Source organism: Gigantopelta aegis, chromosome 9, assembly GCF_016097555.1.
Source record: "Gigantopelta aegis isolate Gae_Host chromosome 9, Gae_host_genome, whole genome shotgun sequence".
Taxonomy (NCBI): Eukaryota; Metazoa; Mollusca; class Gastropoda; order Neomphalida; family Peltospiridae; genus Gigantopelta; species Gigantopelta aegis.
Window position 1 is genome coordinate 48,230,282 of NC_054707.1, and position 72,089 is coordinate 48,302,370.

Here is a 72,089-nt window from a genome sequence, read left to right on the forward strand (position 1 = left end):
ACTTCATATATCGTTTCTAAGGATCCGCTTCCCCGATGACGTGCCTTCCCTTTAAGTTTAATACAGCCTGACGTAAATTCAGCATATATGTTTGTGCTTGAAGCATAAAACATCTTCGTATCGTCTTCAAACAGAACCATTATAAAGAGGCAGCACTGGTCTAATGTCCCTGGCAATGTTTTGATCGGGAAACGCCAGCTGTGCGACATAATCGGGGCTGTAAATGGCATTGTTAAACTATTCTCCTACGACTCTACTATCTGCCAGGCGTGTATAAACAATGCTGTGCTTGCCTAGCATTGATCACCCTTGACATTCAAACAGATGGTGTAGTCAATCCGTGCGCACACGTTACAACGCGATTCCATTAAGCAGGTTATTAGACTAAAATTATATTACATACGTCATCGCATGACGTCAGTGCAGAACGCACGAAACCGAAAGTCGATGTTCGGTAAACATTAATGACATCATTGTTTCATCACAGGCAATAGGCTGCGGTCCAATCGTCTCTTGTTTATTTTGTCGTATTCGATTTACGACTGCTGACTTCCGTGTTCACCCGTGGATAGTATTCCAGTCATCGGTGTAACTTTCGGTTCAACGTCATTGCCAAGTATTAAGTAATTATTAGCTATAATTTATGTACATTTTGTGCTGATTTTTGTAACACTTATCTGAAAGTGATAGCTGTTTCTTTACGTTTTTAACGCCTAGAAATCCCCAGCCGATATCAAAATTTTCCACTGTGTTAGATCGCAAGTAATCGAAGCATTTGATCGAAAAAGGTTTCCCAGAAAAACAGATCATTTGACGATAAAGTTTATTAACAACTGAAAAAAAAAGACAGTAATATAATTTTTATTTAGCTTTAACGTTTCATAATGCAATGTCAATCGGGTAAATTAGTTTTCTCCGTAAAATGTTTCAATAAACAGAATACACTAACATGTATGTGCTGATGAAAAAACCGTGTCTTGTAAATACGCTCGTGTTTTTTGTACTTGACGCCATCTTAACTCGTTTTGTGAAAGTCGATTCAGATTTTTCTCCTCGAGTTCTCCGCTTGTGAAGACGACTTCTGACATGAACTGAGAAGTGAACACGATAAACATGAAATGATTGAATTCATCACTTGTCCACCGTCATCAGAAATAGGATACGGGCTGGGGTTTTTTTTTAAAAGATGGGTGAACTAAAGTCGATGTAACTAGATGACTGTCAAAGTGGAATGTAATCCTTATTCAGTAATTTGTCAACCTTAAAAACATTTGTGATAAAAATAATAATTCTGTTGATATTTGCATAATTATGTTATTTCACCGACTGCACCCGATGTCCCTCCCCTTCCCAACAGTAGTAGTAGTTATGGTGGAGAAATCCGATGTCCCTCCCCCTTCCCAACTGTAGTATAGTCATGGTGGAGAAACCCGATGTCCCTCCCCCTACCAACAGTAGTAGTTGTCATGGTGGAGAAACCCGATGTCCCTCCCCCCCCCCCTCCCAACAGTAGTAGTAGTCATGGTGGAGAAATCCGATGTCCCTCCCCCCTCCCACCAGTAGTGGTAGTCATGGTTGAGAAACCCGATGTCCCTCCCCACTCCCAACAGTAGTGGTAGTCATGGTGGAGAAACCCGATGTCCCTCCCCACTCCCAACAGTAGTAGTAGTCATGGTGGAGAAACCCGATGTCCCTCCCCCTCCCAACAGAAGTAGTAGTCATGGTGGAGAAACCCGATGTCCCTCCCCCTCCCTCATGGTGGAGAAACCCCCCTCCCAACAACAGTAGTAGTAGTCATGGTGGAGAAACCCGATGTCTCCACCCTCCCAACAGTAGTAGTAGTCATGGTGGAGAAACCCGATGTCCCTCACCCTCCCAACAGTAGTAGTAGTCATGGTGAACAAACCCGATGTCCCTCCCCCCTCCCAACAGTAGTAGTAGTGATGGTGGAGAAACCCGGTGTCCCTCACCCTCCCAACAGTAGTAGTAGTCATGGTGGAGAAACCCGATGTCCATCCCCCCTCCCAACAGTAGTAGTAGTCATGGTGGAGAAACCCGATGTCCATCCCCCCTCCCAACAGTAGTAGTAGTCATGGTGGAGAAACCCGATGTCCCTCACCCTCCCAACAGTAGTAGTAGTCATGGTCAAGAAACCCAATGTCCATCCCCCCTCCCAACAGTAGTAGTAGTCATGGTGGAGAAACCCGATGTCCCTCACCCTCCCAACAGTAGTAGTAGTCATGGTCAAGAAACCCAATGTCCCTCTCCCTCCCAACAGTAGTAGTAGTCATGATGGAGAAACCCGATGTCCCTCCCCACTCCCAACAGTAGTAGTAGTCATGGTGAAGAAACCCGATGTCTTCCCCCTCCCAACAGTAGTGGTAGTCATGGTGGAGAAACCCGATGTCCCTCCCCACTCCCAACAGTAGTAGTAGTCATGGTGAAGAAACCCGATGTCTTCCCCCTACCAACAGTAGTGGTAGTCATGGTGGAGAAACCCGATGTCCCTCCCCACTCCCAACCGTAGTAGTAGTCGTCGGGCTTCTCCTTTCATCAGTTAGGGTAGGAATAATGCAGTGGTATAGCATTCACCTGGGGTGCAACGGGCTCTAGTGTCGACTCATCTCCATACACCAAGTACGCTGTTGTTTTTCGTGTATCAAAGGCCGTGCTATGAGCTGCCATGCAAATATAAAACCCACCGTTTGCGTTGTACGAATAAGAGTCGGAATCTGAAGATAATGGCTTTGATTCCCAGTAATTCATGTGTCTGCTACACAATTAAATATTTGGTTTAAGTTGTATAGGCATGTTTTTCAAGCTTTTCATTTCAAACCAAAATTAATAACGTTGATTCTCATGCAACTTTGAACCCTTTTAAAGTTTAACACGCTGTCCTGGGCACACGTCTCAGCTAACTGGACTGGTTGTACAGAACCATGATTAACCGTTAGAGGATAATGTATTGCAGGTCCTACTTTTAGTATGGCGATTACGGTAATTTGGGTTGTGTACATTTCATGTTAATCAACATAAATATTTATATACTTACGTATATCGTGTCGAGTTGTTGTTTACTAAAACCAAACCAAGAAATGCAATAAAATAAAATAAAATACTTGATGAAATTGGTAAGTTATAGTTTTTATATAAGTTTATTTTCTATAGCGTGTTAATAAAGACATTATTTTTATTATGTAAATCTTTTTTCTTCTTTTTTTTCTTTAGTTATTATTAATATCTATACTTGTTTGTCTCTGTATATCTGTTGTTGTATACAGGTATACAGGGCTCGAAATGCAGTGTTAGTACATGCACCGGTGCATGCTAATTTTTGCGTGTGCATGTAACTTTTAAAACTGGGTGCACGCGGTGCATGCTAATATTTTTCAAGTACTGTGTATTGCGTATACTAGTATTCTGTTGTCTAGCAGATTCAGACTCAAGTTGTTGAATTTTGCGTATGCATTTCGTAATCTGTTCGCCACATGAAAACGATAACTTTTATCTTATCGGCGCATCCATTTTGTATCCCATAATCCTACTTACAACAATGGCGCCCTTTCGGTAATTTCCGTGAAATATATTTGCGAAAATTGCCGGCAATATTTCGGTTATATCCGTGAACGGTATTAGGGAAGGTGGTCGAGACCGACTTTGGGGTATCCACACGCATAACACAGTTGTTGTCGTCACTGACAAATTGAACTCCGCCAGATCTGTGATCAATACAAAGTACCGTAACTGCCTTGAACATTTTCTACCTCAGATATGGACACTTGATCAGATGATTGCGAACGTGCAGGTGTGTTACTCGCGTAGTTGACTCGAAGTCAGCCAGTGATTATTTCAATCGCAACTTCTCATCGAATTCCGTAGGCTAATTTATATTATACCAACAGATATTATCGAGTTAAAAAAGTTGATATCTTGCTTAATACAAAACACAAATATTCGTACGTTTTTGTAATAGGCCTATTATAGATTTCTGTAAGGTGTTTACGTTGGGTGAAATTATCAAATTTGATCAAGAATCGGTAATAAACGCAGTTGTATAACGTTCCGGTACTGTTAACAAATAAATCTAGGTATTGCCGAATAATTCCGAATAGCTTCGTATAAAAAAAAAATCAACACTGTAATCAAGGTAATTAAAATAGTATTTTCCTCATTGTTAACAGGATTTACCTTATTTTTGGTGCATGCAGAATTTTAATGGTGCATGTAACTTTTTTTTCAGCATGCACCTGGTGCATGTAGATTTTCTTTTTCATTTCTAGCCCTGGTATAAAGAATATATATACATGTATACGTTTATTTTCAATAAAGATATTTGGACTATACTAACAGAATCGCCAAAACAAAACATCGTGATTTTCAATTCATTGATATGACCACACAGACACGCACCCGCGATATCTAGTTGCAGTTATGACCTCTCTTTTAAACATACTGTACCTAAAATGAACAAAGATTATTTATAATTATCTGTCACATTTTGCAGCGTTTCGCAGAAAGCCCTCAACCAAAATAAACATACAAATTACAGAACTAGTCAGTATTACAAACAGTCAGCCGCTGATGGGAAAGTAAATCAAATTATACTGTCTTGTTACTCGCAAGCTAAATAAATATTTTTTGTGAAGAGAAATTTCTTATGGTTTTAAAGCTATGTAGAACGCAGTTACAGTTCGATAAGACATAATTGTAGTTATTTTGAATCTTCAGACTATTTAGCCCATTCAGTTTGATTTCCTTGATAGAAACCCATCCCGAATAAGCATATTTGCATTTTTATCAGCTATTAATATTCGTGTTTTATATTGGTGTCAATCATTATGGAATATTTACCGCCATCTTGAATTTGAGATCAAATTAAATATAATTATAAGGAACATTAATCAACTTCCAAAGATTTTACTAAAAAAGATTTTAATTCTGTCGTTATGTTCATTACACTTTTTTTTTTTATCACCATCTTGAATTGTAGGTCAAATTATGACTGTGAGGAACATCAATCAATTTCTCATAATTTTATTGAAAACGATCCTACTGCTGAACTTTAATCTGTTACTACATTTTTGATTGGAACATGCATTTAAATCTGACAGCTGGCTTTCATCACTAATCAAAGGATTTGTACAGTTTCAGAATAGCGAGATCGAAAGCTTGTCATGAGCTCAATTAAAATACGCTTTCTAATTTGAGCTTTTGCGAAGCAAATATACGAGAACTCAATCAGTCAATTCGGATTTAGATATCAAATTCTTTTTTTATTATTATGAATGACCTCGAGCGTGATCCCTGAGGCGGGGGTGGGAGGTGGCCGTGAAACTACTGTTAATGACGTGTTTGCTGGGAATGTAGTTTGTAATGGCTGGTCCCGATGCAACCACCGCTCGTTTAATTGTGTTATCAAAAGACATACTGCCATATCTATTTGTTTTACTTTTATCTACATCTATTTTTTCACACTACTAGTACTAGACTATCTTATAATAGGCTAGTCTATACATTATAATTGCTAAGAGTGGTTTGGTGAGTATTTGTTTCGGTTTCGGTGGTGGGTTTTGTTTTAGCGGATAATTTGTGTTGTTTTGTTTGGTTATTTGGAAAGGTGTTGGGGTTTTGAGGGGTCCAAATATCTTTTGTTTGCCCATAATATTTGTTTGTTTTGCACCTATATTTTCTGCCTTCCCTAGTTGAGAAAATATACTAAAACATGCCTATAGATCAATTAAATAAATCCCCATATACATAAATTCATTTAACGTTGGAACGTTGTAACATATCATCACAATAAATGTCACAAAATTAAAAGTCCACTGGTCTTTTTCAAAACAATTATACCTAAACATCTCTCCACACCCCCACCCCCCCCACACCCCCCTCTCTCTCTCTCTCTCTCTCTCTCTCTCTCTCTCTCTCTCTCTCTCTCTCTCTCTCTCTCTCTCTCTCTCTCTCTCTCCTCTGTGTGTGTCTCTCTCTCTCTCTGTGTGTGTATATATATATGTACATATATATATATATATATATATATATATATATATATATATATATATATATATATATATACACGAACTTGTATATGTAATGTTTATGTTTATAATCATTTGTGGAAACTTGGAAGGCAAATGCATAACAATAATAATAAGAAGAAGAAGCATAATAATGTAAAAAAAGCATAATAATAATCCTCGCGACACCTTTTTGATATGCACATATTTCATACCTTTTTTTTTAGGGGGGGGGGGGGGGTCTTAACATGAATGCGTTCGGCGGCGAGTATCAACCCTCACGCTGGTCTACATAAGATGATCTTCTGTGAAAGAATTCCCGTTATGTCAGTGATCGGTATTTATGACTGCTGTTGCCCCCAGCTTGACGTGGCGGCAGACATTTGTAGCCAGATGTATGTGGATAATCATACGTACAGAACGCTTCAAAGTCGATTCTATGGTAGCTCATTTTTACCATTTCTTCACTATTGTATTTTACTCGACAATGCAACAGTGCTTCAAGACTGATATTGAGTATATCAAATACCATTTTATGTGCTGCTCTGTCTCTAGGACAATGCATAAAAAAAAAAAAATTGTTTTATTTAACGACGCCATGACACTGTTTTTTTTAGAGGAAACCCGCTGTCGCCACATAGGCTACTCTTTTACGACAGACAGCAAGGATCTTTTATTTGCGCTTCCTACAGGCAGGATAGCACAAACCATGGTCTTTGTTGAAGTGGTTTACACCTACCCATTGAGCCTTGCGGAGCACTCAGGGTTTGGAGTCGGTATCTGGATTAAAAATCACATGCCTTGACTGGGATCCGAACCCAGTACCTACCAGCCTGTAGACCGATAGCCTAACCATGACGCCACCGAGGCCGGTCATGCATATAAAAGACATCATGATGTTAACAGACAGACGTAATCTATAAGGCGGCAGTGAGTTTCTTCTTTCACGTTAGACCAGGACAGTGGACATCAGTGTAGTGCTCTTACATCTACGTCGTTGAAACTCGTTATAGGTGGGTGCCGGTTGCGAACCTAGTACCTACCAGTCTTATGTTCGACGTCTTAACCACGACACCACCGAGGCCGGTCAGCAGAGCCGTTTTGAAGACTGATATTTTAATATTGTAACTTGTTTAAAGTATCAGTGTCGGAATAAACAATTTGGGTAATGTTGTTCTAATGTTTGTAGTAGCCCAAACCGTATTTCACCTCCCAATAATTAGGCCTAGTGTTTGCAAAATCCATTGTTGGCTATTTTTCATTCGCTCCTGAGAGCCGTCATCTTCGATTTCAAAATGGCCTACAAAAGACTTTTAGGTAGCAGTCTACAGTTAGCTGCCTTGTGTACAACGAGTTCGCGTTTTGGTTTTGTACAGATCCATGTTTGAAGGCTAATTATTTGGAATAGGAAGTAAATTCTTAAGCTTAGTGATAGCCAAGGAGTCCTTTTCAAAAATGGCAATTGGTTTGTCACCAGCAGTGCAAACGGTTTAGCTGTAATGAAGCTTGGTATTCTATGTGACAAAAGTGGGGCGTGATAATTTTGGGTAATTTTCAAACAAGCTGATTTTGTGAAAACTTGAATAGTTTAACCTTTATTCAAATGAGAGTTTTTGTAAGGTTTGAGCAGCAAAGTTTCCATAAATATATGTGTGTGATATCCGCCAACTCCCGCTTGGGTGTGATTTGAATGGGTGTGCACATTGTCAAAAATGCACCCAAAATCATGCAGTTTGGATACATTATGATGAAAGTAGCGCAAACATTTAACTAAAAGTATTTAAAAATAGGTTCTCATTATAATTATGACCATTTTTGTAATTTCCTTAAGACTAGAAATACCAGTATCTTTCTTTATTTTTTAAATCGTATGTGGGCATTAAGAGTGCCATGAGCTGGTATGCATAAATCTCAGCTGAAGATTCACAAATAACCGTGGTCTGCTACCTTAGTTGGGAACATCTTACAATGGCTGCAAACTGAGGACAATGTCTTTAAAACTCATTTTAGTAGCCTTTTCAGATGTGTGGGTCTTTTGTTTGTTTTGTAGTTGTTGTTGTTGTTGTTGTTATTGTTGTGGGGTTTTTTTTGCAGCAATATTGGTTTTCTGTAGTACTTCAATAACGTTTCTTATTTTCCTTTTACTTCTTATTTCATTTCACGTGTTGTTATTGTAGCGACAATATTATGGAATTGTGGCACAGACCAGACACCGTACTTGCCAGCTAAATAGGCACGTACGACTCCACTAAAAGAGCAATTCCAGTCGCTTTCATTTAGGAATCACTTGAATGTCTTGTCGTTAAAAGAAATATGTTTCGACATTTAACCGTTTTTATTGCTGTACCACCCATTCCAGACAGCCTGGTCAGCAATACAGGCGAGATAAGCATCTAAAGGTAGCACTATACCAATTAATTTCCGGCTGGGTCGAAGTTCGAGGTGCACCGAACTTTTGATAGAGAAGTTAACACCACAAGTCCTGTGATTGGTTATAAATGTGAGTGTGTTGGTTGTAAAAAAAATTAGTTTCATCTGGGCTAAAAATGTATACAATTTTAATTAATCTAGTACTACTGTGTCAAGTAGCCTTGTGCTTGGAACATGTATGGGGTACATGTAAAAAAAAGTACAAAATTTTTGTGCGAAACTAGGGGTGTTGTAAAAACATCTGGTTATACCGAAAATCAGCCATGAAAGGTACCATTTTCTGCAGTTAATACTTTGAGATAGGGGTTGTAGTACTGATATTTATGGGTCATAGTTTGGTTGATATATTGCATATAGTGTTTTTAAACACAAACGTTAACATGGTCGCCTATGGGATTTGAATTGGTATAGTCCAACCTAAAACCACATGCAAACTGCTGGTGATTCAACAAATTGGAGGAATTTACAAACCATCCACATTTAATTTTTTCCGACCTGTGCAGGCCTGAGGAAGTAAATGTACGTTGATTTTGTTGGGGTTTTTTTCTTTTTCTTGCTCTATACAAACAAGGGTAAAATATGGCTTGTGCCAACAAACCGGCCTTGCTGGCGCAGTTGTTAAGTCATCGGACTACAGGCTGGTAGGTACAGGGTTCGCAGCCGGTATCGGCTCCAACCCATAGCGAGTTCTTAAGGGTGTATACTACCAAATCAAATCCTGTGACCGAGTCAGTATATATATATATATTGATGAGTTTGTGTTTCTGCACCTTTTCTCACTAGTTATATTGCTATGTATGTTGGAACCATGTTTATTACAGCAACATCACAGGTGAATCTTGTATAATATGTTCCAGCCCGAACCCAGGACCTACAATCAACCAGATAGCTACGGCTAATTAATATAAACTTAAGTTTATCTACGCATGCTCTCTCTACTATGCTCTTGGCTCAATAACGCGCTGTGTGTGTGTGTGTGTGTGTGTGTGTGTGTGTGTGTGTGTGTGTGTGTGTGTGTGTGTGTGTCCCTGTACATTGATGTTAACTGACTGGTGACTAATAAACAAATATGGAACTTTCGAGCGGGCGGGTATCAAAATTACCAATAAATGGCGGGAACCAATAGCTAACAATTGCTAACACTTAACCAAACCAAATAAACATGGTTCAAGTAACAATTCTTCTCTCTCTCTCTCTCTCTCTCTCTCTCTCTCTCTCTCTCTCTCTCTCTCTCTCTCTCTCTCTCTCTCTCTCTCTCTCTCTCTCTCTCTCTCTCAATTCATATAAGATGCACTGACTAATGATTACAATGCATCCGACCACAAATAATGGCACAGCACCTCGTACTTAATAGAAGCCGGACAAAAGAATACCGGCTCCATGTACACAATTGCAATCACCCAGAGGGGGTCGGGCAAAAGAATACTGACCCCCGTCTACCAAACCCCCAAAACGCAGTAGTTCTTGTTGTTTGGTGTACTTGGCGGAGGGCGGATGACGGATGAACATGAGATGGGAAAGATGGAAGAGGAGGATCAAAAAGATGGATAAAAGACGGGACAGAAGACGAAAGGATAATAATGAGAACTTGCCGGCCTTACTTCCCGGAATACACACATTGTAAACGAGTCTCCGCTGGGTTGTCATGCCACGATCTGAACAGATCAGGCCCTCTTAAGGGCCCCTATGGGTAACCTAGGGAGACACCAACTAGGTACCAATAACGAGCTACTCTCGGTATACTAATTTCAAACCATATGGCCTCAGATTACAGTTATCTTCCCATTTGGTTGTCCAAAATCCGGAAGTTTGACCGCGCAAGTAGTCTGCTGTTTGACTGTGATTATTTCATGGCAGACAGCTATGAAGTGGCAACTGTTTGACTGAAGTGACAGGGGATAGCATGTAGTTTGTAAACATGTGTAACTTGTTGACATTGAAGACTTGTTTGTGGTAATTCCGGCCCATGCAAAAGTAGTGCTTTTTGTGTAAAATGGGTGTACTCCGGCCTGGTTTAGAGGGTGTGTCTGTTTAAACCAATATGCTGGGAGAAAGAGCTGGACAACAGGGGTTGTCCTTTTCAGGGTATGTGTCCCCCATGCAGGCAAATGTACATACAAAACTTCATGGGCCTGCTGATATTAATAAAAATGTTATAGCCACTAAGGCTATATAGAAACATATAGCGAAATTAATTGTGGTCTGAGGCCTGATATAGTTCACACATTACACCGGTTAAATGCTTGATTCTGATGAAAGTATTATAACCAGAGAGGTGAAATTACACAGACTGATTGTGCATACCACAAGGAATATGAAAACTAATTTATTTATTTTCTAAATATTTTATTAAATTAAAAAACATTTTTTTTTGAATTTATTAAAAATTAAAATTAAAATTTTCAACTTTTAAATTTCAGTATCCTCCAAAATAGCATAAAATGACCTCTGATGTTACTACAGGTTGTTGCAATATTTTTTAACAGTTTTGAGCTAATAATTTGGTAAAAAAAGAGCAAAAGTTGGATTTTGTTAGTCAATATTGAGATTTTAATTTTTTTTACATATTGAATTTTAATGAGTTTCTCAATTATTGCAATTGGACAGAAGATCTAAATATAATGAATATATCACTACTAAATGTAATTAAACACTTTAAATAAATAGTATACAGTTTTCTAACAAGATTAAGTACTCTAATAATACATTTCACCTACATTTATGTAAATTACACACTTCAGTCATTTTTCAAAAATGGTCTTTTATCCTTAGAAAATCTAATAGGCTGATATTCTATGCTGTCTGAATGTATTTATTGTGTTCAGTAATCAGATGCTGGTATACTTGTCAAGTTTATTGCAGAAAATGTGCCAAAAAGGTTAACATTTGGCTTGTAATACATATGGCAGAATAATCCATAATGCATATTCAGTGGTCATTACTACAAACATCCTTCCAATCAAGAAATACTACACTGAGGTATCCCAGACACTGGCACATGACTACACTTGTTAACAGTTATCACTGGAAACTGAAAAATATGGTGCAAGTACCTCTTGGTAGGATTTATATCAGCATTTTGTGACAAAATCTTCATTTTCAAAGTTGTCGTTAACAAAACAAATATTATGGTGTATACCTAAGTAATATCTGTAGGGCATATTCATATTAATATGCATTTATATGGACTGTTTTGCCTTTTACAAAGTGGCTACATGTCTAATACAGTAAATGAAGTAGATTAAGTAAATACAGCAGGTCAAAATTGAATATGAGGCCTATCATGTCTAATTTTCCCTGAAATTAGTGTGTAAACATTTGTTGCAAATGGCCCCAATTTTGTGACTTTCACCATCCCTCTGACACATTTCTAATAATGTATCATGAATTCAGTCACCATATCTTTACTAAGCCTCCACTTATCATACCTAAAATGCAAAATTTTACAGTTTTAGATTTTTTTGTTTTTCAAAAATTTAAATTTAAGTTTAATATTTCATTAACAATGAAGTAAAATCTAATGATTGATTTTTTTTCCTTTAAATATTTCAAAATCTTTCCAAGACAACACTGTGCAGATAGAACATATGTAGAAGAAAAAATAGCTGCTCATTGTATGAAGAAATTCCAAAATTTGATAAAGTTATTACATTTTGAAGTTGGTGTCCCTCAAGTTTCCATTGCTAAAATTGGCCATGGCAAGGCACTGTGGTAGGTGTTTTAACACAGCCTCTGTATACTCTCAGTTTAAAGGTGACATACCGATACTTACCGAGCATTGCTTTAATATGTATATCATTGGAATGCATTAGTGTGGGCCAGTTTTTAGGGGAAAAAATGGACTGATAGGCCTCAGATTACAGTTATCTTCCCATTTGGTTGTCCAAAATCCGGAAGTTTGACCGCGCAAGTAGTCTGCTGTTTGACTGTGATTATTTCATGGCAGACAGCTATGAAGTGGCAACTGTTTGACTGAAGTGACAGGGGATAGCATGTAGTTTGTAAACATGTGTAACTTGTTGACATTGAAGACTTGTTTGTGGTAATTCCGGCCCATGCAAAAGTAGTGCTTTTTGTGTAAAATGGGTGTACTCCGGCCTGGTTTAGAGGGTGTGTCTGTTTAAACCAATATGCTGGGAGAAAGAGCTGGACAACAGGGGTTGTCCTTTTCAGGGTATGTGTCCCCCATGCAGGCAAATGTACATACAAAACTTCATGGGCCTGCTGATATTAATAAAAATGTTATAGCCACTAAGGCTATATAGAAACATATAGCGAAATTAATTGTGGTCTGAGGCCATATGTAGCTCTCCTCTTTTATTTTCCGCAGACCTTTCCGCGCCCAATTTCCTTCATTCAAACTGCGCACCTTTTCCCTTTGGTATTAACCCTACGGGACATTCCAAATTCCATACCATCAAAACCAACCACCCACCTGTTACCGACTTCGGGCTGCTAGTGCTGTCTTGCACCTGTCAGCGCAGGCGGTTCCTTCTCCCGCCCACCCCAACGTTTTACCGGTCCTGGACGGAGGAGCCGGCTGAGGCCGGCACCTGCGCCCATGACAGGCATGCGCTACAATAGCTTGCTCTGAATGTGCACGTAAAACTCTCTGACCTGACTTGACCATGGCTTGTGCCCCCACCCACCCCCTCCAAAATATGGAGGTTGTGATCCCATCTCCAGATATCGTTCTACGGGCCTGCTTTGCTTTCAAAAAAGTCTTAATTTTACTAAACTTATTAAAGGGACAGACCCTAGTTTCAACCCGTGAAAATTAACACTAAGTTTAATTAATCTACAAACCTGTAACATATTTGGATAAAGTTACAACAGAGTGAAACATGAGTCTGTGACTTTGAAATAGTGAAATACCCTATAAAAATAGACTAAAACTCGACTCCCATAACTGTTATTTCTCAGACGCACGTGCCTTTTAAAAAATATGAGAAATGCATTTCGTGATATTAAAAACACCAGGATGACCAAAAAAACGCTTCGACTGTACGAAAATGGATAATCTAAATAAAATATAAGTAATGTATGATTTCAGTTATCAAAAGTGCCTCTAATAGTAAAAAAAATATGTCTTAGTGTTTAAAAACTAGTGTATGTCCCTTTAACAATATGTATGACTCAAATCAAAACTGGACTCGGAGTGAGTACATAGGTCTACTGGCTCCCATATTTATGTAGGCGGGGGATGTGGATGGAGGGGTGCAACATTCTTATTTTTGTTCGAATTGAATGAAAACGTCCGATTCCGGATAACAATATTTATTCATATTAGCATTATTACCAAACAGCTATACAGGGTTTCAAACGAATCACCACACATTTGCACATGGATTACAACTACTATAAATAGAGAAGACTACACGACTGAACATTAGATACCATTTATTTTACAAAGAGTTGTTTGAATCTATTTTGATTGTGCTTTTTTCATTGAATGGTATAACAGTGGCGATCTGGACAGCACGTAAGAGCAGCCAGTCGTATGTCTTTAAATCGTTATCACACGTATATCTGAAATAAAATAACGAATGATGTTCTCACCAACAGGTAAGAAAAAAAGGTGTTTTGTTTAACGACACCACTAGATCACATTGATTTATTAATCATCGGCATTTTTTTATGTCAAACATAATTATGGTCATTTTGACAGTCATAGAGAGAAAACCCGCTACATGTTTTCTATTAGAAGCAAGGCATCTTTTATATGCACCATCCAACAGACAGGATAGCACATACCACGACCTTTGATAAACCAGTCGTGGTGCACTGGCTGGAACGAGAAAAAGAAACGACTAAAATTATGATTTACAAAACAAGCGAAGCAACTTTTAATACATTTTAAGTAAAATGTATGTATCAAGAGTTGTTTCCCTTGCGTATATATCTTTCCTCCTTGCAAAGAAAATTAAAGAATCTTGGCACACCTTAAACTTCGGTTTATTGGTGTCAAACTTATGAGCATGCCTATACCATAATTTTCAACATTTTCACGAGCGTACAAACCGTACACTTTTGACCACCCCTCCCCCCCCCCCCCCCAAAAGTGTACATCCCCAAATGTAAAATGTTGATCGACATTTTTCATTTTCAAAAAAGCGTACGCTGGCCCTTTAAACCTCCTCCCCCCCCCCCCCCCCCCCCCCGCGTACGGTTTGTACGCTCGTGAAAATGTTGAAAATTAAAGACGGCCCCTTACAACATTTAAAAAACCTCAGCACATTTTAAACTACTGCTAGTATGGTATCAAATATACGGTTATTTCAGTATTTGAACGATAAACCGATACCGTAACTAAAGCAAGTGGTCTTTTAGCATGTTTAATACGACACAGGGCAGTATATACTACGGTCAGTCGTGGGTTACTGGTTGGGACCGGTGGGGTGGGGGAGGGGGGGGGGGGCGGTGAATATGTTGAATATTAAAGCTGTGGTGTTGAGAGAGATAGATAGGGTAGACTGCTGTTAGCTGTAATAGGCCTATTGTTGTTGTTTTGTCGTTATTGTTAAAGCGCCTCGGGGTAGATTCGCAAAATGATGCTGACTATACCTCTTAATATAAAGAAATTATTATTATTACTACTACTACTACTACTACTACTACTACTACTACTATTACTACTATTACTAGTACTACTACTAATACTAATACTACTACTACTACTAATACTAATACTAATACTATTACTAAGATATAGGCTATAATATATACGCTGACCTGTCTTGGTGATATCCACACTGTAGAGCATCATTGAAATACCAGCTAACCGTTGTGACAGTGCCGCCATCTTTAATATAAATGCATGCCAAGTAATTTAATGTTTTCTTGTACACATTAAATATTCTCATAGACGTCAAATAGCGATACCGTTCACATATTTCTGAATTTAAGCTAAATTCAAAGAATGTACACATAGCAGTTTTGACGCCCATAATCATATTGAACGTCATCGTATTGTTGACGTAATAGTTGTTTCAGGCAACGTCTGTCGTATACCGGAAACTATCGAAGTGTCAGCCAACGATTTTTGTTTTTCAGTTTCAGTAACAAATGAAATTTTAAGATAAACGAGGTGCACTCTGTTACACATGGACTTTCATCTCTTGTTTTATATATTAATTATAAAAGGAAAACCGAAACTCCTCCCTGCTCAAGCAAAGTTTCTTTTTCTTCTTCTGGTGGAGCCTGACTCGAACCCTCCCGCTCCCCCCATCTCCTATGAACTTCGCTCTCCAGTCTACCCCCCCCCCCCCCCCCGGTAAAATTCTTGTACACGCGCCTGATATGATATTAATGTTAATAACAGAACGCCGCAGTTTGTTGGCATGTCACTGTTAGATTTGTTCTGCCTAATTTTAATCGCAATTTTGTTTTCGATTTGATGGGTTAAATAATATATAGATGATTTCGGCTTCATTCTTGGATATTTTAAATCATCGTCCTTTCCATTAGTTTAACGCGGGGATGAAAAATATTGGAGGGGGCGGGAGTATACTTCAAGCGCTTAATCACAATAAACCGGCCTTCACTTGTAATATACACACCCTAAGTTACCATGACCCCAGCCTTAAAGGGACATTCCTGAGTTTGCTGCATTATAAGATATTTCCGACTATAAAATACTTCTACGATTAAACTTACATGTTGCATATATTTTCTTGGACCGGCCTCGGTGGCGTCGTGGCAGGCCATCGGTCTACAGGCTGGTAGGTACTGGGTTCGGATCCCAGTCGAGGCATGGGATTTTTAATCCAGAGACCGACTCCAAACCCTAAGTGAGTGCTCCGCAAGGCTCAATGGGTAGGTGTAAACCACTTGCACCGACCAGTGATTTATAACTGGTTTAACAAAGGCCATGGTTTGTGCTATCCTGTCTGTGGGAAGCGCAAATAAAAGATCCCTTGCTGCTAATCGGAAGAGTAGCCCATGTAGTGGCGACAGCGGGTTTCCTCTTAAAATCTGTGTGGTCCTTAACCGTATGTCTGACGCCATATAACCGTAAATAAAATGTGTTGAGTGCGTCGTTAAATAAAACATTTCTTTCTTTCTTTTTTATATTTTCTTGTTTAGAATATCAATGTCTCTATATTCAATGTGTTTCTGGTCGTCGTAATATTTGTGAGAAGCTCAAACTGAATTTTGTCTTCAAATGATTTCGTACGTATGAAAAAAATATATATTAGGAAATACAATGAAATTTAAGCAAGTGCAAATATTAGAACGATCACAAACACGTTTAATATACGTCCATTAATATTTTATGCAAAAAAATATATTTGATATATAATTACTATCGTTAAAAAGTCTCTGTTAGTCGATAACATCTTTAAAATTGCAGCAAACTCAGGAATGTCCCTTTAAAAGCTGGTGTGTTTTCCAAGACAATAAGGTTGGATCTGAAAGCACGACATCAACAACATATAGACCACACGTCTGTACAGTTATTACCATCTGAACGTAATACAAAACTACAACTTCAATTGTAACTAGAATGTAGCTATGATGCATACATTTAAAAACAACGATATCGAGTTTCCAATTCACCAGAAATATTTATATGAAAATACTTCGTAGTTGAAGAAATAAATAGGTTAACATCAGCTGGTTTGCATATTGTTGGTATTTGTATAACAATAGCAGACTATTTATCAGATTTTGTTAATCGATCGTTTCTGGTTAATTATACGTTGAACATATAACACATCCCACACAGCTGTTCCACGTATGCATAATGATTTGTTTTTATAAAATAGGCGTCGGAAGATGGCAGCAACTGGAGGGAGGGGTGGGTGGGCATTTATTAAATGCGAGTTCATGTTTGAAATTAAAACAAAAAATCCAATGACATGCTATACGGCAATTTAGAGTGTGCTCAGGAATATATATATATATATATATATATATATATATATATATATATATATATATATATATATATATATATATATATATATATATATGCGTGTTGTTGTTTATGTGGTGGAGTGGTTTTGTTTTTTCTACTCTTCTGTTTGGGATATTTGTAAGGATAACACCAGTTACGGGTAAAGTTAGTTGTGGGTTAATATGCACTTCACAAAGACCAAGTCACCGACATACTTTAAATGACTTACTAGTTACTTGTTTGGTAGTGGCATCTCTCTGATTAAGCGAAGCCTCAAAGTAAAGTAATTCTAATTCATATTGTCATGATTTAAAAAATATATATATAGTTTTGTCACTTGTGTGTTATACATTTGTGCATTTGTCTCGCTAGTGAATAGTCAGAAGTTCTTGTTAACTGGATCGATCTCGAGTGCTGCAATGTAAATCAACAGTTCCAAAATAGTGTCTTAAGCACGATGTCTGTATGACAAAAGCAGTAGTATATTCAATGTCATACCTCTGCACAAGGAGAGTCCAAAGGAAGTTTTGACAATCCCATGACTGCTCGGTGGTGTCGTGGTTAAGCCATCGGACATAAGGCTGGTAGGTACAGGGTTCACAGCCCGATACCGGCTCCCACCCAGAGCGAGTTTTAACGACCAATGGGTAGGTGTAAGACCACTACACCCGCTTCTCTCTGACTAACCACTACCAAATAACTCACTGTCCTGGACAGACAGTCCAGATAGTTGAGGTATGTGCCCATGACAGCGTGCTTGAACCTTAATTGGATATAGGCACGAAAATAAGTCGAAATAAAATGAAATAAGTATCAGATTATACTGCCCAGTTCTTATCCCTGTTAGAAGCCGTACACGATTAGGTTTCACTACACAAATACCATCTGCCATAAGAACTTGCTGTAACCTTCACGGAAAAGGCCGAAGTTTACTATCACGCTACTAAGTCATTATTACTGTTTAGGAAGGGAAAAATGGGTTGTTATAATAAAGTCTGGTCGTACTAAAACAATGTCCTAATAATATGATGAATTATATTCTACATTCTTCTTAACTTTCCAGAAAATTGGTCGGTGTAGAAATACAAATATTCATTCAAATCCTTACTTTTATCGCTTTTAAACTGGGGGGTGGGTGGGCAAAGCATATTGTGCCACCCCAGTTTCAGAGTTGGGGGGGCAGTGCCCCCTCCCCCCCCCCCTCCCCCCGTTTCCGACGCCTATGTCTATGGCTGTTCAGACTACTCCGATCGCTATATTTATGTTTGTGTTGGTACCGCTTTGAATGTTGGAAAATAGTATCAGGGGTTGGGGGACCGGCGGCACAAAATCTCAAAGATTTTCAAAAACTATTATTATTACCCCAGGATACTGCATAACAATGCCAGGGTTTAATCTTATAGCTTTTAATCCCATGCATTCTGTATGACACACTCATGTAATAATCTAGAGGCAGTAATAATAATAATAATAATAATAATAATAATAATAACTTTAAATAGTTTTTTACTACTTTAATGACAGGAAATCACGTGTTAGGCTATATATTTTGTTTGCGGCAAACGGGAACCGATGAATTGGCACATAACTACATACTATATAGTGCTAAAAATCATATTTAAAAATATTATTAAGTTTCAAACCCATAACAACTCTCAATAAAATGTTTTACAAAAACTATTTATGGAAATAAAACAGGTGGGTTTTTTTTTACAAATTATTGTCATATTGTATACTATAGATTAAAGTTCATTTGTAATATAGGGTGAAGAAAAAATACCTCAGTAACCAAGGTATGCCGTTTCACCTCAAGTAATGATAATACAGTACATAGAGACTTGCTATCCGAGCTTAACATTGGCTGTTCCATCAATTGTCTTCACCTCTGTATGAAAAAAGGACCTTTGACCTCTGCTATTTTATGGAAATTTGCAGAGAAACGTTTTTTCCTTACAATGAGATTTTTTTTTTTAATGTTTGAACGAAATAATATGTTTTGATATGAACGTTTAACGTTATTCGTTATAGTGTTGCGTGTGCATTCATCGGTTCCCTTTTGACGCAAACAATTTAAAAACCAAATTATCGAAGGAATACGCCCCCCACCCCCGAACTCTCTAGATATCTCGGGCCCTCCATACTAGTTAAACATTACTTTATAACAACAATGCGCCACCCCACCCCCAGGATTTGGTTCTGGTTCGGCCCTGATTAATCGGTCGATCCATTCGTCAGTCTGGTCGTCAGAACAGAACTTTATTCTGTCAGTTGTCAGTTGTCCCGCCTTTTAACCATTATTAATCTACACACTACTACTACTACTGCTGTTTGTACTGCTATTGCTGCTGCTGTTGCTGCTGCTGTTGTTGTTACTGCTGCTGTTGCTGTTTTATTCCCAGTGACCTTGACAATAGGATAGGTTTCTTGCTCGTGGATTTCAACATGGAACTTGACTGGAAAGATAGCGAAACCAACAAGGGTGAAGAACGCGGTAAAGCGAACGAGGGATGTGAGGACGCTACCGACAGTGTATCAAAAAACACCAACGTGAGTAACAGTGTAGTAGTCCGCCGTTTTGTGCCACCCACTGGGTTTATTTACTGTTCCAGCTAATGGAATAGCAGGTGTCTAGTTCGAGCGTAAAAAAATCCCAAACAATAATGTAATTTTGTTGCCATCATCCAAAAATATAACCATTAACAAAAACGTTTTAAAACAATTGGTTTAACGACACAACTAGAGCACATTTGTTTATTAAACATCGGCTATTGGAAAACCCGCTGTATTGTCCCACAAACAGGATAGCACATTCCACGGTCTTTGATATACCCGTCGTGGTGTGTTCACTAACAAATGGAAATGCATGAATCAGAGAAATATAACAGGTTTCTTCTTTTAGCATTTATACTTGTAACAGACGTGATATAAAGGGAAACTGTTAAAGCATTGCTGGATTGCATTTGCGGTAATCCAAAGACAAATATTTCGCAGGGCATCATGCCCACGTGCTCATCGAGTGCCCCCCCCCCCCCCCCCCCCCCTCCACTCCAACACACACAATGTTTTCAAATATCCTTTCTACGAGCCCAGTAGTATATGGCACATTAAAAGAAGTGGGAGGGGGATTTTTGTTTGTTGTGAGCAGGGCGGATCTAAATCTCCTCGACCTCCCCTCCTGGATCCGCACCTGCACTGTATATTATATCACTCTGGCCATATATTGATGTTTCAAACTGCAGTCACGTGATACTCTGGGAAAATATACTTAATAACAAAAGAAATACGAGTATACTAATATATAAGAAAGAAGAGTATACTAATATATAAGAAATACGAGAATAGTAATCTATAAGAAATACGAGTATACTAATATATAACAAATACGAGTATAGTAATATATAACTAATATATAAGAAATACGAGAAAAGTAACATATAAGAAATACGAGTATACTAATATATACGAAATACGAGTATACTAATATATAAGAAATACGAGTATACTAATATATAAGAAATACGAGAATAGTAATATATAAGAAATAAGAGTATAGTAATATATAAGAAACACGAGTATACTAATATATAAGAAATACGAGTATAGTAATATATAACTAATATATAAGAAATCGAGAAAAGTAACATATAAGAAATACGAGTATACTAATATATAAGAAATACGAGTATACTAATATATAAGAAATACGAGTATACTAATATATAAGAAATGCGAGTATACTAATAATATATAAGAAATACGAGTATACTAATATATAAGAAATATGAGTATACTAATATATAAGAAATACGAGTATAGTAATATATAAGAAATACGAGTATATTAATATATAAGAAATGCGAGTATATTAATATATAAGAAATGCGAGTATACTAATACATAAGAAATACGAGAAAGTAATATATAAGAAATACGAGAATAGTAATATATAAGAAATACGAGTATACTAATATATAATAAATACGAGTATAGTAACATATAAGAAATACGAGTATACTAATATATAAGAAATACGAGTATACTAATATATAATAAATACGAGTATAGCAATATATCAGAAATACGAAAATAATAATATATAAGAAATACGAGTATACTAATATATAAGAAATACGAGTATAGTAATATATTAGAAATACGAGTATACTAATATATAAGAAATATGAGAATAGTAACATATGAGAAATACGAGTATACTAATATATAAGAAATACGAGAAAGTAATATATAAGAAATACGAGAATAGTAACATATAAGAAATACGAGTATACTAATATATAAGAAATACGAGTATAGTAATATATAAGAAATACTAGTATACTAATATATAAGAAATACGAGTATACTAATATATAAGAGACACGAGTATATTAATATATAAGAACTACGAGTATAGTAATATATATAAGAAATACGAGTATATTAATATATAAGAAATGCGAGTATACTAATACATAAGAAATACGAGTATAGTAATATATAACTGATATATAAGAAATACGAGAAAAGTAACATATAAGAAATACGAGTATACTAATATATAAGAAATACGAGAATAGTAACATATAAGAAATACGAGTATACTAATATATAAGAAATGCGAGTATATTAATAATATATAAGAAATACGAGTATACTAATATATAACAAATACGACTATAGTAATATATAAGAAATACGAGTATACTAATATATAAGAAATACGAGTAGTCTACTGGATACTAATACATAAGAAATACGAGAAAGTAATATATAAGAAATACGAGAATAGTAATATATAAGAAATACGAGTATACTAATATATAATAAATACGAGTATAGTAACATATAAGAAATACGAGTATACTAATATATAAGAAATACGAGTATACTAATATATAATAAATACGAGTATAGCAATATATCAGAAATACGAGAATAATAATATATAAGAAATACGAGTATACTAATATATAAGAAATACGAGTATACTAATATATAAGAAATACTAGTATAGTAATACATGAGAAATACGAGTATACTAATATATAAGAAATACGAGAATAGTAACATATGAGAAATACGAGTATACTAATATATAAGAAATACGAGAAAGTAATATATAAGAAATACGAGAATAGTAACATATAAGAAATACGAGTATACTACTATATAAGAAATACGAGTATAGTAATATATAAGAAATACTAGTATACTAATATATAAGAAATACGAGTATAGTAATATATAAGAAACACGAGTATACTAATATATAAGAACTGCGAGTATAGTAATACATGTACATAAGAAATACGAGTATAGTAATATATAAGAAATACGAGTATACTAATATATAAGAAATACGAGTATACTAATATATAAGAAATACGAGTATACTAATATATAAGAAATACGAGAATAGTAACATATAAGAAATACGAGTATACTAATATATAAGAAATACGAGTATACTAATATATAAGAAATACGAGTATACTAATATATAAGAAATACGAGAATAGTAACATATAAGAAATACGAGTATACTAATATATAAGAAATGCGAGTATACTAATAATATATAAGAAATACGAGCATACTAATATATAACAAATACGACTATAGTAATATATAAGAAATACCAGTATACTAATATATAAGAAATACGAGTAGTCTACTGTATAGTAATATATAAGAAATACGAGTATACTAATATATAAGAAATACGAGAATACTAATATATAAGAAATACGAGTATAGTAATATATAAGAAACACGAGTATACTAATATATAAGAAATACGAGAATAGTAATATATAAGAAATACCAGTATACTAATATATAAGAAATACGAGTATAGTAATATATAACAAATATGAGTATATATATATATATATATATATATATATATATATATATATATATATATATTCGTTTGTTTATATTTATTTATTTCTCAATTATTGACCGTCATAACGAAGACAAAAGTTAAATTAGAGACACTATGACCAACACAAGTGTCAAAATCGTATTAATAACAAAATAAAAAAAAACAAAATATAATAAATCTGAATATACATTTAGCCTGAACTAATTACCTCCAAATGCATTTTTTATTTGTAACATAAATTTCAACTGCTACATTCTTTACTTAGTTTGATGATTACTGACCTAGTCTTTGTCGTATTTGCGGAATTAAACTAAGTATGAAGAGAGAGAGAGAGAGAGAGAGAGAGAGAGAGAGAGAGAGAGAGAGAGAGAGAGAGAGAGAGAGAGAGAGAGAGAGAGTGTGTGTGTGTGTGTGTGTGTGTGTGTGTGTGTGTGTGTGTGTGACATCTGACAACACTATATTTTACCGTGTCGTAAAGCAATTCGATTTATTCAGGGACCGTGACTCTTGATATTACATTGATGTCGTAAACATAGTATATCACATCCTACTTTGTTTAAAGCTATAACAAACATTGTGCTTATAAGACCTTTTTAGTTTAGTAAAACAATAACTATTGAACTATAGTACCTTTGTGAACCCAACTCAGTTCGTGACTTATCAGTCAGAGATAATTCAAAAATAAATTCTAATATTCAAAAATCCTAACCATGATTGTGGCGCTTTAAATATACCATATTATCTTAAAGTCAGTTATGGACAGTATCACTTGCACAGTAATAAGATCTAAATGTCAGTGTTTTCAACTGCAAACAAAGACCAACATAAAGAATCTTTCTTGAAACTATTAACTGAATTATGGAAACATTAGTACAGCTTAACACAAATAATTATAATAAATAAAATATTGCCAACTAACATTTTAGCATTTAGCATCAACTCTGGATACAAATACTTGTACTTGAAGAAATAAAACTTCATAACTACAGATCAATACGACTGAAAGGCTTACTAATTCTACCACTTCTAGTAACAACACAAGATGGACGATATGCCACTTTAACAGTCTTAGACTGATATTTTACACTGGACTGTTGTGGTTCTTTCAAAACAGTTTTTGGTTTCGCTGGTGATTTTTCTGAGAGTTTAACAATAGTCTTTTCTGGCAAGCTGACAGGAGTTTTACAAGATTGTGGTCCTGCAATGACAAAGTCATCACATGTATTCCTTTCATGTCTCGGAACAAATGAAGATTGTTTATGTGCCTTTTGGGTTGACAGACCAAGGCGACATCTATTACGCCTGTACTCCCTGTTGTTGCATTCAACAATATATGAACGAGGACTGGAATGATGACACACTACTTTGGCTGGTAAACATTTGTCAGTACCTGGTAGTGGAGCCATTCTCACTGGATCTCCAGATGATAATATCTTGTTTGCCTCTCTTTATCAGTGTCTAAATGTTCCTTTACATCATTGACGTCTTACGACTTGGGCTTGAGTAACTCTCTAACAATGGGAAGCTTGTTTCTCAATCTTCTACCCATTGAAAGTTGAGCTGGTGAAAAATAACAAGTTTCCAAAGGAGTTGTTCAATAGTTCAACAAATACAACTGCTTATCACTGGTTTTAGTCCAAAGTTTCTCAACTGTCTGTGTAGCCATCTTTGCTCCACCATTCGACTCGGGGTAGTTCGGTGAAGAAGTAACATAATTAATGTCATAATCTTCACAGAATTTTCCAAATTCCACCGAAGAAAACGTACGCATCCTCTAAAGAATACCATGTCAACATATCTGACTTTTCAGAGTTTCTATGGCCGACATACTGCTCATGCCTGGACGTTTGTCTACCTCTATGTACTTGGAAAAGTAATCAACTGTGAGTAAATAGTGATCACCTTTAAAGTCAAAGATATCAGATCCAATCCCATGGGTAATCTGGCGTTTTACTTGGCAGCAATGTTTCAGATCTCTGTTTCTTCTGGTAAGTATTACATTTAACACAGTCACGCACTAAATCTTCAATTTGTGAGGTCATTCCTGGCCAAAAGAGAGCTTCACGAGCACACTGCTTACACTTGGTGATTCCAAAATGCGAAGCATGAATTTGTGTCAACATGTTTTGTCTCAGGCTAGGTGGAACAATAATACGCATACCTTTATACACAATACCATCGGAAATGGAGAGTTTATCTCTTTCCTTCCAATATTCTCTAATAGAATGAGGAATCTGTTCCTTTTTATCTGGCAACCTTTTTGAATGACAGAATGAAGTTCATTCAATTCATCTGCAGTACAGCGCTGAAACTGACTGCACCTTGACGATGTAACTGCGATATAGTCACCCATATGTACTGATTCAACATCAACTTCTTGATCAGGAAGGTTTGCTCGGCTGAGCATATCACCTATAGGTATGTCTTTACCTGGCTTGTAAGTCACAGTCTCATTGGAGCTGAAAGAAGAGGTTTGCTAAATATAGCCTGCAATGGTTTGTGATCTGATTCAACTGTTGCTGGTCTGCTAAAAATATTTTAATGAAACTTTTTGCAACTACGAGTATGTACAATTGCGAGCATTTCTTCCTCAATTTGTGCATAGCGTCTTTCAGTCTTTGTAAGTGCTCTTGAAGAGTAAGCGACTGCATGTCCTTGCTGCAAAAGTACTGTACCTAATGCATATCTGCTTGCATCACACTGTATCACGGATGGTTTTTCTAATCGAATCTTGCCCAACACTGGAGTTGTGCTGCACAGTTCTTTAAGTTTATCAAAAGATTCTTGATGTGGTTTTTTCCCACTAAAACTCGACATCTTTTTTATTTCTCTCAAATGTGCATCAATTTCGCTAAGATTGGGTATGAATTTGGAAAGGTACTGGATCATTCCTAGGAAACGTTGTACATCACCCTTGTTCTGAGGAACTGGCATTTCCATCAGTGCTCTCATTTGACTTGGATCAACTTCTCAGCCATGTTCAGTAACTACATGACCAGCATATTTGACCTTGGTTTGTTTGACCTGAGATTTGTCAAAGTTCAATCCCAGATTATATTCGACTGCTCGTTGAGTAACTTTTTTGAAACCCCTGCGCGTGCTGTAACCTCACCGTGGTGCAGGGGTGTAACATTCTCTTTGAGAATGGCCAATACAGCACACAATTGAAGTTTTGAGTAAAAGTCAGTATCTATCTATGACATTTGTATTTTTGTACAGTCCTTTACACAGTATTTTTGTTTAGATCTTGAATTTTTATATTGATGTTGATCATCACTTTATTTGTTTGCATTACCATAGTTTGACACCCAATAGCCGGTGTATTTTTCGTGCTGGGGTGTCGTTAAACATTCATTCATTCATTCTTTGAAGATGCGATCATGATCTTCATCGTTCTCACCACCAACAAGAATATCATCCATAATAGCCTTTGCTCCACTTATATACCTTCAAGCATTGTGTCTATTAATACGTTGAAATATTTCCGGAGCTGACTTAATCCCAAACAGTAATCTTAGCCATCGGAATCTGCCTATTGGTGTGTTGAATGGTGTTAGCAAACTTGATTCATAGTCCACCTGAATATGAAGGAACCCAGATTTTGCATCTAACACACTGAACACGTTTGCTTTGGGAAATGACGCAACCACTTCTTCGACGGTTGGAATGGGATAATGTTCCCTGCATATAGGACGATTCAAGTCTTTTGGATCTAGACATATCCGCACTTTGTTGCCCGTTTTAACAGTAACGTGGAACTCACCCAATCAGTAGGTTTAGTAACTCTGGTGATATGACCATTGGTCTCCATTTCTTTAAGTTTATCTGTGATTTTGTCTACTAATGCCTTTGTCTGGCGTTTTGGTCCATTAATTACAGGAGAGACTGTATGATCAATCTTTAATCGATAAGTACCCGGAAGAGTAGCTGTTGTCGACTTAAGTTCAGGATATCTATTTAGCTCTTCTGAGACTGTGTAAGTTCTCTGTATGAGGCCTAGTTGTTCATTTGCATAACCAGATAGAAGGGGTTTCTGATTAAGATGAATCACGTAGAACTTAACATGAACAGTGTTAGCCTTGTATGTTACTGACAGTGTGATCATACCTTCTACATTGAGTGGATGTAGAGTATAACTTCTGACGTTCCTATCGCTCTTCAGGAGTGGACGTTTGATACTAATTCCTTTGAATATGTTAAAAGGTAGTAATGATCTATCTGTTCCTGTGTGGACAGATTTGCCATTCACATCCAACTTGACAAACAATTTTGTGCCTCCTGGAGAATTCGCAGCCTGAACTAGATGCGAGTAGTCTTCTGGGGAATCTTTATTTTCAAATGCACAAAATTGTGCATGACAAGTACTGTGACAACCAACTGTATCAACTGGTATAGATTTAGTTTTGCACAATTTAGCAAAATGACCAAGTTTCTTTCTTCTACGGCATTGTTTATTCGTACCTGGACACTTTCTATGTGACTTTTCGAATCCGCATCTTCCACATAGTTCTGACCCGACTACTTGTTTATCTAACGTTTTAGGTTTTATTTTTTGTCTTTCACCTATGTGAGCCTTTTTTATTTTTCAAAAATCTGTTCGTGGTTACCTTATTAACCTTGGGATCTTCATGCCCAATTGTTGTCATGCTTTGTAGCGAAGTTTCGTGATTCTGTCCTATTCGTATTATCATTTCTAATGTAAGGTCGTCACCTTGATCTAGATATTTTTCACGGACTTTATCACAATACAAGTGCAACACAATTGCATCTCTAAGCATTCTCTCTTGTTCAGCATAACCACATTCGTTAACAAGCAATTTAAGATCAGTTACAAAACTGTCAAACCTCTAATTCGGTCTCTGACGACGCCTGTTAAATATTACTGTTGATCTAATTTGGTTCTTTCTGGGAGCCACATATTGATATTTATTATAAACACCATCTAAGGTTTCGTTTTCTGCGGGGTTTTCCTCGGTTGAAGAAGCCCTGGTGAAAGTTTCATAAATTTCTCTGCCTTTCAATATATGTCATCAGATAACTGACTATCTGAACTGCAGTTTTGGAAGATATTGGACCTTTAAAAGTGAACTGACAGTGCTGTTTGAAGTGTTTTCACTCCTTATTTAAATTACCTGCATTCCAGTTCACCGACGGCGTGTTACTTTCAGTCATAGCCCTAGTTTACTGTAATTCATAAATTATGTTTCCACTTTATAGTCTGTTTCTGGCAGAGTTTTCATTATTTTAAAAGTTCTCGCACTTGTGATCATGACGTCACCAAACTGATCATAATGAAATGTTACGCTTTACCGACCTTCGGACATTGCATCAACGTCTGTTTTGATGTTTGTGTTTTATACCCTTGCATTAGAAATATAAACTTACTAAAACTGTTTTTGGGGTTGTGGGTATTGAAGGGACTGCATTTTTTACAACAAGTTTTCAGTATGTTTAGGTATAATTGTTTTGAAAAAGACCAGCGGAGTTATCTCATCACCATCACCAAAAGCCAGATTCATGGAATGAACTGTAATAAACTTGAAGACAGGCTAAGTGTCTTTATTACAATATATGTATTTCTACTGGTAATTTTGACGTTTCGTGCTCGTTGTATCTTGTGTGATCCAAGCTGTTTGGAGGATCATGCTTTTTTTGTGGTTTGTTTTGTGCTAAAAAGGCAGTTTGTCTTTTCATCTGGGAGCAATATGGTCGTAAGTATAAGTGTTATAATAACTGTGAGGGTAATTGAAGTTATTGTGATAACGTTGGGAAGGGTTTTATTTTAGTAGAAAACACAGCTTGGATCAATTCCATAATATCTGTTAGTAATAAATATATCATTGTAAAACGTATTGCTTGTTATTTATTTTTATAGTTTATAGCGACTTTCCTTATTTCGGTTCATTACAGAATCACTATTTTGTCAAATGCCCACTCCGCTCTGCAATGTACAGAGAGATACGGTACGTATCATGTATTACGGGTTTGTCGTCCAGATGTACGATAATCTGATAACTCTTCTTCAGCATTAAGTTACTTATTGTCGTCTGATATGAACTTAAAGTTTATTAAAAATCAAAACTGTTTGATACATTACTGATAATAATAGAGGTATTTAAGATTGAGAACACTTTTTTTCACCTCAGATCAGATCCATTATAAATTGTTGCCGAAAAACCCCCCAGATGATATGATTGAAGAAAGCAAACGGTGGGAAGACCAGAATGGAAACTGTTGCACTAAAGTATTTCCTTCATTCAAAACGAGATCTACACATTTTTCGACGAGCACAGTGCAGTGCTGTGGCGATTGTTCTGGTTGAAAGTGGGCGTGTTGTTTTTCATTTATTTCGGTTTCGCCATGTACACACGGTTTGGTGACGAAGGCTCCCTACGACTGCTCGTGTGCACCGTGTTTGGGGTCTTTCTGCTTGTCGTACGTTTTACCTGGAGATTGACTGGAAGACCATTTGTCTGGCTTGGCGACGCTTTATCAAACCAGGAAAACGGATCGTTAATCAAGACATTACGCTGGTACGTATAACAAAGAAAATGCCATTAGTAGCAAGGGAACTTTCATATGCACCATCCCACAGACAGAATAGCATATACCACAGACTTTGAAATACCAGTCGTGGTGCACTGGCTGGAACGAGAAATGGCCCAAATGGGCCCACCGACGGGAGTCTATCCTAGACCGACCGTGCACCAAGCAAGCGCTTTACCACGGGGCTACGTTCCGCTCGAGTAAAATTAAAGTAGTAAACCTTTGGCCTGTTCAGAAGTGCGAGCGATCGTGTTTTTCTTGCGCCTAACGTCAGATGAATGTGAGGGGAACATCGGAGTGGACGCGTCATCTAGCTCAGTTGCTACAGCGATCGTTTAACGTTAAAGGTGTATCCAAGGATCCAACATCCTTAGTGGACCTATTATTTGACTGAATTTGTTTTCGTCCCAATCATTGCTCTACGACTGGTATATCAAAAACTGTGTTATGTACTTTCCTTTCTATGGGAAAGCATATATATATATATATATATATATATATATATATATATATATATATATATATATATATATACTACTCAAAAGAATTTAAGGGTCAAAAATTTATAACCAAATAAGTTTCAGAGTGTATTAGATTGATGATGTAAACTACACCAAAAAACCAAAAAAACGTCACTGTATACAAGAAAGTCACATGACATATTAGATTGGTGTCAAAGTTCAAGGTTGTCAAACATGGATTTTACACATTAGAACATTCGTTTAATAGTGTGTGAATCCACCCCTGGCGCGAATACACTCGACACATCGTTGCCTCATGCTGTTGATCAGACGTCTGAAGAACTCTTGGGGAATGGCCTGCCACTCTGCCATAAGAAGTTGACCCAGATCATGAAGGTTGGCCGGAGGGGCATGGTTATCCCGAACTCTCCTGCCTAATTCGTCCCAGGCGTGCTCTATTGGGGCCAAGTCAGGCGAATATGCTGGCCAATCCATCCTGGCGATACCTTGTTGTCTGAGAAAGTCCGTTACCACCCTGGCGCGGTGGGGTCTGGCATTGTCATCCTGCAGAACTGCCCCGCCGCCAATCTGCTGAAGGCCTGGGAGAACCAACGGCCGGATAATCTCATTCAGATAGCGGATTCCATTTAGATTGCCATCCACCACATAGAGGGGGGTCCTGTGGTGGATAGAGATGCCGCCCCACACCATGACGCTGCCACCACCGAACCGGTGACGTTGTCTAACGTTAACGTCAGCGAAGCGCTCCCCAGGACGTCTGTAGACACGAACCCGACCGTCGTTGAACTGGAGACTAAACCTGGACTCGTCAGTGAACATCACTCGACCCCACTGAACACGTTCCCACTGCAGATGAAGCGTGCACCAGTGACGTCTGGCCGTTCTGTGACGTGGTAGGAGTGGTGGTCGAACAGCCTGGCGACGGCAGCGTAGATTATTGGGTATCAGACGATTGCGTATGGTTTGATCAGACACTCGAGTTCCAGTCGCAGTCCGCAGATTGTCACGTAATCGGTGTGCAGTGGTTGTGCGTTGACGTAGAGCCATGTTGGTGATGTAGCGGTCCTCTCTATTTGTAGTGCTTCGGGGTCTTCCCGAACGTGGACGATTTCGAACAGAATTCGTTGATTGGTACCGTTGCCACAGTCGGCCAACGACACTCTGACTGACACCAAGTCTCAGAGCAACATTTCTTTGCGTATTGCCATCCTGAAGCCAAGCAATAGCCCTTCCTCGATCTTCGATAGTCAGTTGACGTCGTACCATTGTCGAATTTGGAGTGTGTACCGTACACGAACGCAAGCTCCAATTATACAGAAATTCAGCATTGGGAACATGGAATACACATGCAAAGCGTGCAAATGAAGCGCTTTGTGAAAAAGCAAGATATGGGCACTTAGCAGACCTTTCGCTTTCGCCCTAATTTACGTGCAAATGTAAGCATGTTTTCGCCATTAGAACTAGTCGACAGTGTCAATGACAGTGGATTTTAATTCATTTATGGGTTGCTTAGACCCACTTTCGTCAAAATGGAACAATACCATGCGTGACATTATGGTCTAGCTAATATAATTGACATTCAGAAAATAATGTCGAAAATATCGTCTGACCCTTAAATTCTTTTGAGTAGTTATATATTTTATATATATATATATATATTAAATATATAATATAATATAATATAATATAATATAATATAATATAATATAAATATAAGAATCCTTACTGCTAATGAAAAACTGTACTGGATTTCTTCTAAGATTATATGTTAGAATTTATTAAATGTTTGACATATAATAGCCAATGATTAATACAATTTATTTCTTATTCATAGACATTAAACAAAACAAACTTTTTATAAAAAAAAATTGGAGGGTTATATAGCGGTGTTTGATAGTCATCCCTATATTTGTACCTGACTGAAGGTTTTCCTTTGTAGGGTCCTGTACGTGGTGTCAGCAGTGCCTCCATGGTGTACCTGACTGAAGGTTTTCCTTTGTAGGGTCCTGCACGTGGTGTCAGCAGTGTCTCCATGGTGTACCTGACTGAAGGTTTTCCTTTGTAGGGTCCTGTACGCGGTGTCAGCAGTGTCTCCATGCTAACTGAAGGTTTTCCTTTGTAGGGTCCTGTACGTGGTGTCAGCAGTGGCTCCATGGTGTACCTGACTGAAGGTTTTCCTTTGTAGGGTCCTGTCCGTGGTGTCAGCAGTGTCTCCATGGTGTACCTGACTGAATGTTTTCCCTTGTAGGGTCCTGTCCGTGGTGTCAGCAGTGTCTCCATGGTGTACCTGACTGAAGGTTTTCCTTTGTAGGGTTCTGTACGTGGTGTCAGCAGTGCCTCCATGGTGTACCTGACTGAAGGTTTTCCTTTGTAGGGTCCTGTACGTTGTGTCAGCAGTGCCTGCATGGTGTACCTGACTGAAGGTTTTCCTTTGTAGGGTCCTGTACGTGGTGTCAGCAGTGCCTCCATGGTGAACCTGACTGAAGGTTTTCCTTTGTAGGGTCCTGTACGTGGTGTCAGCAGTGCCTCCATGGTGAACCTGACTGAAGGTTTTCCTTTGTAGGGTCCTGTACGTGGTGTCAGCAGTGCCTCCATGGTGTACCTGACTGAAGGTTTTCCTTTGTAGGGTCCTGTACGTGGTGTCAGCAGTGCCTCCATGGTGAACCTGACTGAAGGTTTTCCTTTGTAGGGTCCTGTACGTGGTGTCAGCAGTGCCTCCATGGTGTACCTGACTGAAGGTTTTCCTTTGTAGGGTCCTGTACGTGATGTCAGCAGTGGCTCCATGATGTACCTGACTGAAGGTTTTCCTTTGTAGGGTCCTGTACGTGGTGTCACAGTGGCTCCATGGTGTCTGAAGGTTTTCCTTTGTAGGGTCCTGTACGTGATGTCAGCAGTGGCTCCATGATGTACCTGACTGAAGGTTTTCCTTTGTAGGGTCCTGTACGTGGTGTCAGCAGTGCCTCCATGGTGTACCTGACTGAAGGTTTTCCTTTGTAGGGTCCTGTACGTGGTGTCAGCAGTGCCTCCATGGTGTACCTGACTGAAGGTTTTCCTTTGTAGGGTCCTGTACGTGGTGTCAGCAGTGCCTCCATGGTGTACCTGACTGAAGGTTTTCCCTTGTAGGGTCCTGTTCGTGGTGTCAGCAGTGGCTCCATGGTGTACCTGACTGAAGGTTTTCCTTTGTAGGGTCCTGTACGTGGTGTCAGCAGTGGTTCCATGGTGTACCTGACTGAAGGTTTTCCTTTGTAGGGTCCTGTACGTGGTGTCAGCAGTGGCTCCATGGTGTACCTGATTGAAGGTTTTCCTTTGTAGGGTCCTGTACGTGGTGTCAGCGTGGCTCCATGGTGTACCTGACTGAATGTTTTCCCTTGTAGGGTCCTGTCCGTGGTGTCAGCAGTGTCTCCATGGTGTACCTGACTGAAGGTTTTCCTTTGTAGGGTCCTGTACGTGGTGTCAGCAGTGCCTCCATGGTGTACCTGACTGAAGGTTTTCCTTTGTAGGGTTCTGTACGTGGTGTCAGCAGTGTCTCCATGCTAACTGAAGGTTTTCTTTTGTAGGGTCCTGTACGTGGTGTCAGCAGTGGCTCCATGGTGTACCTGACAGAAGGTTTTCCTTTGTAGGGTCCTGTACGTGGTGTCAGCAGTGGCGATTATTGTAGTGCTCGTCGTGAAGGTGGCGCTGGAGACTCCGGACAATCTCGTGTCACTGGCTGGACTGACCACCTTCATCCTCGTCACCTACATCATATCAATGAACCCAGCCAGGGTGAGTCCTACTGTCGGTCCTACTGATACGCCATAGCTAGGGTGAGTCCTACAGTTAGTTCTACTAATACACCATAGCCAGAGTGAATCCTACAGTTCTACTACTACACCATAGCCAGGGTGAGTCCTACAGTTTTATTACTAATCCATAGCTAGGGTGAGTCCTACAGTTAGTCCTACTGATATACCATACCTATGGTGAGTCATACAGTTAGTTCTACTAATACATGATAGCTAGGGTGAGTTCTACAGTTAGTCCTGCTGATACACCATGGCTAGGGTGAGTCCTACAGTTAGTCCTACTAATACACCATAGCCAGGGTGAGTCCTATAGTTAGATACTTCTACTACATCATAGCCAGGGTGAGTTCTACAATTGGTTCTACTACTACACCATAGCCAGGGTGAGTCATACAGTCAGTTCTAATATACATTAGCTAGGGTGAGTCCTAGTCAGTTCTACCACTACACCATAGCTAGGGTGAGTCCTAAACTTAGTCCTACTAATGCACCATAGCTAGGGTGAGTCCTACAGTTCTACTAATACACCATGGCCAGGGCGAGTCCTACAGTCAGTTCTACCACTACACCATAACCAGGGCGAGTCCTACAGTTTTATGAAGACACCATAGCGAGGGAAAGTCCTACAGTTTTATTAAGACACCATAGCTAGGGTGAGTCTTATCGTCAAGGTAAAAAAAAATGCACTGGCATTTAACTACGTAAGAAATTTAAAAATCAAATAAAAACATTAAGTTTTAAATTTAATAATACGAACCTAATTAACCATCCATCGCTATACATGTAAAAACCAGTTTGACTGGTTCCCGCAGTGGTTACTCGTTTTAACGTGTAAATTAAAAACCAGTCAAGCAAACGTTAGCGGAAAGCAGCAGACTACCTCAGCTTTGACTAACACTGTCACTGAAGTAACTGACAATGCAGTACGCATTTAATTCATTTCGACTTATTTTCGTGCCTATATCCAAGGTTCAAGTACGCTGTCCTGAGCACACACCTCAGCTATCTGGGCTGTCTGTCCAGCACAGTGGGTTAGTTGTTAGTGAGAGAGAAGAGAGTCTAGTGATCTTACACCTACCCATTGAGTCGTTAAAACTTGCTCTGGGTGGGAGCCTGTACCGAGCTGTGAACCCTGTACCTACCACCGAGACTGCAGTACAGAGACAAACGGTAGAACTGCGTATGCTTGACCGTGGCTGTTCCATCAGTTGCCTTCATCCCTGTATTAAAAAAGAAGATTTAATCTATGCAGTTTGATGGTAATTATAAAAAGAAAAACGTTTTTCTATTTACACAGAATTTTTTTTCAACAATTTATAGGAGTTTAAAACTTAACAACGTGTCGAAATAGTCCAATATTAGACACCAAATAGCTACTGTCTTAAAATATGCTGAAGTGTCGTCGAATAAACAGTTCTTTCCTTTCCTTTATTAACGCCCCCACCCACCCCGCTCTGTTCCCCAGGTGAAGTGGCACCCTGTGTACTGGGGACTGATCCTGCAGTTTTACTTCGCCCTTGTCATCCTGAGAACGAGGTGGGGCTATGAGGCGTTCAGGTGGATGGGTGACCGAGTCGCGGAATTCCTCGCTCATACACGCGCTGGATCAGAATTCGTGTTTGGTCGCCAACCTGCATTCTCCATGGCCTTCTCGGTAAGTGATTGCATCAAGTATTCACATGTGTGTGATATTTACAACATAGTAAGCCCTATATGTTATACCTTGATATGAATTTCTATACCGAAATCGCATATATTGTCGAGATATGATGGATGACTAGATAAAATGTTTTATCCTGTAACCACTGTTTCTGTTAACAGAATGATGACGGGTAAAGCAAAGTCATATCCTGATACTAGCAGGATATGACTTTTGACGTCACACGCATAGCTACATTACAAAATAGCTCATTTGACCTCTAGGTCATCATACAATGCGGTTGAAATAGCAGAAATAATTGCTTTTTCCCTTAATTTTGATAGTTTGCTGGATACAAATAATAACTAATTAATGACGTCGATGTCTGCTTATCCTATTCAGGCAAAGCCTCGGGGAATTTACCATTCTTACCTTCACAGGATAAAGCCGATATCTGACGTCATTAACTAGTTATGTTCTATATATTTAACTCATCTTGGCACAGAACTACTTTTACATTAGTTATGAAAAGCAAACGAATAAATTATTATATCGTTCAAAATTACTTACGTTTTTATTTCCAGTTGATTGTTTTGATTTTTAAAAAGCGTTTTCAATACAATTTGCATTTTAAAATAAGAAATAAATTGCTGTTATTTTTTTTTTAAAAACTATTTTGTTTTGTTGTATACACTATTGTAGGCGACAAGGCAATAAACACGTGTGGATATACTACTGCGGAAAACGTGAAACAGTTCGTTTCATTACTTTTTCTTTTTATGTGGATTGCAGGATAACTAAAATGACTTGTTATTGTCTTAAGATACCGGCTTTATCCTGCTCAGGTCGAAGGGCGAATGCCACTTGGCAGTCTTGCGGCACATAAAGCCAATATCTTAAGACGGTAACCATTTATTCTTTCTGTATGTATGCAACTCTCCTGTAAACCATATTATTATTGTTTTGTGGTATCCTCATATGCCGTTGATAAACGGCCAGAGTGAATAAACTGTTCTGTTCTGTTAGAGATGATGCCGATGATGACTTTCTTCAGTATGTTCATTTTTGTCCTGTATTATCTCGGCGTCATGTCACACATGTATTTATTATTGTTTTGCAGTATCCTCATATGCCGTTGTTGAACGATCAGAGTGAATACACTGTTCTGTTATGTTAAAGGTGATGCCGATGGTGACTTTCTTCAGTGCTGTTATCTCCGTCCTGTACTATCTCGGCGTCATGCAGGCGATCGTCGGCGTGATCGGAAGATTTCTCGGATTCTGTCTCGGGACAACACCGGCCGAGTCTTTAAACGCAGCCGGAAGCATATTTATAGGAATGGTGAGGTCTTTTAGACCGCGTCTCTTATTACTCTACAGCTAAACCTGTCTATAGCGGACATCCTCAATTCATCAACGTCTCTCTAAACCCAGCTCATCTTCTTCATTTTTTAAATTCCATTGCCCCTCCCCCCTTTCCTTTTTTTACTCGTTTGAATTCCATCTCATTTTTCCCGATCTGGCAGCTCCTATCTTTCAACTTCTATCTTTCAACTTCTTTCGCTTTCCACATCCACATCCCAGTCCTTGTCTCTCAAACCGCGACAGATGATTGTCTCTTGTGGCTATCCGTGCCACACACCTGTCATTCTCCATCAGCTTTTGGCTGTGGGCTAAGCCTGACCACTTCGGGGAGTGTTCAGTAGTTATGTCTGGAATTTTTAAGAGGCACTTACAACCACATACTATGATCCACTACTACCGGCGGTCGTCAGTTAGTGCCGTGGGTAAGACCAGCTATATTAGCGGCAGAGAACTAGTATGCCAGGTTGGTGTAGGGAAAATCAGAGACTGCATCCATGGAGGAAGTTTAAAGGCAGGTAGGCGATGGTGTGGACAACTCGGAAGACGGAGTTGGGAGGAAACTGACAGAAAGGGTCGGAACAGATTGAAATCGTGGGGAAAATTGGAAAGGTTGTTTATATTAAGATAATTAGAATGGTAGGCAAAGGGTGATAGATGAGACAGATGAATGAAAGTGTAAGTCAGCTTTGATGGGATTTGAACCACTGTCGTCAGCTGTACTATCTAGTAGCTTATCCACTAGACAACGGAGCTGACTTAGCATCTTCGTTTTGTTCTTTATTATTTTTATTTTTTTTGTCCCCAAGACATAGCGAATACTAATATATGTAATTGTGCATGGTGATATAGTACATATGGCATAAAAACGAATTTGACTGGGTAGAAAATGGACTTGGTAATCTGAATGAATACTAATCCGGTCTTTAGGCAGTCAGAGTATGAGTAAACATAAACATCTCCACTATAAAATAGTCAGGCTTATATAATATATTATGGGATTCCCTGTACATGTGTAGCCCTAACTAGTTGGGTTATAGCTGTTTAAAATGGTTTTATTACTAAACTAAATTAAATGTATAAGCTTATTAATAAGATCATTCAATGAACGTTTTTTTCTTCAAGTAACTTGTTTTTATCGTTTTTGCGTCAGTTAGCCCCCGTCTGGATGAGATCGCCTCGCCTTCTTATTCTATTGTTCTCATCGTGCGATTATTTGGGGATGCCCGTCACGTGACTCAAAATATAATACGTTACACATTTGTTCTTCAAAATGGCCGTTATTTTTTTCTGAATTATCGACCGTCGCTATAAATCAGTTGTTGTACAAAATATTATTAATAATAGTGTAGTAGAGTTGTGACATATAGTAGTAATATAGTACAAAATGTGATACTAACATGCCACTTTGCATGCCATTAGGCCATCAGAGAGAATACAACTTGATATAGGACCAACCTGGCAGTGACCCCTATTGGCCACATGATGTCACAATTCAAAATGGTCGCCAATTAACTATTTCTGACTATTTCTATTTGTATCACATTTAAAAGTACAAGCTATAAAATATTAGCTCCAATGACAATATAATTACATGTACTATTTATGATTTGATGCGGGACGTAGTCCAGTGGTAAAGCGCTCGCTCGATGCGCGGTCTGTCTGGGATCGATCCCCGTCGGTGGGCCCATTGGGCTATGTCTCGTTCCAGCCAGTACACCACGACTTGTATATCAAAGGCCGTGGTGTGTACTGCCCTGTCGGTGGGATGGTGCATATAAAAGATCCTTGCTGCTAATCGAAAAGAGTAGCCCATGAAGTGGCGACAGCGGGTTTCCTCTCTCAATATCTGTTTGGTCCTTAACCATATGTCTGACGCCATATAACCGTAAATAAAATGTGTTGAGTGCGTCGTTAAATAAAACATTTCCTTCCTTAGCCGGGTACTTAAATTGTGGATCTAAAATGTAAGTTCGTATTAAATGAATAGGTGTATTATATTATTGTGTTCTTAAATTCGTTGATTGCACTAGTCTGCAGATTACACGCAAATTTGCTAACCACAAACGTGATTTCACAGTATTCATAAATCTCAATTTGAAATACTTTTGGCATCTTGTTATAAGCACACTTTCAACACCTGAAAGAAGGTGACAGTTGAATATAATTTCAACATGATGCACCTTCAGTTTTGCTTTATTGTAATTTTATGTTGGTAAATATGTATACAAATATTTATATGGCGAACATATTACCTACTTTTTTATATGCACTGATTGATTCGCAGCTCATTAAAACATGAGAAAAGGTTTTGGAATCATGGTTCTGCGTGCCTTAGAATCCGAGATTTTCACTACAAATTTTAACTGGTGGCGGCCATTTTGAAATTCAAAATGGCGGCCATAGGTGAAGATATTAATATTTGTTTTTAAATTGACACCATTAAGCAATAGAAGATTTGTGTCAAGGTTCACACTTTTCTAAAAAGTGAACGATTCCATTGATATTTAGGCTTTAGCCATTGGACTATTATATATACGGTATTTGTGATTAGATGCGTTTCTTTTATTGTTCAGCATATTCATATTTTGTTTTAAATAATTATTACTATATAACAGCAACACATAAATTGTAATAATATTGTCTGAAATGTGCCATTGGAGCTAATATTTTATACTTTACACTTTTAACTAATAGAATGAGAAATGGTTAATTGGCGGCCATTTTGAATTGTGGGGGAGAAGGAGAATGAATAATGTACTTTTAGGGACAATTAAAATTAATATTTTCAAGTTATACTATGCTAGGCCATTAAACAGGTCAGTGGTCATTGACTGCATACCATTAATGAAAATAAACGAGAGCCGCTAGCATCCATGCCCTTGAAAATCTAATTAATAAAACATTATTGCTAAAACGACTGAAATGACTGGCCTCAATTCCTGAAGTATGAGCTTTTTTATTAGTAGTATTTCCTTCACATTAAAATGTATTTTGGGCTACAGCATTAAAAACACCAGCTGGACGGCTAGCATGAAGTCGTAATCGTTTTTATAAAGTGTAAATTTATGCTAGGTTAAGACTACCAACTGCCACGACAAAGTTGGTACACTTTATGCTCTCACGACTTCTACGACTGTCCAGGTACTAGTCTGGGCGTCCTTATAACTTCATTGTTGTCGTATAACGCAATAGTTGTTAATGTGAGAGCACCCATCGTAATTTAGCAGTTGGTGAAATTACAACGCAACCGTTGAGTTGGCTAACTTCGTCGTGACAGTTGATAGTATAACCCTAGCATAACGTTACAAATCTGTAATAGCCTACACTTAGGACTATTGGTTTTAAGATAGCTTTACATAAATTGGGGAATAGTCTTGTAGGCTAAAATACAGTTGTAATAGAAGTATTTAATCTCTGATTTCAGCATGTATACCACGAATAAAGTATTCGATCCGTGTTTCAGACTCTTGACTTACTACGTACGCAGACGTCAAAAAAATTAAAGGTGCAATGTCAAAGTTGAAACTACAATATTTCTTTATTTTCAAATGTATTGTCTCAAAGAGGAAACCCGCTACATTTTCCATTAGTAGCAAGGGATCTTTATATGCACCATCTCACAGACAGGATAGCACATACGACGGCCTTTGATAAACCAGTCGTGATGCACTGGCTCGAACAATCATTAAAATGAATATCAAATATAATATTTCCTTCTTTATGATATCAATGTTTCTGTATATTCAGTGTGTTTTAGGGTCCAAAGATAATACGTACGTTTAGCCGTTAAAAGGTTTTATTGCATGTTACAATGGTAACAAACTTGACACCAATTTTTTAAGATGTTCAGTTTCATTTTAACAAACATTTCTCGCTATTTCAGACAGAAGGTCTCTTGATGATCAGACCGTTCCTCGACAGAATGACGATATCTGAGCTACACGCGATCATGACAGCTGGTTTCGCAACCATTTCCGGGGGCGTGCTTGGGGTGTACATTGGTTTAGAGGTATGCTGGTTTCGCAACCATTGCCGGAGGCGTGCTTGGGGTGTACATTGGTTTAGGGGTATGCTGGTTTCGCAACCATTGCCGGAGGCGTGCTTGGGGTGTACATTGGTTTAGGGGTATGCAGGTTTCGCAACCATTGCCGGAGGCGTGCTTGGGGTGTACATTGGTTTAGGGGTATGCTGGTTTCCCAACCATTGCCGGAGGCGTGCTTGGGGTGTACATTGGTTTAGGGGTATGCTGGTTTCGCAACCATTGCCGGAGGCGTGCTTGGGGTGTACATTGGTTTAGGGGTATGCTGGTTTCGCAACCATTGCCGGAGGCGTGCTTGGGGTGTACATTGGTTTAGGGGTATGCAGGTTTCGCAACCATTGCCGGAGGCGTGCTTGGGGTGTACATTGGTTTAGGGGTATGCTGGTTTCGCAACCATTGCCGGAGGCGTGCTTGGGGTGTACATTGGTTTAGGGGTATGCTGGTTTCGCAACCATTGCCGGAGGCGTGCTTGGGGTGTACATTGGTTTAGGGGTATGCTGGTTTCACAACCATTGCCGGAGGCGTGCTTGGGTTATACATTGGTTTAAGGGTGGGCTGGTGTCACGGAGATTTCAACGCCGTTATCGGCAACTGCTCCACCACTCAGATCCCCGGCAACCGAATCAGAAACCCGCAATAGGTGTAACACTATTTCACCCAAATATCCCAAACTACTCATATAGATCTCCATGTATCGAGTAGCTTTCTACCGAGTGGCTTGGCTCTAGAGTTATTCAGGGAACAAAATCGTAATATATATTGCTTCTCTTTTTTTTTTTCTCTTTTTTTTTACTATTATCCGACGCTAAATTCACTAGAAAGACAACAACACACGTTTAGTTTCAAATATGTATTATAAAATACCAGGCAAGCGTTACAGCACTTACATGGCATGTTACAACCGGTGTCACACCACCTCTAGGCTGAGCACCACACGTTAAACTTAGTCACTTGGCAATTAGGGATATAGTTACCCCTCACAGTTAATACATAACCAACTATAGAATAATTAATTATTATCCTCATTCTTCCTGACATACAATATTCCAATAACCTACAGTTTACCAATTCGTGAGACTACGATTACTAGTTATAGATATTATAACTATTCGTAACTTTTGGGTAAGAGACGCCTACAGTTTACTTTAGTCGTTCTGACTTTAGATCATCAGCTATCTTTCTCACACATATACTATTCAATTAACCTGCAGCTTACCAAGTTGTGAGACTAGGATTACAAGTTATAGATGTTATAAACCTTCATAAATTTTGGGTAAGCGACGCATACAGTTTCTTTAGTCGGTCTTCTTGGGTTAATTACTCCATGCAGTGGCTTTCGATCATTAAAGTGCTACTTAAGTTAAATGTTCAGACAGCTGACTCCGTCACAGCTGGTTTCATAACCATCGCCGGTAGGGTGCTTGGGGTGTACATTGGTTTAGAGGTAAGCTGATCTCTCTCTCTCTCTCTCTCTCTCTCTCTCTCTCTCTCTCTCTCTCTCTCTCTCTCTCTCTCTCTCTCTCTCTCTCTCTCTCTCGCTCGCTCGCTCCCCTCCCTCCCTCCCTCCTCTCTCTCTCTCTCTCTCTCTCTCTCTCTCTCTCTCTCTCTCTCTCTCTCTCTCTCTCTCTCTCTCTCTCTCTCTCTCTCTCTCCAAAGCAGCACCCAATATCAGAATGTTTATTCCGATAGCACCATGGTCGTTCATCAATTATTGGTCACTTAAAGCCATTATATTAGAAAATACAAGTTTCCTTTAGTGAACCTTTTGCAAACGTTGTTTTCTTGCGTTTTTCTTTTTGCATTCCCAAAATATATGTGTAGCGCTTATTTTAGGGAAACGTTTTCCCCCCACTCCCAGCCTTTGACCATAGTTTCAGCACAAGAACGTCAAATATATTTCAGCGGTAACATGTATTGTAATGTTGCATTGCAGATTCCCGCTAACCACCTATTATCGGCGTCAGTGATGTCGGCCCCAGCAGCTCTTGCCATGTCAAAATTAATGTGTCCAGAAACGGAGGAACCCATCATATCAGCTGACGACTACGGGACAATGGAAGACAGGTCAGTATGGACGTGTGGAATATATATGTGTGTGTGTGTGTGTGTGTGTGTGTGTGTGTGTGTGTGTGTGTGTGTGTGTGTGTGTGTGTGTGTGTGCGCGCGCGCGCGCGCAGTTCGGAAGTGTCAGGGTTGAAAATTAGCAGTCGCCCGGTTGGCTAAGGGCGACTAAGAGTTTTACAAATGTAGTCCACTGGGCGATCATCGTCTGGCGAGTATGGTACCAGTAAGAAACGAAACGCAAAAGAAATAACAGATCAGATCTAGTCTTGACACCAATATTATAACAGTCCAAATAGTACTGTAATAAACAATAAGTACGTGTTTATGCTTTGTAATATGATAACAAAGTATCTAAAAAAAAAACATTTTCACAGATCTATTTTTCTTTCCATATTTTTTATTAGTAGCCTACTACTGAAGTATTTACAATATCCAAATTAAACGCACACGAGCGCGCGCCGCATTATTCTATTTTACTGAGGGGAAAAAATCATTTCTAGGCTATTGTCAGTTTGCGTCAAAAGGGAACCGATGAATTGGCATCTAACTTCTTAATGAATAAAGATAAAATTCATATAAAAACATTAATTTATTCAGTTTTAAACACATACAATCTCAAATAACTTATTTTGGTTTTAAGGCAATTGATGGAACATTCAAGGTAGTTTGAGTGACAGCACCGAAATACATGATCAGGGCCGTATCGAATGGGCATTTGACAAAATAGTTGATGATACCATGGATCTCTATCTAGTACCTCGTCTATAGGAGGACAGCCACTTTCGAGGAAATCCTTTACTGGAGATTTCACTCCTCTTGCATCGCCACAAAGTCTTTCATCCCTACTACATCACTACAAAGAAGTCTGCGACTCAAAGACTAGTTGACAATGCAAGTCAAGCTGCATATTTTGGCTGTTCTAGCATTTTGTTCTCACTCCTGTATTAAAAATGAGACTTAATCTGTATAATTTAATGGTAATTTGTAAAGCAACATTTTTTTTTATACTGGATTTTTATCTTTTTTTTTTTTTTCTTTTTTTTTAAAAAGCTTATTTGAGTTGGTATGGGACTAAAACTTAATAACATGTTTTTATGATGCAACATTCTATTTCATCGGTTTGCTTTTGACAAAAAAGGACTATATATGGTTATTATTCAACAAACAACATTCTAATTTTGATTTTGGCGCAATAGACCTCTTTCTCATTCCACTGCGCATGTGCCCGTTGCGGAGTTACTCGAGGACGCAAACCGCGAGATCTCGCCAAAATAGACCTATCTGCAAATTGGGGGGCAAAAGCAATGGGAGGCCACGACCATTGTTCAATTATTAACTGTTCCAATCGCATATGTCCGGGAAATTCGTTATCCTTCCATCGATATCCAGCCAATGGATATCGGAAACGTTTGTGGGTAATCGTTTCACGTAGAAAACGATTTTAATGTTACTCTAAGTACGAGGGTTTGTTCGGTACATTTTGTAGGAGGGAAGCCAGTGAACGCATAAGGGACCAAAACCTTACCGGTTCTGTACAGGATGTTCCTACACAGGGCGGTCTAGTATACTTAGATATGGTGGAAAACATATTAACAGTAAAGAAAATAAATATATATTTTGTATATAAAGAAAAGATATGTATATTTCGGATTATACTCAATAAAATATATAACGTGGCGTGTGTAAATATATAAAAAAATATATGTAGTCAGGACAGCTATGCACAGAACGTTCCTATACAGGGCGGTCTAGTATTCTCTACTTAGATATGGTAGTAAACAGTAAATAAAATAAATAAATATAATTTTTTTGTATATACAGAAAATATATGTATATTTCGGACAATACTCAACAGAATATATATATATATATATATATATATATATATATATATATATATATATATATATATATATATATATATATATATATATATATATGAACTTTTAATGTTATTATTACTCAGTCTGTTTCAAATTTAATTATAAGTATTGTCTGTTATTACTTTTACGTTCATCTAGGTATGAACAAAAAAATCATCCGCAAACTTATGTGAGAACGGCTTCGCTGATTCACACAATTTACGGATGATTTATTTTGTTCATACCCCGATGAACGTAAAAGAAATAACAGACACTCCTTAAATAATAATAATAATGATAATGATATATGAATATATATAGAGAGTGATGACGGCTGTGTACAGGACGTTCCTACACAGGTCCGTCTAGTATTTTATATACTTAGATATGGTGGAAAACACATTAACAGTAAAGAAAATAAATATATTTTGTATAATACCCAATGCGTTCATGTTGACACTGTATAAAAACGTGTGTATGGGTAAACAGAACGGCAACTACCTTCAACCCCCCCCCCCCCCTCCCCTCAAATCCCCCTTTTTTTAAATTCCCACTTTATGGATATACATGTAACAGCATAAAATCTCTTCTTTTTTTAACTTTTCCCAATTAGATAAACACTAAGAAAAATGCAACAAAACACCTTCTGATATATATATACAGTCAAACCTGTCCTAGCGGCCACCTGTACTCAGCGGTCACCTGCCTTAAGCGGCCACTTTTTCCTCCCAAACGATTTATAATGTAAATGCACCTGTAATAAGCGGTCACCTGTCTAACGCGGCCAGCGGCCACCTAAATCGGATCCCAAATCGCTAAAATACCTGCATTAAGCGGCCACAGTAAAGTTTTACTCTTATATAAAAGGGATATTTTAACAACAGCGATAAGGTGCAGCAAATAACTGATCTTCACACCTTCAGGAATACTAGTACCCATTCATTCCCGACATCTCCACTGTGTATTCATTAAGGAAGTATGAATCTGACATGCATCTAATTGCCTCTGGGCAGGCTACGCTTGACATTTGTAGATTCACTTACAATAACAATACAGCGCATGAAGTCGGAATTAAATAATTAAATGGAAAAAGAAAACAAAATTGTGGAGAACGGTTAATTTAATATATTCTATTTGCATTATTTCTGAAGGAGACATGTCAAAAGTTGATTTATAGTCAACTATGAAGCACAAATCCGTTAATTAGCAGTACAGACGGTAAAACAAGAAACAACAACAAATGTTTTAAAGACTATATATGTGGAAACTTGTACTCAGCGGCCACATGTCTTAATCGGCCACGTTTATCTACTCCCTTGTGTGGCTGCTTAAGACAGGTTTGACTATATATATATATATATATATATATATATATATATATATATATATGTGTGTGTGTGTGTGTGTGTGTGTGTGTGTGTGTGTGTGTGTGTACTCTCTCTCTCTCTCTCTCTCTCTCTCTCTCTCTCTCTCTCTCTCTCTCTCTCTCTCTCTCTCTCTCTCTCTCTCTCTCAAATATATATATATCGATCGATGCCATAACCTGTCGATGCCATAACCTATGAAATCTATACTTTTTACGAGATAGTCTTTTAATCTGGCGTTATCAAAACCCTCGGGTACGAGTCGCAGAGACTTTGTCCAAGTTGTTGCACTGCTTTTTAAATGGACATTCCCGAGTTTGCTGCAATTTTTAAGATGTTATCGACTAAGAGAGACTTTTTAACGATTGTAATTACATATCAAATATATTTTTCTGCATAAAATATCAGTGGCTGTATATTAAACGTGTTTCTGATCGTTCTAATATTTGTACTAGGTTAAATTTCATCTTATTTCCTAAAATATTGTTTTTTCTTACGTACGAAGTTATTTGAAGACAAAATCCAGTCTGGGCTTCTTACAAATATTAAGACGATCAGAAACACATTGAATATACAGACACTGGTATTCTAAACAAGAAAATATATTTAATATGTAAATTTAATCGTAGAAATATTTTATTAGTCGGAAACATCTTACAATGCAGCAAACTCAGGAATGTCCCTTTAATTTGAACCATTCCGCTGTAAATTTCAGCGGACCGTTTTCTACGGCCATTATACCATCTAATTCGAAATATGTACATGTTAGTTGCCAAAGTTTAAAAGTCTCCTACGAAGCTACTCAAGTCGCCCATAACAACCTGTCTGTCACGCCCCCCAATTTGTAAATAGACTAGTTTCAGTCTATTTTGTCAAGGGACGTTACTCTTCGCGCGCATGCGCAATAGGAATGCGAAATACCTCTAATGAAGCGCACATAAAAGATCCATTGCTGCCTGTACTAAAAGAGTAGCCTATGTGGCGACAGCGGGTTTCCTCTAAAAAAAACAGTGTCAGAATGACCATATGTTTGACGTCCAATAGCCGATGATAAGATGAAAAAAATCAATGTGCTCTAGTGGCGTCGTTAAATAAAATAAACTTTACTTTATCACTATAGTAAGACTGAATAGGTATGTAATAAATCTAGTTATACCACGTGTGTTAAATCTAGTTATAGCGCGCACGTGCATGCGTGCATGCGTGTGTGTGTGTGTGTGTGTGTGTGTGTGTGTATGTGTTAAATCGCGTTATAACACGTGTGTTAACGTGTGTTAAAGCTGGAATAGATTGAAACACGAGTCTGTGACGCTAAAACGGGGAAATGCCCTGAGAAACAAGCTAGAGCTCATAACCTTTACTTCTCATGGGTACGTGACGTTTTCGAAATACGAAAAATGAATTTTGTGGTATTAGAAAACCAGGATGACAGAAAACACTTGGGATGTTCGGAAATGGATAATGTAAACAAATAATATATAATTAGTGTTTGATTTCAAACGGCTCTAATAGTGAAAATGCGTCATAACAAGTGTATTAAATCTCCTTTTAAAATTGGTTTTAGTATAATATACGTTATATTCGTAACACGTGTCTTAAATATTGTATAAATTTCCTTATATAACATGTCTTAAATAATGTTGTCATAATGCCTGTGCTAAATCTCGTGATAATGTGTTATGTAATATTTAAGTCATTGTTTAATCCGAATCATATTGATAATTCATTCTAATTTAACCTAAAGGAAAATTCCATTTTTCTCCCTTTGTTTTAGTGAAGACAGAAATTTGATTGACGCCATTACGACAGGGGCGACAACTTCGATAAAACTAATTGCTAGCATGATCGTAAACTTGATCGCATTTCTAGCTCTACTGGCGTTTGTAAACGCGACGTTGACGTGGTTTGGTGAAAGAGTTGATATCCATAATCTTACATTTGAGGTGAGGTGATTTTAAGCTTTATAGTTCCATGTGCAACCAAAAAGACAAATTTAGTAATAAATTCAAAACCGTATTTTTGTTCGAGACAGTTCAAAGGAAATATTTGTTCCATAATGTCACATTGATTAATCGGTGGTTTTCAGATGTCAAAAGTTTGTATCTTTTAAACTAGGGGCGAGACGTAGCCCAGTGGTAAAGCGTTCGCTTGATGCGCGGTCGGTTTGGGATCGATCTCCGTCAGTGGGCCCATTGGGCTATATCTCACTCCAGCCAGTTCACCACGACTGGTACATCAAAGGCCGTGGTATGTGCTATCCTGTCTATGGGATGGTGCATATAAACGATCCCTTGCTGCTAATCGAAAAGAGTAGCCCATGAAGTGGCGACAGCGTGTTTCCTCCCTCAATATCTGTGTGGTCCTTAACCATATGTTCAACGCCATATAACCGGAAACAAAATGTGTTGAGTGCGTCGTTAAATAAACCATTTCCTTCCTTCCTGTTAAACTAGTACTGGAGAAGAAACCCGCTGCTGGTTATCTATGCTACTTGATACTTGAGGCAATAATTCTAGTTGAATTATTTTTAAAGTTTTTAGTTTTTAGTTTTATTTTATTTTAATTTACAGTATTTAGTTACCTTCAATGTGTTACAGGATATATTGCCAATCGGTAAACTTAATAGTCTTGTAAATAGTTCCGCCATTGTGAATCTGACGAAAATATTTGTAAAGTCACTTTGTTTTATTAGTAGTGTAAATGAGATACATTGATGTTGGCTATGTTGAGGGGACCGGAACTTATTTTCTTAAAAGTGCACCCGAACACAAACAACTATGAGTTTACAACTCGAAAATAACAATTTCCGAGCACATTCAAACGCAGCATCAAATTAACCCTGGGTTAGTCTAATGTTTTCCTTTTAATTATTATTTCACAAATACAAAATAAACGTTAGATTTGGTAATATGTGGATGCATTTGCTTATTCTTAATCAATTTCGTCTTAGGTTTGGAAGAGTTCTGTTAACCATTGTTTACGTTAACCGACGTTTCAACAACTGGCTACGGGAAGTGGCCTCCATAACCATTCATCAACGCTTTGTTTTATCACCATTGGATATTAAACTTATTCTTGTGACCTTTGGTCGTATATATTAGACAAGACCTTATTGATAAAGCCTACAGCACACGAGAGATATCAGCTGAGCAAAACGTTACTTGAGACTTGCAGGTAATGTCGCTGAGTTTTTTCGCCTCGCATGGTCGTGAGGAAAATATCTATCGTGTTAGATTTTTGGCCACGAGTGGCCAAAATCTTACCGTGTACAGGCTACGTGAGCTATCAGCTCAGCCGAATTTATTAACTGATCAAAAAAATGTCAAACAAATGAAGACAAATGAAGACACTGTCGCAACTAGATGCAAAATAATATTAAAATCAATGCTGCCATATTGATGACGTCATTTGACCATGTTTCCCCAACGTTATTCTGCGTAATTTTTGCTCAGGAGATAGTCAGAACATATACTATCAGAAAATACCAAAATTAGCTGCTAGTACAATAGTTGGCACTTCGGCCATTTTTATAGCACTTTTGGGCCATCTCCTACGGTGAAATGTTATGAGCTAACAGCTGGGCGAAATGTCTCGAGTAACTTTCTATATAAACGCCTGTTTCTTCTGTTCTAGTTGTTTCAGGTTAATGACTGCGTTATTCTTGTCACTTCCATTGCAAGACGTGAAACACTTATAAACACATGGCAAACAATATAATAATGCTATTTTTCAATACCACATAATCTCTGTTGTTCTTTTAAAAACGTACTGGTACGTTTGAACTAAAAACAAGCCTGCTTCAAACTGACGCCTGTCTAGGGATTTTCAAAACTATCTTGGCGCTACGAAATCGTAAAACCATCGTAGGCTATGGCGTCACTATATCACATGTCATAGCTCACAATAACTTTACGATTTTGTAACGCTAAAATAGCTTTAAAAATATGGGACCTGATGTCATAGCATTGCAAAAAATATAGACGCCTAGACGTCTATTCAAGGATTAACGGTACAGCGGTTTTACTAAGTGATATGAAAACACACATTAAAATATAGACGCCTAGACGTCTATTCAAGGATTAACGGTACAGCGGTTTTACTAAGTGATATGAAAACACACATTAAAATATAGATCGTGTATATTTGTTGCGGTTGCAGCTGATATGTTCCTACGTGCTCTACCCTGTGGCTCTTGCTATGGGCACCCGCCCACAGGACTGTCGGCGGGTCGCTAGGCTTGTGGGGGTGAAAACGTTCACCAACGAATTCATCGCTTACGAACGCCTGAAGGACTTGCTTGAAAATAAGAAACGGTGGTTAAACTACACACAGGTTTACAACAGCTCTTCTGATTGGCTGTGGCATGATCAGGACGCCTTCCTTGTGAGAACAAACGAAACACTGGTTGGCGGATTTTTATCGGTGAGTTGGGATTGGTTGCCTACTTTAAAGTTGCATGGTCGTAGCTGAACTCAATTCATTTAGGTGTTTGTACAACTGTGTGTGATAAATATTATCAGATTAAATTATGTCATATTGCAACATAATGATGTCACTTTAGTGAAAGTATATTATCGATAACGTAGAGCCAATAGTAACTGCTAGCTATGCTTCGTGAAACCCAGTGTCAAATAATAATAATAATAATAATAATAATAATAATAATAATAAAATAGTTTAAAAACAACATGTGACTTCAAAATTGACTTGAATATGTACTTCCATAGATATGAATATCAACATATGTAACTATTACCCACGTTCCACTGATCAATGACGTTTCTAAGAACGGATCGTCGGAACGATGTTAAACGTCAACTTAATGTATCTTGTCTTCCTTCGAGGCGAGACAAACTTCGATGGAAACCAATCCAATCCATTTAAAAGCGGTAAATGATTATCTCACATAAAAAGCTATTACATGAATATGAGAGTTTTCCGCGTGTGCCCCTGTGTTGATTTCGCACAACCTACCGTAACAACTCCAGTGTCTGTAATTTCTAGACATCGGATTCGAACGCGTCAGTTTGAAACCGTAGAATCTTTCTCGTTTACTGGTATTAGTATGTGAGTTGTTAAGACGTGTTACATATTGTCAGTAGTTTGATCCAAACTGTCAACTTTAGTTGTAAAGGCGTGTCCAAACCATCAGTCTAATTTACGTATATTGAAAACACTGCATCATCAACGAATTAGGGTTTTTTTAATGCACACTTTATTGTCTCAAATGCAGGTACGTTCCGAACTGATCTCTACGTACGCGTTGTGTGGATTTGCCAATTTTGGCTCAGTTGGCATTTTACTTGGAGCCTTGTCTACTCTTGCCCCGAAAAGGAAACCGGAAATGTCGAGGATAATTCTGAGAGCCATGATTGCCGGCAACATTGCTTGTTTTATGACGGCGTGTATCGCAGGTGAGGACACCAGGGTCTGGCTCAGAGAAACGAGAGCCCACGACAAGCATTATTGTAAGCCAACTGTCCACTAACCCTAGTAGGTAGTACTGAACCAAAGAACACCCGGTTGGGTTAAAGTTCGCCAAATGGATTTTATTTCGTATAGTACAACCACTAGCGTATACAGAGCCAGCGGAATCAGTCTAGGGTCATTTAGTTTATTTCATCTTCACGCTTACTATTCATTATTATGATTCAAGCACGTTGTCGCTGGCATTCTGTTATCGCGGTTGCCTATTAAGTACAAGGTTAATGGTTAGATGTTAGCTGTAAATGGCAGAGAAATCGCTGTACTAGCCTTTCATTATTAATTTCCAAATGAGTCGTAAAATCATTTTAGCATCCTTTTAACACAAGTTACATTAAAAACATTTAATTTATTCAACAATATATTAAGTTCTTGAAACTTTCTTTGGTTAAAAAGAAAACGATTTTCACTGCCACATTAATAGAGAATTGATTTAGGGGTCCCAATGTAGCTGAGTGGTCCCATTTGAGCTATTTGGGTCGTAGGTTCGAATCCCGGCAAACCTATTGGTAAATTTGGTTAATCGTATACCAACCAGTGTCCTACGAGTGGTATATCAACGACCGATCTGGTCAAACAGTACTGGCGATTGTGCAGGAAATTGTGCAGAGGGATCTAGATGGTGGCGAGCAACATTTCAGTGGGGTTGGGTCATGCTGAATGGAAAATACATCGAGAAGAAAATCTACTTGAAGTAGAGGGGGCATCCGACACTAAAAACCTCCCTTATACACAGGCACCTGCAGTAGTGCTCGGTTTTCTTGTTTTACGGATCCATCAACTGGCAAAGTCGGAGGTTGGACCCACGGTGGGCATGCCTGAACCTTCAGTGGATATGGGCATGTGAAAGAGTAACCCGACCCGACCCGTGTCTTATTTTAAATCACATCAGCCAACACGCAATATTTTTATTAAAACCCACATTACGTTTACGTAGCAATATCCGCAATGCTCATTCTTTTAAGGTCAATTTGGACCGGTAGAAACTGACATTAAATGGGTCAATTAAACTTAGCATTGTAATAGTCACTCTGTTTACCTGTCTATATATTTGTCCTCGGGGTAACTGCTGTTTGACCGTGGTGCTGGCTGGGTCAGGTACGAATGAATGCATGAATGAATTTTAACGACATCCCAGCACAAATATTCACATCAACTATTGGGTGTCACAAAAGGTAAGTATATGAAAATAGTATTTATATAATTAGGTAAAACTACAGTGTAAGGAGCTTTGGAAGAAAGTTTAATACAATATATGAATCAAGGTAAATATATTGTAAAATGTTGTATATAAATCAAAGTGTTTTAAAAACTTTAAAATTAATTCTGGGTGGAATTTAAAAGATTCCAAAACACTTGTTTCCAATTATATCGTTTATTGTCGGCTTCAGATGGTAACACTCCACCAAAATGTGACGCACAGTCAGTGTACATTGACAATGTTCACACTGAGGGGGAGGGTTCTTCTTTATTCGTGTAGCCCAACAGCCTGAAGTGAAGCCCACGCAGTAGAGAGATCCACCACAGTGACCGACTGCGGAGTCGAACCCACCATGATGGGATCCTCAGCTCACCACACACACGCCACACACGTCCAAAGACAACTTGACAGTTCAAATTAGAAATAAATGTGCACATTACTGTATCCAATTGCATGTACGACGGTAATGCTGAAACGCATATTATGACAGTTTTCAGCTACATGTACTACAGTAATGCTAAAACGCTTATTATATCAGTTTCCACCTACATGTATTACGGTAATGCTAAAATGCGTATTATGTCAGTTTTCACCACATGTACTACGGTAATGATAAAACGTGTAATTTGTCAGTTTTCACCTACGTGTATTTTTTTTTCATTCTTGTAGGACTGTTCTTCCAGGAATTTCAAGATGGAACGTATCGAGTTAACTAAGATGAAATGTCACCGAGTGATAGTGTTAAGATTTACGTCAACATAAATGACATACCTGTATATAAATAGCATGTTAACGAGGCATTGTCCAATTGACGTAGCCCAGTGGTACAGCGCTTGCTCGATGCGCGGTCGGTGTGGGATCGATCCCCGTCGGTGGGCCCATTGGGCTATGTCTCGTTCCAGCCAGTGCACCACGACTGGTATATCAAAGGTCGTGGGATGTACTACCCTGTCTGTGGGATGGTGCATATAAAAGATCCCTTGCTGCTAATCGAAAAGAGTAGCCCATGAAGTGGCGACAGCGGGTTTCCTCTCTCAACATCTGTGTGGTCCTTAACCATATGACTGATGCCATATAACCGTAAATAAAATGTGTTGAGTGCGTCGTTAAATAAAACATTTCTTTCTTTCTTTGTCCAATTGCGTAGTTTTATATTGGGGGAGGTACCCATAAAGTCATATAAAAACTGCAGATTTAAGAGTGTTTGGCATTCGCTGACTGAATGGAGGAAATCGTGGATGAAGAACCCACGGATCAAACGGTTGCTGCCCAAAAATACAAAACGAACGCTACATATTTTATGTTGCCTATAACGCTGGTGATGAATTGGATGACCTTTCGAGACATTACTTTTTCTGTCACCGTCCCGAAATGAAAGGATTCTACAGACGTCTCTACACATTTGGTCGGTGGCCCATTCAGATGAGTCAGAAACCGAGAGAGCTCGCCAAGGCCGGTTTCTTCTAGACGAGAGACGACGATGCCGTCGTCTGTTACTGTTGTGGACTAGGCGGATGTAAGAAGGTGGACGAACAGATGATGGAACATTACTTTTATTGCTTTGGTGTGCTACTTTTCGTTTGTAAAATATGTGTGTGAATGAATTATGCTTGGGGATGGGCATTTAAACTACACCGTTTTTACAAGCTGCAAGCCGACGGCAAACATCAACACGGTGGAGAAAGACAGCTCAGTGTGAATCAGTGTCCAGAACTCTACGATCCCACGTGGAAAAATAGAGGACAAAACCTCGTAAGCCACACAACCCAACGTCGTTATGACCTCACCAAGCCAGAGCCGACCTGAAACGAATTCAACAACAACAACAACAACATAACGGTATGGGATGGAAAACTCCGAAACAGATGAACATGTTTGTTTTGGGTTGTTTTGGGGTTTTTTACTCTTAAAGATAAAGTTAAAACGACATCACTAGATTCTATTGTTATTGGCTATTGGGTGTCAAACATTTGGCAATTCTGCCATATAGAAAACCCACTACATGTTGTCCATTAGTAGCAAGGGATGTGCTATATATACAGCATCCCACAGACAGGATAGCATATACAACGACATTTGATATACTAGTCGCGGTTCACTGGCTGGAACGAGAAATAACCCAATGGGCCACCGATGGGGTTCGATCCTAGACCGACCGCGAATCAGGCGAACGCTTTAGCACTGGGCAATGTCCAGATCCTGTTTTTACTCTTAAACCCATTTGGTAAATTTATATTAAACAGTGATCGATATTTTTGTTTTGAATGCACTTATTCATTTCCCTTAAGCATAGGTTAGTTTGAAGCGTTATTCGAGTTGTAGTCACACGTTAAATATTCCTTTTTTTCTATAGATATAGATAAACAATGGTCTGGGGTGTCACAACCATTCCTTTCTTCCCCTGCTGACTACTGATTAAGGCATCTACACATTCCTTTCTTTTATTCTAATGCCTGGTAATTTCTGTTTTTAAAGCAATGGGCTGGGGTTCAACAAACATTCCTGTTTTCCCCCTTAACAAACATTATTTTCTTCCCATTCTAACTGTCTTTTAAATTACTACATTTTTCTTTCTTTTCTTTTTTAATCTCTGAAAAAAATCTGTATGCAAAAAATTACACTATCGTGCTGTTTGTCATTTGTACTTCCATTAAATCAATTTTCCTTATAACACTTTACTACCTACACCCAGTGTTTGTTATAATTTTAAATGTTATAAAATACCAGCGTGTTATAATTGAGTGCTCTATAATGTACATATTTTCGAAATCTACCAGATGTTAATATACATTTCGTATCTAACAACAGTCTTCGAAACAACATTTTAATCTTCTTTTGCATGTGAAGTTCTCTAACTGTACACACGTGTTTGTCATAAACGCATTTTTATCGATAAAATATTATTTCATATACTCTACAAATTATGAACAAGTAATGTTAATGCAACATTGTGTTTGTATATATCTATTTTCGTGCTTATATCCAATTAAGGTTCAAGCACGGTGTGTATTAACACCCACACACACACACACACCAGCCTTAAGTTCGATGGTTTAACCTTAATCCTACCAACTGGGGTCCGATCGGACCCCGGGTGGTATATTTTGTATGTCAAATTTTTATTATCTGCACTTTGGTGTCTAGATTTTAGGAGTTTGTTGGACTACCCTAGCCTGCTTCAGGGCATGTGTTACTTTCAGATGCTGGCAGGGTATTAGGTTGTAAGATTGATTTTTCTTCTGGGGTCCAAACCGACCCCAGCAAAAATTGGCAATTCCATATTGTGTTGGGGCTGTGGCTGCATTCATCATATGGCTAGTCAACTTTCCTGAGTGGAAGTTATCTGAGGGACGACGACGACGACGTCTCTTCCTGCTGGAACTAGCACAGGAGATGATCATGCCACAGGTCCGGCGCCGGTCCCTGATACCAACATTGTAGGCGCCGATCCGTTTGGCAATGAAGATGGTTGGCGTAGTAGCTCCTGGTCAGCCACAGCAGGCTCAACAGGCAGTGGGTGTTGCCAAGAGGAGAAGATGTTGCCTGTGTCCTCGTCAAGTTGACAAGAAAGTTAGGCTGGAATGTGGGGCATGCAGGAAGCCTGTATGTTCCGATCACAGCACCCAACAAGTTGTGTGCGAACAATGCCTATAAATCCAAAAATGGCAGACTATTCAAGTTGAAAGAGTCAAAACCTATGTTCCTGCAGGACATGATGATAGATAATCAATTTATTTTGTTGACGATATTTCACGTTATAGTTTGGTACAGGATTATGCCATTGTTTAGTTCAGAACACGTCAAATGCCAATATTAGCTGGGAAAAGAGCAAAATTTGAGTGATATTTCCTAACAAATGACTCATCAAGGAATGCATTGACTACTATTCTGTTATTTTTGTGCTATTGTCACGTGTATGTAGCCAATAGAGCATTTAAACAAGCAAAGGTCTTTTGTGATTTTTTTTTTTGTTCTAAAAAAGGAAAATATCAGTGGGGTCCGGACGGACCCCAGTTGGTAGGATTTGTATGTAAAATGTGTTGGTAGGATGAAGGTTAACCACTACACTACCGAACCGATAATAATGTAGGATTTTTCACCATTTAAATTCATCTTAAGCAATGTCTGGACAAGCGTTGTGACGTCACACCCTGCGCTACCTCGGGTCGGCACCATAGTGTCCCCCACTCCATGGCATCATTAGGTCACCCCCTCCCCACCCCACGCTTAGATGTCAGCCAATCAAAAGTTGTCACGTGATCTACCTCATTTGCATATTTTGGTACTCGAGTAGCCCTCCCCTGCGCGTGCTGTAACCTCACCGTGGTGCAGGGGTGTAACATTCTCTTTCAGAATGGCCAATACAGCACAAATTGAAGTTTATAGTAAAATTCAGTATCCGTAAAATTCTGTGATATTTGTATTTGTATTTTTGCACAGATCTTTACACTGTTTTGTTTAAACCTTGAATTTTTATATTGATGTTGATCATCACTTTATTTATTTGCATTACCATAGTTTGACACCCAATAACCGATGTATTTTTCGTGTTGGGGTGTCGTTAAACATTCATTCATTCATTCATTCGAGTAGCCTGGTGCGTATAAAACGTTTAGAGTCTAGACTACGCCATACAAATTACATGCGTGCGACGTCATTTGAGATCGAGTCTGGGCCCATATTTTCGAAGCCATCTTAGCCACGATATGTCGTAAATCCGTCGTAAGTGTGACCGGCCTCGGTGGCGTCGTGGTTAGGCCATCGGTCTACAGGATGGTAGGTATTGGGTTCGAATCCCAGTCGAGGCATGGGATTTTTAATCCAGATACCGACTTCAAACCCTGTGTGAGTGCTCCGCAAGGCTCAATGGGTAGGTTTAAACCACTTGCATCGACCAGTGATCCATAACTGGTTCAACAAAGGCCATGGTTTGTGCTATTCTGCCTGTGGGAAGCGCAAATAAAAGATCCCTTGCTGCCTATCGGAAGAGTAGCCCATGTAGTGTCTTGCGGAGCACTCACACGGGGTTTGGAGTCGGTATCTGGATTAAAAATCCCATGCCTCGACTGGGATCCGAACCCAGTACCTACCAGCCTGTAGACCGATGGCCTGCCACGACGCCACCGAGGCCGGTCCCAAATAAAAGAAATATTACTGAAGTTAACCCAATTGACAAATTTTCACTATTTACAGTAATAAAAAATAGACATGAAACTTTTCAAAAATTAATATTTGAAATGTCTTACTGATACATGAAATTTTTTGTATAGGAATAAAATATTACTTTTATTAAATAATATTTATACTGCATTATTAAGATAGTAAAATATGTTGTGTGACAACCTTGAGGCCATTCAAATATTATGTAACGTTTGAAGGGGTGGGTGAATGTATGTACAAACGTTATGTAGCGTTACATGGGATGAGTGTACTGAACAACATTACGTAACGCACTTTTTTATTACTAAGATATTTTCTTTGTTTTTTAATGTGAGGTGGGGTTTTTTACATAAACACTATCACTGCAACGGTGTTTAAGGTAGGTAGTTATAGCTATAGATCTTCCCACAGGGAACGCCTTTTTCATACTATGAAATTTACTACAAATTATTTATTTCTAAGCGATTATTTTCTAAACTGCACACAAAAACAGTAAACAAAAAAATATATATTTTCAAAACACTTTTACTTTTCTTTTTAAGTAAAACCAAACTGAAATTATTTACAAAAAAAGAAACATTTTCGTAGGAGGATGGGGAAAAACTATAGATGTAAACACACAATGACGCCGTGCCCACCCCCACGCCACTGATCAGCGCTTTGCCAGATTGCAAAACAAACCAAATTAAATAAAATCAGTTTATTATTAAGTACATAAACAGCACCTTAAAATGATATTACACTCATAGCATGTCTTATTTGGAAATGGGGGAGGTCTCCAAACTTTAAATAATTTTTAAAAATTGTGGGGTGTATGGTTCAGCGTTACATGGGGAGGAAGGATGTCTAATTTTGACACAAATATTTGAACGGCCCCTTAGGCTGTATCCATTTTCCTTCTTGGATTTGTGATTTCTTTTTATTAAAGTATAAAATTAAAGTTTGTTTTGTTTAACGACACCACTTGAGCACATTGATGTATTAATCATCGGCTATTGGATGTCAAACATTTGGTAATTTCGACATATAGTCTTAATGAGAAAACCCGCTACATTTTTCCATTAGTAGTAAGGGATATGTTATATGCACCACCCATAGACAGGATAACACATACCATGGCCAGTCGTGGTGCACTGGCTGGGAGGAGAAACAGCCCAATGGACACACCGACGGATGATTATGAATATTTTAGACGAGGACTTTACCACTCGTCTAAAATATTCATAATCAAATAATTTTAAAAGTTGAATTATGTGTATATATAATACTTTGTGTTCCGAGCCTAATGTAGCCTAATCACTGTTAACCAGCCGAAAGAAGAGAAAATTATGTTGGACGTCTTCTCCAAATCCGAATTTAACATTTCCAATTCTGTGGAACCCAGGTTTCCCTTACGGGGCCTCTTTGTCGGTGGTTCGAACGCTTGCATAATATCCATTCTACCATGTCATCTGTACCGATATGAAGTTTAGAAAGCATTTCCTTGAAGACGAAGTATATATTAAAATGTTCAATCCTTGCTTCTGTTATTCTTTATTTTGGAATATTCCATTATGTTCTCATTTAAGATTGCAAATATACATAGAGAATATTTTGGCTACCTGGTCTCCATCTAGAAACAGCCAGTCGTTAAATTGTTATCACACTGTGACGGAACATGCTCTTAATTTTTGTTTTCGCCTGTGGCGATATTAATTGTTTTAGAGGGCCGTGTGCAGTTCCAATATGCACTTAAGCCCAGGTGGGCACTTTGTTACGTAATACCTCTGCGCGACGGTCGTCGAGCTCTTTGTAATACACACCCAGACCAGGTGCGAGGCCATGTGGCCAGTAGTTACGTAATACCTCCGCTAGTTCGGTACGTTCGGGGTATTGCTGGCGAACTAGGCGACGACCAGTCTAGGCTTGTAAGAAAAAAATACTGCTTGGTCGCTGGGGAAATATACACATCATAAGATTCGGTTCCGCGTACTGTCTCCGGACCAGTCTGGGTTTTATAATAAATAGCTAGGGTTTTAGAGATATGGGGAGAAACATATTGGAAGGCTTCCAGGGAACGCGTCCGTTTGGACTTGGTAAATATTATTTCTGCTCTGTTGTATAACCTTGATGTGATTGATGTGACTTTACATATTTTAATACTGTATTATACCAATATTATTTAGACGGTGCTGCCGGTAATCTGACGCAGTAAACTGTAGGCTCACTGTTCTAATATATATAAAACTTAACCAGTCATCCTAGAGGACCTAGGTAAACTATAGGTTATTGTCTTTATTGTGATAGGTACCAGTATTAATTCTGTATTACAAGGTTACTGAATGAGTAGTTAAGGGTTAATTAAAAATTAACCAGTTAGGAATAGAGTTGTAATTCCTTTACTAATTAAGTTCCCCTGGAAGCTTTTCTCAATTATCACACGTGTGGGTGTTGTGTCACGGTGAAGTGATTACAATATTGTGTAAACTAGACACCTAGAGATTAACTAATTAAGTGATCAGTTCTGGGTTGTTATTATTTGTTGTTGTTAATTAACTACTGCGGCAGTACATTTGTCAGCGTAGGTTAATACAGATTCCAAAGTGTATTGTGTTTTTGTTGTGTTTTTTAGTTAACTAAACGTGCTATATTACATATACTTTATATAAGATCTTATCTCTGATCATACCTAGACGAGCCACGCGGGTATAACTGCCCGTTACAGAGAGATCTGATAGATATACAGTTAGGAGAGATATTTGGATAATCGTGTTTCATTCAGTTACGGGTATTATAGGATCCCCGTGACACACACGTATATGTGTTGTTACTGTGTTAGTATATATAAAAATATAACGAATGATGTTGTCATCAACGGCTGTGTAAGAACATTTTATATTGTCGCCAATATTGTATATACTATGACGAATGAAATGGAACAACTCTTGCGTATCATCCATTTGTTTTTAAATACACATTGCAATACAATATGTTTCAGTTATTGAAGTTGCATTGGTTTGAGTCGGTGACACTGATGAGTGATGTCATCTCATAATAAGCTAACACGTATAATGCAACATTTAAATGTATTTAGCTATTGAATATGTAGTATAAATCACACATAGCTTAAATATGTGATAGGTTTACCTTGGGCTGAATTTACGTATGTCTTGCAATTATGATGTCAAATTCTCTCTCTCTCTCTCTCTCTCTCTCTCTCTCTCTCTCTCTCTCTCTCTCTCTCTCTCTCTCTCTCTCTCTCTCTCTCTCTCTCTCTCTCATATTCTAGAATATTCCACTGTTCTCACGTAACATTTCAAATACACGTGCATTGTCGCCGACAGCCGATATAGTGTATATTATGGAGAGAATTAATGAATGAATGTTTAACGACACCCCAGCACGAAAAATACATCGGCTATTGGGTGTCAAACTATGGTAATATAAACAAATAAAGTGATGATCAACATCAATATAAAAATTCAAGATTTAAATAAAAACACAGTGTAAAGAACTGTTCAAAAATACAAATATCACAGATAGATACTGACTTTTATTCAAAATTTTAATTGTATCCCGAAGAAAGCAAGGGGATTTGTGCTGTATTGGCCATTCTCAAAAAGAATGTTACACCCCTGCACCACGGTGAGATTACAGCACGCGCAGGGGATTATGGAGAGAGTCTATAATCCGAAAAACGAGTGTATACTCCATTTTGTATTTGATAAAGTTTCAATAAATCAAACCGTCGCGTTTGTTGTTTCTCCATCGCATTTCACCTTGCACACACACACCCAAAATACACAGCCAGGAATATAACAGGGGTAGCATGGGGTTGTCGATCACCCCACACCACACGTGTCATTTACCTTAGAAAGTAAATTGTTATGCTAAATGCCGATTTAACACCTTATATTTATATAACATGATATTCTTTCTGTTCTGCCCAATAGCTATTTCAGTCTATGTCTAAAGTGAAAACAGTTTCCCGTAGACCACTGTATTTTCCCCAAAGTTACAGATCTATAGTGTCACTGCACACTGACTGATTGCAAAATTAATTATCACACCGTTTACAGCGAGTTGTTTAAAACGTATTTAACGAAGGAAAACGAGTTTGGATACTTTTTAAACAACGAGTTGTAAGATAAATGGTATTTAACGCACAATAACATAGTATTCAGGGCTCAATTTCACAAAACATCGTAAGTTTAATTTTGCACGTAAACGTAAATCTACGACTAAACCACAATTATTATTACAATCATAGTACAACAAATACAGTTTAAAATGCACGTCATTTTCTTTGTCCTTAAAATTCTCCATCTTCTGTAATGACGTAATTTTCTGCGTGAAATAGATGCCAAACACGTGTAAATGTATGACTGGCTAGTCGCAAACGTAAACTTACGATGATTTATGAAACAGGCCTCTGTTTCTTACATATCTTCAAAAATAAATTTAAACGTCTTTTCCAACTTCACGGCAATAACGTTCGTAGTTAACGTATGTGTCATACATAAATCAGTTGCAGGTACGTCACAGAGTAATCGATTTCGATTGTGCATCTTTGGTTTTCATCGGATGACATGGTAGTACCGACCTGGGCCTAATTCCACAAAACATCGTAAGCCTAGTTTTGTACGTAAACGTAAATCTACGACCTTAAACACAATTTTTATTACTAACATAGTGCAACAAATATAGTTGTAAGTATACATATTTCATTTTCCTTTGTCATTAAAATGCTTCATCTTCCGTAATGATGTAATTTTAGGTGTGAAATAGATGCCAAACATGTGTAAACGTATGCCAGGTATAACTCCCTGATTCACTTAACGAATAAATAACATGATTATACTACTGGTTGGTCGCGGACGCTGGTTTTCCAAGTTCTTTCCCATAGACAGAGCAGTACATACCACAACCATTGGTGTGCAAGTCGTGTGAAGGTGATCGATCCTGTGACGGATACCACGGGAACGGACCCAGGAACTGTCATGACAGAGATAAAGACACTTTCACCCGTTGTCTGATATTTTTTGTTATCAGTAAAGCTGTGGGGTGGGGTGGTGCGTGGATGCGATGCTCACTATGAGGTATTGCACTAACAAATAAGCAGGGTTTTGAATGCCCGTGATTGGTGGGGGTTTCTGACCAGAATCAATTTTTTAAAATGTTTTACCACCCCCCCCCCCCCCCCACCCCCCCCACCCCCACCACCCACACACACAACACAACCCCACTTCAATACACACAACATTTTACTGCGGGCTCTTGTACCCTAGCTGTATTAAGGTAGGTACGGTTCCGTAAATTATATAATTTCTAACAATCAAAATACATTATTTGCAGCCAGTTAATTGAATATATTTAATATGAATGGTGTTATTACATGTATATTTGAGAATATGTTTCAACAAGATATTACACAGACCTGGAATACAGTTCACCGATAAGACGTGCATGGCCTTGTTTTAATCAAACTAACTATAATGACCTTCATATACATGTGTAGGCCCGGAGGCTAATCTTTTGTTTTGCAGATAGCCTTGGGTACTGATAGCAGACAAGAAAGAAGTTGCATTCAAAACACACAGAAATTTGTGAAATAATTCAACTTCGTGCCTTTTGGATGAAGAGCTGTATATGAAACTATTTGGGGTTTCGGTTTGTTTTCATGAGTGTGTAAACAAAACAACACTGAATACGAATTGAAAGTAATATTACACCAACAATAATAACAACAAATCTGTCGGCGACGGTAAAATAAATGTTCATTTGTGGAATTGAAAATGGCAATTGAGCTGATAGATGTTAAATATAACATGGACGGAGAGCAGGGCAAACGAACCAGGGATACGAGAAGAACGCAGACAACCTAGCACAGAACAGAAACGTAAATAATTATGCAGTTCGCCATGCTTGAAGAGTTTGAAGAATTGTGGTTGTGACTGGTATGTATATATATATATATATATATATATATATATATATATATATATATATATATATATATATATATATATATATATATATATATATTGTATTTTAGATAATAAGACTTTAATCATAGTATTACAAATGACAAAGGTAACATTTAAGTTTGTTCAGTTTCAAAGTCATGTTCAAGTCATGTCCTAAGATACACTATATTTTGCATGTTTGGTTATATGCACACATCTAGGTTTCATAGTTAATGATCATAATAGCAACATATCCAAATATGTGTAATTTCATTACACAAATAGCATGTAGCATGATATTTGTGATGACTAGAATCCCAACATATCCAACATGAGGGGCAGGTGTTTTCATTTAAAATGTGTATTCTTGGCAAACCCCCCTGCGCGTGCTGTAACCTCACCGTAGTGCAGGGGTGTAACATTCTCTTTGAGAATGGCCAATACAGCACAAATTGAAATTTTGAGTAAAAGTCGGTATCTATCTGTGATATTTGTATTTTTGCACAGTTCTTTACACTTTTTATTTAAATCTTGAATTTTATATTGATGTTGATCATCACATTGTTGTTGCATTTACCATAGTTTGACACCCAATAGCCGATGTATTTTTCGTGCTTGGGGTGTCGTTAAACATTCATTCATTCATTCATTCTTGGCAAACCTGAAAGTGAAACGAAAGCAAGGACATATCGTAAACGTAAAGGCCGACCGTCAGATTTGAAAAACATTACACACACGTCGAAAGATACTAGCGACTGGGGGTACATCTCTGTATTAATTGAAACGAAATATTGTTTTTAAAACCACAATTTAAGACACTGAACCTAATGCACATGTATAATTAATCACTTCTACTCCGTTTAGCAAACATTGACAGAAGACCCAACAGATGCTGGCTCTGTTAAAATGTGCTACGTTTATACGTTATTTGGAGATAAAATACATTTATTAACATTAACCATATACACGTTTACGTAATTTGGTGATAATAATCCTAATTTGTTTTCAATGCAAAATCTCCATACCAAGTAACCATTCATTTACATTAAGCATACAGTACAGTAATATTACTTGGAGCGGTGTCTAGGGTCAATCAGGTGATTTACTGTTTCTTATTGCCTGAGTATATCAACCATGTATCCCTGGCATGAGTGTCTCCTGGTCATCCACAGCATCATGTTCCCTTGTTGGACTCCGCGTCCTATTTTCTACATTGAATGAATGAATGAATGTTTAACGACACACCAGCACGAAAAATACATCGGCTATTGGGTGTCAAACTATGGTAATGCAGACAAATAAAGTGATGATCAACATCAGTATAAAAATTCAAGATTGAAATAAAAACAGTGTAAAGAACTGTGTAAAAATACAAATATCACAGATAGATACTGACTTTTACTCAAAATTTCAATTGTATTTCGAAAAAACCAAGGGGATTTGTGCTGTATTGGCCATTCTCAAAGAGAATGTTACACCCCTGCACCACGGTGAGGTTACAGCACGCGCAGGGGTTTCTACATTGAAAACATAATTAATATTTTTCATTCATCTATCCATTTAGTAATCATCTGATATACTATTTTAAAATAATATTTGAAAACACAAGTGTCAATTGGTAGAATTAATATATAAACACCGTTCGTTTTCTTTTCTCTTTGAATCTATAATGTCAGTTGATGACTATTTCCCTGATTAACATGTCTTCCTGTTTATTGCTTTCCTTTTCAAATAAGATCTCCATATTATAAGAAAAACGTATAAAGGTTATTTATCATTAATTCGAAAATCGATGACTGTGACTGGAATAATATAAAATGTTTATACAAAATTGATTTTTAAAAGCGAGTTATTAAATTTCTAACACGTATTGATATTGTGTCTTTCGTTATCAGTGAATTCGTATTTAAGATTTAACATGGAATGACGTGTTTTATATCCACTATGCATTTTGCAGTCCATTATATAGGAATACAACTATTAGTATTCTGATATTAAGAAACAAATCTAACCGGGCTTGTTTCAGCGGTTTATTTATTTTCCATGTAAACGTTTTCCATTCAGGACTATGTATGATTTCTCTGTTAACCTTAATACTTCATCACGTGCTTTTATATTATTAACATTAATATAATTATTGGTATCGGTTCTATCCCTTCTAGGTGTACGATACTTATTTATTTATGCAGCAAAATTAACGTATAAAATTAGGATCAATTTAATTATGATTATAAAAGGTTTATTAAAACATTAAGCGTTTATCGCAGATAGTACTATCTACTATACACTGTGACATACACATACACATCACATCATTGTTAACATTTGAAGGGAAATATTTGGACCGTTACAGGTTGCTCTGCATATCATACTGTATGGGTCACGGGCAGGGTGACATGCGGTTAGACGGTAGTCTCTATACATAGGAGGAAATCGCAGGTAGCGCGTTGGCGTTCATTACAACAGCTTGCTCTGAATGTGCACGTAAAGCCCTATGATCTGACCTGACCACGTAGCGCGTTAACACAGACATCTATAGATGGATGTCACCAACCTAAGCTTAATAGATGCTGTTCATAAGTTCTGCAACAAAACGGAAAGTTTTTGCATAGCAGAAATTGAAGGTGGGAGTTTTCGTGTTACTATTTAAGATTTTCTTGCCCGTAGCACGGTTTTTCCAACCTCTATCAGACCTTAGTTTTTGTAAACCACAGGTGAATGAAAAATCGCACACCTCAAAAGGTTACACTTCTATAGTCCGAAGGTTCAATGGTCCGAAGGTTCAATAGTCCGAAGGTTCAGTAGTCCGAAGTTTTATAGACCTAACTATAATCACGAAGAATGGCAAAAGAACAAGGTCAAATGCACTAAACAAATGTGAACTATTTACACTAAGCGTACCTTTGTGTAAAATGTTTAAGGCAACAGTGTAAGCTATATGTTACAACACGACGATATGGTACATTTTCATATCAATTTAAAGGCATCTGATTGGCTTCTTACATATAAATCCAAACCATCCACTGAGATTAAGGCTCCACTCGTCGATTTCTGTTGTCAGATGATGTGCAGGTAAACGCGAGCGCCGTAGTTTACTTGGTTCAGAATACGTTTTAATTTCTCTTAAACCTGTATTTTAAAGAAAACGATGTTCTGAACATTAGTTACATGAGGACTGTTTCCAGCTGAAAAACGTAAAGAAATTTAATCGCAATTTTTTTCCCAAAATGAAAGGTACGGTTCTTATTAACTAGACTTTTGTTACTGAGATAGATAGTAACCTAGGTGTCTTTTCACTATAAATATTAATATTTATTTCTATTTCACAAGGCCTGAACTGTGTTTTGTTCAGGGTCGTAGTGCCTATTGATACCTTTGACTGTCTGGAAGTCGTAATCTAGTTAGACATTCCAAATGACCTAAATATTCCAGGTTGTAAAATCATATATAACAATTATATGGTTCGACTGTGAGGTTTGCTTCTAGTAGTCTTGAGCACTTCCCAACACTGATAAAAGTTTCTGCCTATTGGATTAAGTTAATTTCAAGTTAAATTGTATCAAGTCCTTGTATCCTTGCAAATAATATCGAATCTACTAAAGTATCATTGCATTAGGTTGAAATGAAACGGAAATGCTCTTTGCATTAATGTCTACACTAAAATCTAAAATACCTACCATGTCAGTAACAACACATAGACATTTTCACGGCAAATCGTTTTTACCTATTTTCAGCTGTTTATTTCTACATATATATTTATATTGGTGTACAGTGTTCAAGTCTGTACTGTCTGAACACAAATGACTTCCCATTCTGAATCAGGATCAACATTAGGTGCTAGGCTCTTCCTAACTACAAGTCCACTGCAACCAATATTCTTTAAAATTAGGATATGTACAGGATGACAGTACTTCAACATAATACAGCTGATTACAAGCTGAACTCAGCCTTGGTTCTGTATGTCTCATTATATCACTCATATTTACAGTTGTGTTAATTTGGTAACAATACCTGTACCACACGCGATCGATCTAGGATGGATTCCCGTCGGTGGGCCCATTGGGCTATTTCTCGTTCCAGTGCTCCACAACTGGTGTAACAAAGGCCGTGGTATGTACTATACTGTCTGTGCGATGGTGCATATGAAAGATCCCTTGCTGCTAATCGAAAAGAGTAGCCCATGATGTGGCGACAGCGGGTTTCCTCTGTCAATATCTGTATGGTCCTTAACCATATGTCCGACGCCATATAACCGTAATAAAATGTGTTGAGTGCGTCGTTAAATAAAACATTTCTTTCCTTTTTTATGTGCAGGATAGTACATACACCAGTTGTGGAGCACTGGCTGCAACGAGAAATAGCCCAATGGGTCCAACGACGGGGATCAATCCTAGACCGACTGCGCATCAAGCGAACGCTTGCTTTACCATTGGGCTACGTCTCGCCATGCACAGATATAATCAGCTACGATGTTATAATTATGTTCTAGACAAACAAATTGCCAACAATCCACCAAAAGCAACCGAATGATTTGGGGTTTTATTGTTGTTGTTGTTTTGGGGTTTTTTTTAAACCGTCTTGCGTTGCAGATCACTGATTTTTGGCACAAAACCAGTACATTATGTTGTGCATTGATGAAAAAATGTTGATTTTGATGAGAACATTTTGATTTTGATACACGGCTTATGTTTAAAATAACGACTGATTTAAAACGTGGTGTCAAAAAAGCTATACCAGTATTTACTGTAAGTACAAAAAGCAATACTAGTAGTCGATTGTCCAACTGTGATATGTTCCTGTTTTTTTAAATACTCTCTGTCACGGGGATCCTATAATACCCGTAACTGAATAAAACAAGATTATCCAAATATCTCTCCTAACTGTATATCTATTAGATCTCTCTGTATCGGGCAGTCCAATACCCAAGTGGCTCGGCTCTAGGTATATCAGAGATAAGATCTTATATAAGTATATGTAATATAGCACGTTTAGTTCACTAGAAAACACAACAAAACACAATACACTTTGGAATCTGTATTAACCGTACGCTGACAAATATATTGCCGCAGTTAATTACTTACAACAACAATAATAATAACAACCTGGAACTAATCACTTAATTAGTTAATCACTAGGTGTCTAGTTTACACAATATTCTAATCAATTCACCGTGATACAACACACACACACGTGTGATAATTGAGAAACTAGACCGGGAGCCCAGGGCCTCGAGCTCAAACGAACGAGGTACTAATATCTGAGTAGTGGGACACATACGGAGTAACTTGACATTTACAGAAATGGATTTCTGCCGGGGCCCACCTGCTGCGTGTGAACCCTGGCTACCCTTAAATAGCCCCTGAAATGGGTCTAGCTCAAACATAGGAGGTACCAGTCAGAACCACTTCTAAACTGTGCACACTATCAACCTTACAATGAGGTCACATGTGACAGACACGCCAACTGCTGCAAAACGCCTCCCAGACGCCCCAGAAAGGCCCCCAAAATTTAGGCTAGCTCAAACATTGGAGGTACCAAGTAAAACCAAGTTTAAATGAACAAGTACACCCCACTGAGTGTGAAATGGCCCATGCCAGACAAATTGTCTGCTGCGTTGACTCTACCAGACGCCCCAAATATTCACACCAATACCCTCTTGAAAAACTGGTCTAGCTCAAACATTGGAGGTACCAGGTAAAACCAAGTTTAAATGTACAAATACATTCCAGTGAGTGTAAAATGACCCATGCCAGACAAATTGTTTGCTGCATTGGCTTTATCAGACACCCTAAACATTGACCTCCGACACCCTTGAAAAACCATTCTAGCTCAAACATTAGAAGTACCAGGTAAAACCAAGTTTAAATGTATAAGTACATTCCACTGAGTGTAAAATGGTCCATGCCAGACAAATTAGCTGCTGTATTGGCCCTACCAGATACCAAAATTTCACCCCATGGACCCTCTGGAACACAGGTCTAGCTCAGACCGTAAAGGAACCAGATATAAGAGGATAGGTCACAGAGGAAATAAAATGACAAAAACACAGCTGTTCGTGTTATTTGTTTTCTTATCATCATTAGCTGTATGGTGTATGATAGAGAAATAGATTAATACAAGGATTTCAAGTGGCTATTAAGTTTACAAGGTTTGACCTATGAGACTAGACGATTGGATGAAAGAGACATGAAAACTGGCCCCGATGCATCAGTGAAAGATTGTAAGTATTAGAATGAGATAGTATAACACTTGGATCTGCTTGAATTAAATGAGCAACAGCAAAAACAAAGTTTGTATCACAATGTTTGTGGACGAAAATTAATACTTCAGACTAGAAGGTAAACTTTAAAGCATTATTAAAACCATGAAGCACACTCTAGTAGAACTAGCGTCATCTATACCCTTTTAAAACAAAATTAGGAATAACAGCAACATTAAAAAATATATAGGCCGGCAACTACTTTTGGCACAAAGAATAAAAATGAATACTTTGGCTTCCAGTCAATGAAATAACAAAATGGATGCTATTAACCATGACAGTCATAGAATGAAAATCAAAATGTAAAACAAAGTCAACACTCGGCTGGTTTAGGTTCTTTTCATCCAGCTAGTTAAATGAAAATTAAATCGTATCCTTTGTTACACTAAAACAATAAACGTAACTGCGAAATTGGTAAAAACTGCTGAAACACTACATCTCCGTTTCGCTTTCTGAGTCATCACTCCAGGGTAACTCAGAGCTGGCATCATGGACATCATCAAACTCTGCGGCAAGATCTGGCTGATCATTTCCAAGATCCACAGCCCTTTCACTGACCACATTTCCTTTGAGGAAAAGGTAATTGGGTACGGCAGGTCCTGAGAACCAGTCAGGAACGTAGCAACCATTTTTATCTTTCCAGCCATAGTTCATTGGATCCAAACCCTGATCTGGATGTGATGAATCGGCATGGCCCCACACAATGCTAACAAAGTGCGCCCGTTTTGTTTTATTGCACAGAGTCCTTGCACAAGGTGGGAGTAATGCGCAGTCAATCTTTTTGACACTGGCCAATGGGTTTTCCTGAAAATAAACAATAAAAAATTTTAAGCTTGAAGGTACATATGTATCGACAATGACACAACAGAAGGTGTTGGCATGAAAAGGACACGGAGAATATAAATGCTTTTGTATAGAACTCTGTATATAGACTATTTAACTATTGATTCTCGTCTTTTAAACATTTTGAACAGATATTTCCCTAATTTACATAAATCATTTACATTGTTGGTTGATAGTAATTCTATCAATTGAAACATAGATGGGTGGATTCTATAATATTTCTTGATATATAAAATTCAATAATCACTGAAAAGGGGACAACATAATATCGCATGAAACTCGTCCTCAATTTCACCTATTTTACACAAGACACAATCGTTTAGATCTACTTATGCTAGGATAGCGACCAACTTCAATAGCTAAACTATGTGATGATAATCTTATCTTTGTGATGCATTTTTTATATAGACTTGGAATAGGTTTCATCAGGTAATTTTGTAAAATAAGCTCTTTTACTAAATATTTCTACAAATATGAACATTTGATAGACGTGTCCAGGGGCCCATTAAGATCTTGCTTACACTGGTCCATAATTCTCTGTTTTATTAATGACAAATAAAAATTATAGTTTAATGCTTCTTGGTTACACCACAGTTCATATAAACCTAATGAACACAGTATTTGCCTTATTTGTCTTGCCCAGTTATTACCTGAATCACATTTTGATCTAAGTTCCACATATGCAGAGTACAAGATACAATTCTTTGTGTTCAATAATTTAAACCAATATTTTATCATACGGTACTTACGAGTATACAAAGGGGGATATCTACCTAATTCAAAATATAACATAATAGTAGTAGTGGAACTTTTAACATT

At 37.9% G+C, this 72,089-nt stretch overlaps 1 protein-coding gene across 3 annotated transcripts; it reads left to right on the forward strand.

Moving 5' to 3' along the window:
* The first annotated feature begins 19,588 nt into the window (after positions 1 to 19,588).
* On the forward strand, positions 19,589 to 53,986 carry LOC121382294 (solute carrier family 28 member 3-like). Of its 3 annotated transcripts, XM_041511862.1 has the most exons (11): positions 19,589 to 19,893; positions 29,385 to 29,766; positions 33,882 to 34,026; positions 35,512 to 35,700; positions 36,865 to 37,026; positions 40,933 to 41,058; positions 43,022 to 43,152; positions 48,153 to 48,321; positions 50,537 to 50,800; positions 51,612 to 51,792; positions 53,733 to 53,986. In XM_041511862.1, the coding sequence occupies exons 2-11, from the start codon at positions 29,594 to 29,596 to the stop codon at positions 53,777 to 53,779; spliced, it is 1,587 nt and encodes a 528-aa protein (XP_041367796.1). In that variant the 5' UTR covers positions 19,589 to 19,893; positions 29,385 to 29,593; the 3' UTR covers positions 53,780 to 53,986. The 3 variants fall into 3 exon arrangements, with proteins under 3 accessions (XP_041367796.1, XP_041367797.1, XP_041367798.1); XM_041511863.1 differs by lacking the exon at positions 40,933 to 41,058; XM_041511864.1 differs by lacking the exon at positions 19,589 to 19,893 and having other exon boundaries at positions 29,663 to 29,766; positions 33,819 to 34,026.
* The last annotated feature ends 18,103 nt before the right edge of the window (positions 53,987 to 72,089 follow it).

Excerpts from the sequence above, each read along its gene's own strand:
- LOC121382294 (XM_041511862.1), top strand. The coding sequence starts at position 29,594 with ATGTACACACGGTTTGGTGACGAAGGCTCCCTACGACTGCTCGTGTGC. Across the intron at positions 29,767-33,881 it reads TTAATCAAGACATTACGCTG|GGTCCTGTACGTGGTGTCAG; the intron begins GTACGTATAACA and ends TTTCCTTTGTAG. Across the intron at positions 34,027-35,511 it reads TATCAATGAACCCAGCCAGG|GTGAAGTGGCACCCTGTGTA; the intron begins GTGAGTCCTACT and ends TCTGTTCCCCAG.